This window comes from Triturus cristatus, chromosome 1_1 (assembly GCF_964204655.1).
Source record: "Triturus cristatus chromosome 1_1, aTriCri1.1, whole genome shotgun sequence".
In the NCBI taxonomy this organism is placed as follows: Eukaryota; Metazoa; Chordata; class Amphibia; order Caudata; family Salamandridae; genus Triturus; species Triturus cristatus.
This window is the reverse complement of record NC_140579.1, coordinates 1,096,111,216-1,096,180,460: the sequence shown is the minus strand read 5'-3', so window position 1 is coordinate 1,096,180,460 and position 69,245 is coordinate 1,096,111,216.

Here is a 69,245-nt window from a genome sequence, read left to right as displayed (position 1 = left end):
TCTGGTCTGTTTCTTATCTAACTCTTTTTTTTAATGTTTCTTTACAGGGCTTCCCCGGGCCGTGCCGTTCCCATGCAGCGTCGTGCATGGAGCGCTTCCTTGGTATGTATGATACTGTTTGCGGGTCTTAGGTAAGGCATCTGGTCTGTTTCTTATCTAACTCTTTTTGTTTCTGTTTCTTTAAAGGGCTTCCCCGGGCCGTGCCGTTCCCGTGCAGCGTCGTGCATGGAGCGCTTTCCCCGGTATGTATGATGCTGTTTGCGGGTCTTAGGTAAGGCATCTGGTCTGTATCTTATCTAACTCTTTTTTTTAATGTTTCTTTACAGGGCTTCCCCGGGCCGTGCCGTTTCCGTGCAGAGTCGTGCATGGACTGCTTTCCCCGGTATGTATGATGCTGTTTGCGGGTCTTAGGTAAGGCATCTGGTCTGTTTCTTATCTAACTCTTTTTTTTGATGTTTCTTTATAGGGCTTCCCCGGGCCGTGCCGTTCCCGTGCAGCGTCGTGCATGGAGCGCTTTCCCCGGTATGTATGATGCTGTTTGTGGGTCTTAGGTAAGGCATCTGGTCTGTTTCTTATCTAACTCTTTTTTTAAATGTTTCTTTACAGGGTTTCCCGGGCCGTGCTGTTCCCGTGCAGCGTCGTGCATGGACTGCTTCCCCCGGTATGTATGATGCTGTTGCGGGTCTTAGGTAAGGCATCTGGTCTGTTTCTTATCTAACTCTTTTTTTTTATGTTTCTTTACAGGGCTTCCCCTGGCCGTGCCATTCCCGTGCAGCGTCGTGCATGGAGTGCTTTCCCCGGTATGTATGATGCTGTTTGCGGGTCTTAGGTAAGGCATCTGGTCTGTTTCTTATCTAACTCTTTTTTTTTTGTTTCTTTACAGGGCTTCCCCTGGCTGTGCCGTTCCCGTGTAGCGTTATGCATGGAGCGCTTCCCTGGTACGTATGATGCTGTTTGCGGGTCTTAGGTAAGGCATCTGGTCTGTTTCTTATCTAACTCTTTTTTTTAATGTTTCTTTACAGGGCTTCCCCTGGCCATGCCATTCCCGTGCAGCGTCGTGCATGGAGTGCTTTCCCCGGTATGTATGACGCTGTTTGCGGGTCTTAGGTAAGGCATCTGGTCTGCTTCTTATCTAATTCTTTTTTTTTTTGTTTCTTTACAGGGCTTCCCCTGGCCGTGCCGTTCCTGTGCAGCGTCGTGCATGGAGTGCTTTCCCCGGTATGTATGATGCTGTTTGCGGGTCTTAGGTAAGGCATCTGGTCTGTTTCTTATCTAACTCTTTTTTTTTGTGTTTCATTACAGGGCTTCCCCGGGCCGTGCCGTTCCCGTGCAGCGTCGTGCATGGTGTGCTTTCCCCGGTATGTATGATGCTGTTTGCGGGTCTTAGGTAAGGCATCTGGTCTGTTTCTTATCTAACTCTTTTTTTTAATGTTTCTTTACAGGGCTTCCCCGGGCCGTGCCGTTCCCATGCAGCGTCGTGCATGGAGCGCTTCCCTGGTATGTATGATACTGTTTGCGGGTCTTAGGTAAGGCATCTGGTCTGTTTCTTATCTAACTCTTTTTGTTTCTGTTTCTTTAAAGGGCTTCCCCGGGCCGTGCCGTTCCCGTGCAGCGTCGTGCATGGAGCGCTTTCCCCGGTATGTATGATGCTGTTTGCGGGTCTTAGGTAAGGCATCTGGTCTGTATCTTATCTAACTCTTTTTTTTTATGTTTCTTTACAGGGCTTCCCCGGGCGGTGCCGTTTCCGTGCAGAGTCGTGCATGGACTGCTTTCCCCGGTATGTATGATGCTGTTTGCGGGTCTTAGGTAAGGCATCTGGTCTGTTTCTTATCTAACTCTTTTTTTTTTTGTTTCTTTACAGGGCTTCCACGGGCCGTGCCGTTCCCGTGCAGCTTCGTGCATGGAGCGCTTTCCCCGGTATGTATGATGCTGTTTGTGGGTCTTAGGTAAGGCATCTGGTCTGTTTCTTATCTAACTCTTTTTTTTTATGTTTCTTTACGGGGCTTCCCCTGGCCGTGCCGGACCTGTGCAGCGTCGTGCATGGAGTGCTTTCCCCAGTATGTATGATGCTGTTTGCGGGTCTTAGGTAAGGCATCTGGTCTGTTTCTTATCTAACTCTTTTTTTTGTGTTTCTTTACAGGGCTTCCCCGGGCCGTGCCGTTCCCGTGCAGCGTCGTGCATGGACTGCTTTCCCCGGTATGTATGATGCTGTTTGCGGGTCTTAGGTAAGGCATCTGGACTGTTTCTTATCTAACCCTTTTTTTTAATGTTTCTTTACAGGGCTTCCACGGGCCGTGCCGTTCCCGTGCAGCTTCGTGCATGGAGCGCTTTCCCCGGTATGTATGATGCTGTTTGCGGGTCTTAGGTAAGGCATCTGGTCTGTTTCTTATCTAACTCTTTTTTTTTTTGTTTCTTTACAGGGCTTCCCCTGGCTGTGCCGTTCCCGTGCAGCGTCGTGCATGGAACGCTTCCCTGGTATGTATGATGCTGTTTGAGGGTCTTAGGTAAGGCATCTGGTCTGTTTCTTATCTAACTCTTTTTTTTAATGTTTCTTTACAGGGCTTCCCCGGGCCGTGCCGTTCCCGTGCAGCGTCGTGCATGGAGCGCTTCCCTGGTATGTATGATGCTGTTTGCGGGTCTTAGGTAAGGCATCTGGTCTGTTTCTTATCTAACTCTTTCTTTTTATGTTTCTTTACAGGGCTTCCCCGGGCCGTGCCGTTCCCGTGCAGCGTCATGCATGGAGCGCTTTCCCCGGTATGTATGATGCTGTTTGCTGGTCTTAGGTAAGGCATCTGGTCTGTTTCTTATCTAACTCTTTTTTTTAATGTTTCTTTACAGGGCTTCCCCGGGCCGTGCCGTTCCCGTGCAGCGTCGTGCATGGAGCGCTTTCCCCGGTATGTATGATGCTGTTTGTGGGTCTTAGGTAAGGCATCTGGTCTGTTTCTTATCTAACTCTTTTTTTTAATGTTTCTTTACAGGGCTTCCCCGGGCCGTGCCGTTCCCATGCAGCGTCGTGCATGGAGCGCTTCCTTGGTATGTATGATACTGTTTGCGGGTCTTAGGTAAGGCATCTGGTCTGTTTCTTATCTAACTCTTTTTGTTTCTGTTTCTTTAAAGGGCTTCCCCGGGCCGTGCCGTTCCCGTGCAGCGTCGTGCATGGAGCGCTTTCCCCGGTATGTATGATGCTGTTTGCGGGTCTTAGGTAAGGCATCTGGTCTGTATCTTATCTAACTCTTTTTTTTAATGTTTCTTTACAGGGCTTCCCCGGGCCGTGCCGTTTCCGTGCAGAGTCGTGCATGGACTGCTTTCCCCGGTATGTATGATGCTGTTTGCGGGTCTTAGGTAAGGCATCTGGTCTGTTTCTTATCTAACTCTTTTTTTTGATGTTTCTTTATAGGGCTTCCCCGGGCCGTGCCGTTCCCGTGCAGCGTCGTGCATGGAGCGCTTTCCCCGGTATGTATGATGCTGTTTGTGGGTCTTAGGTAAGGCATCTGGTCTGTTTCTTATCTAACTCTTTTTTTAAATGTTTCTTTACAGGGTTTCCCGGGCCGTGCTGTTCCCGTGCAGCGTCGTGCATGGACTGCTTCCCCCGGTATGTATGATGCTGTTGCGGGTCTTAGGTAAGGCATCTGGTCTGTTTCTTATCTAACTCTTTTTTTTTATGTTTCTTTACAGGGCTTCCCCTGGCCGTGCCATTCCCGTGCAGCGTCGTGCATGGAGTGCTTTCCCCGGTATGTATGATGCTGTTTGCGGGTCTTAGGTAAGGCATCTGGTCTGTTTCTTATCTAACTCTTTTTTTTTTGTTTCTTTACAGGGCTTCCCCTGGCTGTGCCGTTCCCGTGTAGCGTTATGCATGGAGCGCTTCCCTGGTACGTATGATGCTGTTTGCGGGTCTTAGGTAAGGCATCTGGTCTGTTTCTTATCTAACTCTTTTTTTTAATGTTTCTTTACAGGGCTTCCCCTGGCCATGCCATTCCCGTGCAGCGTCGTGCATGGAGTGCTTTCCCCGGTATGTATGACGCTGTTTGCGGGTCTTAGGTAAGGCATCTGGTCTGCTTCTTATCTAATTCTTTTTTTTTTTGTTTCTTTACAGGGCTTCCCCTGGCCGTGCCGTTCCTGTGCAGCGTCGTGCATGGAGTGCTTTCCCCGGTATGTATGATGCTGTTTGCGGGTCTTAGGTAAGGCATCTGGTCTGTTTCTTATCTAACTCTTTTTTTTTGTGTTTCATTACAGGGCTTCCCCGGGCCGTGCCGTTCCCGTGCAGCGTCGTGCATGGTGTGCTTTCCCCGGTATGTATGATGCTGTTTGCGGGTCTTAGGTAAGGCATCTGGTCTGTTTCTTATCTAACTCTTTTTTTTAATGTTTCTTTACAGGGCTTCCCCGGGCCGTGCCGTTCCCATGCAGCGTCGTGCATGGAGCGCTTCCCTGGTATGTATGATACTGTTTGCGGGTCTTAGGTAAGGCATCTGGTCTGTTTCTTATCTAACTCTTTTTGTTTCTGTTTCTTTAAAGGGCTTCCCCGGGCCGTGCCGTTCCCGTGCAGCGTCGTGCATGGAGCGCTTTCCCCGGTATGTATGATGCTGTTTGCGGGTCTTAGGTAAGGCATCTGGTCTGTATCTTATCTAACTCTTTTTTTTTATGTTTCTTTACAGGGCTTCCCCGGGCGGTGCCGTTTCCGTGCAGAGTCGTGCATGGACTGCTTTCCCCGGTATGTATGATGCTGTTTGCGGGTCTTAGGTAAGGCATCTGGTCTGTTTCTTATCTAACTCTTTTTTTTTTTGTTTCTTTACAGGGCTTCCACGGGCCGTGCCGTTCCCGTGCAGCTTCGTGCATGGAGCGCTTTCCCCGGTATGTATGATGCTGTTTGTGGGTCTTAGGTAAGGCATCTGGTCTGTTTCTTATCTAACTCTTTTTTTTTATGTTTCTTTACGGGGCTTCCCCTGGCCGTGCCGGACCTGTGCAGCGTCGTGCATGGAGTGCTTTCCCCAGTATGTATGATGCTGTTTGCGGGTCTTAGGTAAGGCATCTGGTCTGTTTCTTATCTAACTCTTTTTTTTGTGTTTCTTTACAGGGCTTCCCCGGGCCGTGCCGTTCCCGTGCAGCGTCGTGCATGGACTGCTTTCCCCGGTATGTATGATGCTGTTTGCGGGTCTTAGGTAAGGCATCTGGACTGTTTCTTATCTAACCCTTTTTTTTAATGTTTCTTTACAGGGCTTCCACGGGCCGTGCCGTTCCCGTGCAGCTTCGTGCATGGAGCGCTTTCCCCGGTATGTATGATGCTGTTTGCGGGTCTTAGGTAAGGCATCTGGTCTGTTTCTTATCTAACTCTTTTTTTTTTTGTTTCTTTACAGGGCTTCCCCTGGCTGTGCCGTTCCCGTGCAGCGTCGTGCATGGAACGCTTCCCTGGTATGTATGATGCTGTTTGAGGGTCTTAGGTAAGGCATCTGGTCTGTTTCTTATCTAACTCTTTTTTTTAATGTTTCTTTACAGGGCTTCCCCGGGCCGTGCCGTTCCCGTGCAGCGTCGTGCATGGAGCGCTTCCCTGGTATGTATGATGCTGTTTGCGGGTCTTAGGTAAGGCATCTGGTCTGTTTCTTATCTAACTCTTTCTTTTTATGTTTCTTTACAGGGCTTCCCCGGGCCGTGCCGTTCCCGTGCAGCGTCATGCATGGAGCGCTTTCCCCGGTATGTATGATGCTGTTTGCTGGTCTTAGGTAAGGCATCTGGTCTGTTTCTTATCTAACTCTTTTTTTTAATGTTTCTTTACAGGGCTTCCCCGGGCCGTGCCGTTCCCGTGCAGCGTCGTGCATGGAGCGCTTTCCCCGGTATGTATGATGCTGTTTGTGGGTCTTAGGTAAGGCATCTGGTCTGTTTCTTATCTAACTCTTTTTTTTAATGTTTCTTTACAGGGCTTCCCCGGGCCGTGCCGTTCCCATGCAGCGTCGTGCATGGAGCGCTTCCTTGGTATGTATGATACTGTTTGCGGGTCTTAGGTAAGGCATCTGGTCTGTTTCTTATCTAACTCTTTTTGTTTCTGTTTCTTTAAAGGGCTTCCCCGGGCCGTGCCGTTCCCGTGCAGCGTCGTGCATGGAGCGCTTTCCCCGGTATGTATGATGCTGTTTGCGGGTCTTAGGTAAGGCATCTGGTCTGTATCTTATCTAACTCTTTTTTTTAATGTTTCTTTACAGGGCTTCCCCGGGCCGTGCCGTTTCCGTGCAGAGTCGTGCATGGACTGCTTTCCCCGGTATGTATGATGCTGTTTGCGGGTCTTAGGTAAGGCATCTGGTCTGTTTCTTATCTAACTCTTTTTTTTAATGTTTCTTTACAGGGCTTCCCCGGGCCGTGCCGTTCCCGTGCAGCGTCGTGCATGGAGCGCTTTCCCCGGTATGTATGATGCTGTTTGTGGGTCTTAGGTAAGGCATCTGGTCTGTTTCTTATCTAACTCTTTTTTTAAATGTTTCTTTACAGGGTTTCCCCGGGCCGTGCTGTTCCCGTGCAGCGTCGTGCATGGACTGCTTCCCCCGGTATGTATGATGCTGTTGCGGGTCTTAGGTAAGGCATCTGGTCTGTTTCTTATCTAACTCTTTTTTTTAATGTTTCTTTACAGGGCTTCCCCTGGCCTTGCCATTCCCGTGCAGCGTCGTGCATGGAGTGCTTTCCCCGGTATGTATGATGCTGTTTGCGAGTCTTAGGTAAGGCATCTGGTCTGTTTCTTATCTAACTCTTTTTTTTTTGTTTCTTTACAGGGCTTCCCCTGGCTGTGCCGTTCCCGTGTAGCGTTATGCATGGAGCGCTTCCCTGGTACGTATGATGCTGTTTGCGGGTCTTAGGTAAGGCATCTGGTCTGTTTCTTATCTAACTCTTTTTTTTAATGTTTCTTTACAGGGCTTCCCCTGGCCATGCCATTCCCGTACAGCGTCGTGCATGGAGTGCTTTCCCCGGTATGTCTGATGCTGTTTGCGGGTCTTAGGTAAGGCATCTGGTCTGCTTCTTATCTAACTCTTTTTTTTTTGTTTCTTTACAGGGCTTCCCCTGGCTGTGCCGTTCCCGTGTAGCGTCGTGCATGGAGCGCTTCCCTGGTATGTATGATGCTGTTTGCGGGTCTTAGGTAAGGCATCTGGTCTGTTTCTTATCTAACTCTTTTTTTTAATGTTTCTTTACAGGGCTTCCCCTGGCCGTGTCGTTCCTGTGCAGCGTCGTGCATGGAGTGCTTTCCCCGGTATGTATGATGCTGTTTGCGGGTCTTAGGTAAGGCATCTGGTCTGTTTCTTATCTAACTCTTTTTTTTAATGTTTCTTTACAGGGCTTCCCCGGGCCGTGCCGGTTCCGCGCAGAGTCGTGCATGGACTGCTTTCCCCGGTATGTATGATGCTGTTTGCGGGTCTTAGGTAAGGAATCTGGTCTGTTTCTTATCTAACTCTTTTTTTTAATGTTTCTTTACAGGGCTTCCCCAGGCCGTGCTGTTCCCGTGCAGCGTCGTGCATGGAGCGCTTTCCCCGGTATGTATGATGCTGTTTGTGGGTCTTAGGTAAGGCATCTGGTCTGTTTCTTATCTAACTCTTTTTTTAAATGTTTCTTTACAGGGTTTCCCCGGGCCGTGCTGTTCCCGTGCAGCGTCGTGCATGGACTGCTTCCCCCGGTATGTATGATTCTGTTGCGGGTCTTAGGTAAGGCATCTGGTCTGTTTCTTATCTAACTCTTTTTTTTAATGTTTCTTTACAGGGCTTCCCCGGGCCGTGCCGTTCCCGTGCAGCGTCGTGCATGGAGCGCTTTCCCCGTTATGTATGATGCTGTTTGTGGGTCTTAGGTAAGGCATCTGGTCTGTTTCCTATCTAACTCTTTTTTTAAATGTTTCTTTACAGGGTTTCCCCGGGCCGTGCTGTTCCCGTGCAGCGTCGTGCATGGACTGCTTCCCCCGGTATGTATGATGCTGTTGCGGGTCTTAGGTAAGGCATCTGGTCTGTTTCTTATCTAACTCTTTTTTTTAATGTTTCTTTACAGGGCTTCCCCTGGCCGTGCCGTTCCTGTGCAGCGTCGTGCATGGAGTGCTTTCCCCGGTATGTATGATGCTGTTTGCGGGTCTTAGGTAAGGCATCTGGTCTGTTTCTTATCTAACTCTTTTTTTTAATGTTTCTTTACAGGGCTTCCCCGGGCCGTGCCGTTCCCGTGCAGCGTCGTGCATGGAGCGCTTTCCCCGGTATGTATGATGCTGTTTGCGGGTCTTAGGTAAGGCATCTGGTGTGTATCTTATCTAACTCTTTTTTTTTATGTTTCTTTACAGGGCTTCCCCGGGCCGTGCCGTTTCCGCGCAGAGTCGTGCATGGACTGCTTTCCCCGGTATGTATGATGCTGTTTGCAGGTCTTAGGTAAGGCATCTGGTCTGTTTCTTATCTAACTCTTTTTTTTAATGTTTCTTTACAGGGCTTCCCCAGGCCGTGCCGTTCCCGTGCAGCGTCGTGCATGGAGCGCTTTCCCCGGTATGTATGATGCTGTTTGTGGGTCTTAGGTAAGGCATCTGGTCTGTTTCTTATCTAACTCTTTTTTTAAATGTTTCTTTACAGGGTTTCCCCGGGCCGTGCTGTTCCCGTGCAGCGTCGTGCATGGACTGCTTCCCCCGGTATGTATGATTCTGTTGCGGGTCTTAGGTAAGGCATCTGGTCTGTTTCTTATCTAACTCTTTTTTTTAATGTTTCTTTACAGGGCTTCCCCTGGCCGTGATATTCCCGTGCAGCGTCGTGCATGGAGTGCTTTCCCCGGTATGTATGATGCTGTTTGCGGGTCTTAGGTAAGGCATCTGGTCTGTTTCTTATCTAACTCTTTTTATTTTTGTTTCTTTACAGGGCTTCCCCTGGCTGTGCCGTTCCCGTGTAGCGTTATGCATGGAGCGCTTCCCTGGTATGTATGATGCTGTTTGCGGGTCTTAGGTAAGGCATCTGGTCTGTTTCTTATCTAACTCTTTTTTTTAATGTTTCTTTATGGGGCTTCCCCTGGCCGTGCCGTTCCTGTGCAGCGTCGTGCATGGAGTGCTTTCCCCGGTATGTATGATGCTGTTTGCGGGTCTTAGGTAAGGCATCTGGTCTGTTTCTTATCTGACTCTTTTTTTTAATGTTTCTTTACAGGGCTTCCCCGGGCCGTGCCGTTCCCGTGCAGCGTCGTGCATGGAGCGCTTTCCCCGGTATGTATGATGCTGTTTGTGGGTCTTAGGTAAGGCATCTGGTCTGTTTCTTATCTAACTCTTTTTTTAAATGTTTCTTTACAGGGTTTCCCCGGGCCGTGCTGTTCCCGTGCAGCGTCGTGCATGGACTGCTTCCCCCGGTATGTATGATTCTGTTGCGGGTCTTAGGTAAGGCATCTGGTCTGTTTCTTATCTAACTCTTTTTTTTAATGTTTCTTTACAGGGCTTCCCCTGGCCGTGCCATTCCCGTGCAGCGTCGTGCATGGAGTGCTTTCCCCGGTATGTATGATGCTGTTTGCGGGTCTTAGGTAAGGCATCTGGTCTGTTTCTTATCTAACTCTTTTTTTTTTTGTTTCGTTACAGGGCTTCCCCTGGCTGTGCCGTTCCCGTGTAGCGTTATGCATGGAGCGCTTCCCTGGTATATATGATGCTGTTTGCGGGTCTTAGGTAAGGCATCTGGTCTGTTTCTTATCTAACTCTTTTTTTTTATGTTTCTTTACGGGGCTTCCCCTGGCCGTGCCGTTCCTGTGCAGCGTCGTGCATGGAGTGCTTTCCCCGGTATGTATGATGCTGTTTGCGGGTCTTAGGTAAGGCATCTGGTCTGTTTCTTATCTAACTCTTTTTTTGTGTGTTTCTTTACAGGGCTTCCCCGGGCCGTGCCATTCCCGTGCAGCGTCGTGCATGGAGCGCTTTCCCCGGTATGTATGATGCTGTTTGCGGGTCTTAGGTAAGGCATCTGGTGTGTATCTCATCTAACTCTTTTTTTTAATGTTTCTTTACAGGGCTTCCCCGGGCCGTGCCGTTTCCGCGCAGAGTCGTGCATGGACTGCTTTCCCCGGTATGTATGATGCTGTTTGCAGGTCTTAGGTAAGGCATCTGGTCTGTTTCTTATCTAACTCTTTTTTTTAATGTTTCTTTACAGGGCTTACCCAGGCCGTGCCGTTCCCGTGCAGCGTCGTTCATGGAGCGCTTTCCCCGGTATGTATGATGCTGTTTGTGGGTCTTAGGTAAGGCATCTGGTCTGTTTCTTATCTAACTCTTTTTTTAAATGTTTCTTTACAGGGTTTCCCCAGGCCGTGCTGTTCCCGTGCAGCGTCGTGCATGGACTGCTTCCCCCGGTATGTATGATTCTGTTGCGGGTCTTAGGTAAGGCATCTGGTCTGTTTCTTATCTAACTCTTTTTTTTAATGTTTCTTTACAGGGCTTCCCCTGGCCGTGCCATTCCCGTGCAGCGTCGTGCATGGAGTGCTTTCCCCGGTATGTATGATGCTGTTTGCGGGTCTTAGGTAAGGCATCTGGTCTGTTTCTTATCTAACTCTTTTTTTTTTGTTTCTTTACAGGGCTTCCCCTGGCTGTGCCGTTCCCGTGTAGCGTTATGCATGGAGCGCTTCCCTGGTATGTATGATGCTGTTTGCGGGTCTTAGGTAAGGCATCTGGTCTGTTTCTTATCTAACTCTTTTTTTTTATGTTTCTTTATGGGGCTTCCCCTGGCCGTGCCGTTCCTGTGCAGCGTCGTGCATGGAGTGCTTTCCCCGGTATGTATGATGCTGTTTGTGGGTCTTAGGTAAGGCATCTGGTCTGTTTCTTATCTGACTCTTTTTTTTAATGTTTCTTTACAGGGCTTCCCCGGGCCGTGCCGTTCCCGTGCAGCGTCGTGCATGGAGCGCTTTCCCCGGTATGTATGATGCTGTTTGTGGGTCTTAGGTAAGGCATCTGGTCTGTTTCTTATCTAACTCTTTTTTTAAATGTTTCTTTACAGGGTTTCCCCGGGCCGTGCTGTTCCCGTGCAGCGTCGTGCATGGACTGCTTCCCCCGGTATGTATGATTCTGTTGCGGGTCTTAGGTAAGGCATCTGGTCTGTTTCTTATCTAACTCTTTTTTTTAATGTTTCTTTACAGGGCTTCCCCTGGCCGTGCCATTCCCGTGCAGCGTCGTGCATGGAGTGCTTTCCCCGGTATGTATGATGCTGTTTGCGGGTCTTAGGTAAGGCATCTGGTCTGTTTCTTATCTAACTCTTTTTTTTTTTGTTTCTTTACAGGGCTTCCCCTGGCTGTGCCGTTCCCGTGTAGCGTTATGCATGGAGCGCTTCCCTGGTATGTATGATGCTGTTTGCGGGTCTTAGGTAAGGCATCTGGTCTGTTTCTTATCTAACTCTTTTTTTTTATGTTTCTTTACGGGGCTTCCCCTGGCCGTGCCGTTCCTGTGCAGCGTCGTGCATGGAGTGCTTTCCCCGGTATGTATGATGCTGTTTGCGGGTCTTAGGTAAGGCATCTGGTCTGTTTCTTATCTAACTCTTTTTTTGTGTGTTTCTTTACAGGGCTTCCCCGGGCCGTGCCGTTCCCGAGCAGCGTCGTGCATGGAGCGCTTTCCCCGGTATGTATGATGCTGTTTGCTGGTCTTAGGTAAGGCATCTGGTCTGTTTCTTATCTAACTCTTTTTTTTTAATGTTTCTTTACAGGGAATTTCCGGGCTGTGCCGTTCCCGTGCAGCATCGTGCATGGACTGCTTTCCCCGGTATGTATGATGCTGTTTGCGGGTCTTAGGTAAGGCATCTGGTCTGTTTCTTATCTAACTCTTTTTTTTAATGTTTCTTTACAGGGCTTCCCCGGGCCGTGCCGTTCCCGTGCAGCGTCGTGCATGGACTGCTTTCCCCGGTATGTATGATGCTGTTTGCGGGTCTTAGGTAAGGCATCTGGACTGTTTCTTATCTAACTCTTTTTTTTAATGTTTCTTTACAGGGCTTCCCCGGGCCGTGCCGTTTCCGTGCAGAGTCGTGCATGGACTGCTTTCCCCGGTATGTATGATGCTGTTTGCGGGTCTTAGGTAAGGCATCTGGTCTGTTTCTTATCTAACTCTTTTTTTTAATGTTTCTTTACAGGGCTTCCCCGGGCCGTGCCGTTCCCGTGCAGCGTCGTGCATGGAGCGCTTTCCCCGGTATGTATGATGCTGTTTGTGGGTCTTAGGTAAGGCATCTGGTCTGTTTCTTATCTAACTCTTTTTTTAAATGTTTCTTTACAGGGTTTCCCCGGGCCGTGCTGTTCCCGTGCAGCGTCGTGCATGGACTGCTTCCCCCGGTATGTATGATGCTGTTGCGGGTCTTAGGTAAGGCATCTGGTCTGTTTCTTATCTAACTCTTTTTTTTAATGTTTCTTTACAGGGCTTCCCCTGGCCTTGCCATTCCCGTGCAGCGTCGTGCATGGAGTGCTTTCCCCGGTATGTATGATGCTGTTTGCGGGTCTTAGGTAAGGCATCTGGTCTGTTTCTTATCTAACTCTTTTTTTTTTGTTTCTTTACAGGGCTTCCCCTGGCTGTGCCGTTCCCGTGTAGCGTTATGCATGGAGCGCTTCCCTGGTACGTATGATGCTGTTTGCGGGTCTTAGGTAAGGCATCTGGTCTGTTTCTTATCTAACTCTTTTTTTTAATGTTTCTTTACAGGGCTTCCCCTGGCCATGCCATTCCCGTGCAGCGTCGTGCATGGAGTGCTTTCCCCGGTATGTCTGATGCTGTTTGCGGGTCTTAGGTAAGGCATCTGGTCTGCTTCTTATCTAACTCTTTTTTTTTTTGTTTCTTTACAGGGCTTCCCCTGGCTGTGCCGTTCCCGTGTAGCGTCGTGCATGGAGCACTTCCCTGGTATGTATGATGCTGTTTGCGGGTCTTAGGTAAGGCATCTGGTCTGTTTCTTATCTAACTCTTTTTTTTAATGTTTCTTTACAGGGCTTCCCCTGGCCGTGCCGTTCCTGTGCAGCGTCGTGCATGGAGTGCTTTCCCCGGTATGTATGATGCTGTTTGCGGGTCTTAGGTAAGGCATCTGGTCTGTTTCTTATCTAACTCTTTTTTTTAATGTTTCTTTACAGGGCTTCCCCGGGCCGTGCCGTTCCCGTGCAGCGTCGTGCATGGAGCGCTTTCCCCGGTATGTATGATGCTGTTTGCGGGTCTTAGGTAAGGCATCTGGTGTGTATCTTATCTAACTCTTTTTTTTTATGTTTCTTTACAGGGCTTCCCCGGGCCGTGCCGTTTCCGCGCAGAGTCGTGCATGGACTGCTTTCCCCGGTATGTATGATGCTGTTTGCGGGTCTTAGGTAAGGCATCTGGTCTGTTTCTTATCTAACTCTTTTTTTTAATGTTTCTTTACAGGGCTTCCCCAGGCCGTGCTGTTCCCGTGCAGCGTCGTGCATGGAGCGCTTTCCCCGGTATGTATGATGCTGTTTGTGGGTCTTAGGTAAGGCATCTGGTCTGTTTCTTATCTAACTCTTTTTTTAAATGTTTCTTTACAGGGTTTCCCCGGGCCGTGCTGTTCCCGTGCAGCGTCGTGCATGGACTGCTTCCCCCGGTATGTATGATTCTGTTGCGGGTCTTAGGTAAGGCATCTGGTCTGTTTCTTATCTAACTCTTTTTTTTAATGTTTCTTTACAGGGCTTCCCCGGGCCGCGCCGTTCCCGTGCAGCGTCGTGCATGGAGCGCTTTCCCCGGTATGTATGATGCTGTTTGTGGGTCTTAGGTAAGGCATCTGGTCTGTTTCTTATCTAACTCTTTTTTTAAATGTTTCTTTACAGGGTTTCCCCGGGCCGTGCTGTTCCCGTGCAGCGTCGTGCATGGACTGCTTCCCCCGGTATGTATGATGCTGTTGCGGGTCTTAGGTAAGGCATCTGGTCTGTTTCTTATCTAACTCTTTTTTTTAATGTTTCTTTACAGGGCTTCCCCTGGCCGTGCCGTTCCTGTGCAGCGTCGTGCATGGAGTGCTTTCCCCGGTATGTATGATGCTGTTTGCGGGTCTTAGGTAAGGCATCTGGTCTGTTTCTTATCTAACTCTTTTTTTTAATGTTTCTTTACAGGGCTTCCCCGGGCCGTGCCGTTCCCGTGCAGCGTCGTGCATGGAGCGCTTTCCCCGGTATGTATGATGCTGTTTGCGGGTCTTAGGTAAGGCATCTGGTGTGTATCTTATCTAACTCTTTTTTTTTATGTTTCTTTACAGGGCTTCCCCGGGCCGTGCCGTTTCCGCGCAGAGTCGTGCATGGACTGCTTTCCCCGGTATGTATGATGCTGTTTGCAGGTCTTAGGTAAGGCATCTGGTCTGTTTCTTATCTAACTCTTTTTTTTAATGTTTCTTTACAGGGCTTCCCCAGGCCGTGCCGTTCCCGTGCAGCGTCGTGCATGGAGCGCTTTCCCCGGTATGTATGATGCTGTTTGTGGGTCTTAGGTAAGGCATCTGGTCTGTTTCTTATCTAACTCTTTTTTTAAATGTTTCTTTACAGGGTTTCCCCGGGCCGTGCTTTTCCCGTGCAGCGTCGTGCATGGACTGCTTCCCCCGGTATGTATGATTCTGTTGCGGGTCTTAGGTAAGGCATCTGGTCTGTTTCTTATCTAACTCTTTTTTTTAATGTTTCTTTACAGGGCTTCCCCTGGCCGTGCCATTCCCGTGCAGCGTCGTGCATGGAGTGCTTTCCCCGGTATGTATGATGCTGTTTGCGGGTCTTAGGTAAGGCATCTGGTCTGTTTCTTATCTAACTCTTTTTTTTTTTGTTTCTTTACAGGGCTTCCCCTGGCTGTGCCGTTCCCGTGTAGCGTTATGCATGGAGCGCTTCCCTGGTATGTATGATGCTGTTTGCGGGTCTTAGGTAAGGCATCTGGTCTGTTTCTTATCTAACTCTTTTTTTTAATGTTTCTTTATGGGGCTTCCCCTGGCCGTGCCGTTCCTGTGCAGCGTCGTGCATGGAGTGCTTTCCCCGGTATGTATGATGCTGTTTGCGGGTCTTAGGTAAGGCATCTGGTCTGTTTCTTATCTGACTCTTTTTTTTAATGTTTCTTTACAGGGCTTCCCCGGGCCATGCCGTTCCCGTGCAGCGTCGTGCATGGAGCGCTTTCCCCGGTATGTATGATGCTGTTTGTGGGTCTTAGGTAAGGCATCTGGTCTGTTTCTTATCTAACTCTTTTTTTAAATGTTTCTTTACAGGGTTTCCCCGGGCCGTGCTGTTCCCGTGCAGCGTCGTGCATGGACTGCTTCCCCCGGTATGTATGATTCTGTTGCGGGTCTTAGGTAAGGCATCTGGTCTGTTTCTTATCTAACTCTTTTTTTTAATGTTTCTTTACAGGGCTTCCCCTGGCCGTGCCATTCCCGTGCAGCGTCGTGCATGGAGTGCTTTCCCCGGTATGTATGATGCTGTTTGCGGGTCTTAGGTAAGGCATCTGGTCTGTTTCTTATCTAACTCTTTTTTTTTTTGTTTCTTTACAGGGCTTCCCCTGGCTGTGCCGTTCCCGTGTAGCGTTATGCATGGAGCGCTTCCCTGGTATGTATGATGCTGTTTGCGGGTCTTAGGTAAGGCATCTGGTCTGTTTCTTATCTAACTCTTTTTTTTTATGTTTCTTTACGGGGCTTCCCCTGGCCGTGCCGTTCCTGTGCAGCGTCGTGCATGGAGTGCTTTCCCCGGTATGTATGATGCTGTTTGCGGGTCTTAGGTAAGGCATCTGGTCTGTTTCTTATCTAACTCTTTTTTTGTGTGTTTCTTTACAGGGCTTCCCCGGGCCGTGCCGTTCCCGTGCAGCGTCGTGCATGGAGCGCTTTCCCCGGTATGTATGATGCTGTTTGCGGGTCTTAGGTAAGGCATCTGGTCTGTTTCTTATCTAACTCTTTTTTTTTCATGTTTCTTTACAGGGAATTTCCGGGCTGTGCCGTTCCCGTGCAGCATCGTGCATGGACTGCTTTCCCCGGTATGTATGATGCTGTTTGCGGGTCTTAGGTAAGGCATCTGGTCTGTTTCTTATCTAACTCTTTTTTTTAATGTTTCTTTACAGGGCTTCCCCGGGCCGTGCCGTTCCCGTGCAGCGTCGTGCATGGACTGCTTTCCCCGGTATGTATGATGCTGTTTGCGGGTCTTAGGTAAGGCATCTGGACTGTTTCTTATCTAACTCTTTTTTTTAATGTTTCTTTACAGGGCTTCCCCGGGCCGTGCCGTTTCCGTGCAGAGTCGTGCATGGACTGCTTTCCCCGGTATGTATGATGCTGTTTGCGGGTCTTAGGTAAGGCATCTGGTCTGTTTCTTATCTAACTCTTTTTTTTAATGTTTCTTTACAGGGCTTCCCCGGGCCGTGCCGTTCCCGTGCAGCGTCGTGCATGGAGCGCTTTCCCCGGTATGTATGATGCTGTTTGTGGGTCTTAGGTAAGGCATCTGGTCTGTTTCTTATCTAACTCTTTTTTTAAATGTTTCTTTACAGGGTTTCCCCGGGCCGTGCTGTTCCCGTGCAGCGTCGTGCATGGACTGCTTCCCCCGGTATGTATGATGCTGTTGCGGGTCTTAGGTAAGGCATCTGGTCTGTTTCTTATCTAACTCTTTTTTTTAATGTTTCTTTACAGGGCTTCCCCTGGCCTTGCCATTCCCGTGCAGCGTCGTGCATGGAGTGCTTTCCCCGGTATGTATGATGCTGTTTGCGGGTCTTAGGTAAGGCATCTGGTCTGTTTCTTATCTAACTCTTTTTTTTTTGTTTCTTTACAGGGCTTCCCCTGGCTGTGCCGTTCCCGTGTAGCGTTATGCATGGAGCGCTTCCCTGGTACGTATGATGCTGTTTGCGGGTCTTAGGTAAGGCATCTGGTCTGTTTCTTATCTAACTCTTTTTTTTAATGTTTCTTTACAGGGCTTCCCCTGGCCATGCCATTCCCGTGCAGCGTCGTGCATGGAGTGCTTTCCCCGGTATGTCTGATGCTGTTTGCGGGTCTTAGGTAAGGCATCTGGTCTGCTTCTTATCTAACTCTTTTTTTTTTTGTTTCTTTACAGGGCTTCCCCTGGCTGTGCCGTTCCCGTGTAGCGTCGTGCATGGAGCGCTTCCCTGGTATGTATGATGCTGTTTGCGGGTCTTAGGTAAGGCATCTGGTCTGTTTCTTATCTAACTCTTTTTTTTAATGTTTCTTTACAGGGCTTCCCCTGGCCGTGCCGTTCCTGTGCAGCGTCGTGCATGGAGTGCTTTCCCCGGTATGTATGATGCTGTTTGCGGGTCTTAGGTAAGGCATCTGGTCTGTTTCTTATCTAACTCTTTTTTTTAATGTTTCTTTACAGGGCTTCCCCGGGCCGTGCCGTTCCCGTGCAGCGTCGTGCATGGAGCGCTTCCCCGGTATGTATGATGCTGTTTGCGGGTCTTAGGTAAGGCATCTGGTGTGTATCTTATCTAACTCTTTTTTTTTATGTTTCTTTACAGGGCTTCCCCGGGCCGTGCCGTTTCCGCGCAGAGTCGTGCATGGACTGCTTTCCCCGGTATGTATGATGCTGTTTGCGGGTCTTAGGTAAGGCATCTGGTCTGTTTCTTATCTAACTCTTTTTTTTAATGTTTCTTTACAGGGCTTCCCCGGGCCGTGCCGTTTCCGCGCAGAGTCGTGCATGGACTGCTTTCCCCGGTATGTATGATGCTGTTTGCGGGTCTTAGGTAAGGCATCTGGTCTGTTTCTTATCTAACTCTTTTTTTTTATGTTTCTTTACAGGGTTTCCCCGGGCCGTGCTGTTCCCGTGCAGCGTCGTGCATGGACTGCTTCCCCCGGTATGTATGATTCTGTTGCGGGTCTTAGGTAAGGCATCTGGTCTGTTTCTTATCTAACTCTTTTTTTTAATGTTTCTTTACAGGGCTTCCCCGGGCCGTGCCGTTCCCGTGCAGCGTCGTGCATGGAGCGCTTTCCCCGGTATGTATGATGCTGTTTGTGGGTCTTAGGTAAGGCATCTGGTCTGTTTCTTATCTAACTCTTTTTTTAAATGTTTCTTTACAGGGTTTCCCCGGGCCGTGCTGTTCCCGTGCAGCGTCGTGCATGGACTGCTTCCCCCGGTATGTATGATGCTGTTGCGGGTCTTAGGTAAGGCATCTGGTCTGTTTCTTATCTAACTCTTTTTTTTAATGTTTCTTTACAGGGCTTCCCCTGGCCGTGCCGTTCCTGTGCAGCGTCGTGCATGGAGTGCTTTCCCCGGTATGTATGATGCTGTTTGCGGGTCTTAGGTAAGGCATCTGGTCTGTTTCTTATCTAACTCTTTTTTTTAATGTTTCTTTACAGGGCTTCCCCGGGCCGTGCCGTTCCCGTGCAGCGTCGTGCATGGAGCGCTTTCCCCGGTATGTATGATGCTGTTTGCGGGTCTTAGGTAAGGCATCTGGTGTGTATCTTATCTAACTCTTTTTTTTAATGTTTCTTTACAGGGCTTCCCCGGGCCGTGCCGTTTCCGCGCAGAGTCGTGCATGGACTGCTTTCCCCGGTATGTATGATGCTGTTTGCAGGTCTTAGGTAAGGCATCTGGTCTGTTTCTTATCTAACTCTTTTTTTTAATGTTTCTTTACAGGGCTTCCCCAGGCCGTGCCGTTCCCGTGCAGCGTCGTGCATGGAGCGCTTTCCCCGGTATGTATGATGCTGTTTGTGGGTCTTAGGTAAGGCATCTGGTCTGTTTCTTATCTAACTCTTTTTTTAAATGTTTCTTTACAGGGTTTCCCCGGGCCGTGCTGTTCCCGTGCAGCGTCGTGCATGGACTGCTTCCCCCGGTATGTATGATTCTGTTGCGGGTCTTAGGTAAGGCATCTGGTCTGTTTCTTATCTAACTCTTTTTTTTAATGTTTCTTTACAGGGCTTCCCCTGGCCGTGCCATTCCCGTGCAGCGTCGTGCATGGAGTGCTTTCCCCGGTATGTATGATGCTGTTTGCGGGTCTTAGGTATGGCATCTGGTCTGTTTCTTATCTAACTCTTTTTTTTTTTGTTTCTTTACAGGGCTTCCCCTGGCTGTGCCGTTCCCGTGTAGCGTTATGCATGGAGCGCTTCCCTGGTATGTATGATGCTGTTTGCGGGTCTTAGGTAAGGCATCTGGTCTGTTTCTTATCTAACTCTTTTTTTTTATGTTTCTTTATGGGGCTTCCCCTGGCCGTGCCGTTCCTGTGCAGCGTCGTGCATGGAGTGCTTTCCCCGGTATGTATGATGCTGTTTGCGGGTCTTGGGTAAGGCATCTGGTCTGTTTCTTATCTGACTCTTTTTTTTAATGTTTCTTTACAGGGCTTCCCCGGGCCGTGCCGTTCCCGTGCAGCGTCGTGCATGGAGCGCTTTCCCCGGTATGTATGATGCTGTTTGTGGGTCTTAGGTAAGGCATCTGGTCTGTTTCTTATCTAACTCTTTTTTTAAATGTTTCTTTACAGGGTTTCCCCGGGCCGTGCTGTTCCCGTGCAGCGTCGTGCATGGACTGCTTCCCCCGGTATGTATGATTCTGTTGCGGGTCTTAGGTAAGGCATCTGGTCTGTTTCTTATCTAACTCTTTTTTTTAATGTTTCTTTACAGGGCTTCCCCTGGCCGTGCCATTCCCGTGCAGCGTCGTGCATGGAGTGCTTTCCCCGGTATGTATGATGCTGTTTGCGGGTCTTAGGTAAGGCATCTGGTCTGTTTCTTATCTAACTCTTTTTTTTTTGTTTCTTTACAGGGCTTCCCCTGGCTGTGCCGTTCCCGTGTAGCGTTATGCATGGAGCGCTTCCCTGGTATGTATGATGCTGTTTGCGGGTCTTAGGTAAGGCATCTGGTCTGTTTCTTATCTAACTCTTTTTTTTTATGTTTCTTTACGGGGCTTCCCCTGGCCGTGCCGTTCCTGTGCAGCGTCGTGCATGGAGTGCTTTCCCCGGTATGTATGATGCTGTTTGCGGGTCTTAGGTAAGGCATCTGGTCTGTTTCTTATCTAACTCTTTTTTTGTGTGTTTCTTTACAGGGCTTCCCCGGGTCGTGCCGTTCCCGTGCAGCGTCGTGCATGGAGCGCTTTCCCCGGTATGTATGATGCTGTTTGCGGGTCTTAGGTAAGGCATCTGGTCTGTTTCTTATCTAACTCTTTTTTTTTTATGTTTCTTTACAGGGAATTTCCGGGCTGTGCCGTTCCCGTGCAGCATCGTGCATGGACTGCTTTCCCCGGTATGTATGATGCTGTTTGCGGGTCTTAGGTAAGGCATCTGGTCTGTTTCTTATCTAACTCTTTTTTTAATGTTTCTTTACAGGGCTTCCCCGGGCCGTGCCGTTCCCGTGCAGCGTCGTGCATGGACTGCTTTCCCCGGTATGTATGATGCTGTTTGCGGGTCTTAGGTAAGGCATCTGGACTGTTTCTTATCTAACTCTTTTTTTTAATGTTTCTTTACAGGGCTTCCACGGGCCGTGCCGTTCCCATGCAGCGTCGTGCATGGAGTGCTTTCCCCGGTATGTATGATGCTGTTTGCGGGTCTTAGGTAAGGCATCTGGTCTGTTTCTTATCTAGCTCTTTCTTTTAATGTTTCTTTACAGGGCTTCCCTGGGCCGTGCCGTTCCCGTGCAGCGTCGTGCATGGAGCGCTTTCCCCGGTATGTATGATGCTGTTTGCGGGTCTTAGGTAAGGCATCTGGTGTGTATCTTATCTAACTCTTTTTTTTAATGTTTCTTTACAGGGCTTCCCCGGGCCGTGCCGTTTCCGCGCAGAGTCGTGCATGGACTGCTTTCCCCGGTATGTATGATGCTGTTTGCAGGTCTTAGGTAAGGCATCTGGTCTGTTTCTTATCTAACTCTTTTTTTTAATGTTTCTTTACAGGGCTTCCCCAGGCCGTGCCGTTCCCGTGCAGCGTCGTGCATGGAGCGCTTTCCCCGGTATGTATGATGCTGTTTGTGGGTCTTAGGTAAGGCATCTGGTCTGTTTCTTATCTAACTCTTTTTTTAAATGTTTCTTTACAGGGTTTCCCCGGGCCGTGCTGTTCCCGTGCAGCGTCGTGCATGGACTGCTTCCCCCGGTATGTATGATTCTGTTGCGGGTCTTAGGTAAGGCATCTGGTCTGTTTCTTATCTAACTCTTTTTTTTAATGTTTCTTTACAGGGCTTCCCCTGGCCGTGCCATTCCCGTGCAGCGTCGTGCATGGAGTGCTTTCCCCGGTATGTATGATGCTGTTTGCGGGTCTTAGGTATGGCATCTGGTCTGTTTCTTATCTAACTCTTTTTTTTTTTGTTTCTTTACAGGGCTTCCCCTGGCTGTGCCGTTCCCGTGTAGCGTTATGCATGGAGCGCTTCCCTGGTATGTATGATGCTGTTTGCGGGTCTTAGGTAAGGCATCTGGTCTGTTTCTTATCTAACTCTTTTTTTTTATGTTTCTTTATGGGGCTTCCCCTGGCCGTGCCGTTCCTGTGCAGCGTCGTGCATGGAGTGCTTTCCCCGGTATGTATGATGCTGTTTGCGGGTCTTGGGTAAGGCATCTGGTCTGTTTCTTATCTGACTCTTTTTTTTAATGTTTCTTTACAGGGCTTCCCCGGGCCGTGCCGTTCCCGTGCAGCGTCGTGCATGGAGCGCTTTCCCCGGTATGTATGATGCTGTTTGTGGGTCTTAGGTAAGGCATCTGGTCTGTTTCTTATCTAACTCTTTTTTTAAATGTTTCTTTACAGGGTTTCCCCGGGCCGTGCTGTTCCCGTGCAGCGTCGTGCATGGACTGCTTCCCCCGGTATGTATGATTCTGTTGCGGGTCTTAGGTAAGGCATCTGGTCTGTTTCTTATCTAACTCTTTTTTTTAATGTTTCTTTACAGGGCTTCCCCTGGCCGTGCCATTCCCGTGCAGCGTCGTGCATGGAGTGCTTTCCCCGGTATGTATGATGCTGTTTGCGGGTCTTAGGTAAGGCATCTGGTCTGTTTCTTATCTAACTCTTTTTTTTTTGTTTCTTTACAGGGCTTCCCCTGGCTGTGCCGTTCCCGTGTAGCGTTATGCATGGAGCGCTTCCCTGGTATGTATGATGCTGTTTGCGGGTCTTAGGTAAGGCATCTGGTCTGTTTCTTATCTAACTCTTTTTTTTTATGTTTCTTTACGGGGCTTCCCCTGGCCGTGCCGTTCCTGTGCAGCGTCGTGCATGGAGTGCTTTCCCCGGTATGTATGATGCTGTTTGCGGGTCTTAGGTAAGGCATCTGGTCTGTTTCTTATCTAACTCTTTTTTTGTGTGTTTCTTTACAGGGCTTCCCCGGGTCGTGCCGTTCCCGTGCAGCGTCGTGCATGGAGCGCTTTCCCCGGTATGTATGATGCTGTTTGCGGGTCTTAGGTAAGGCATCTGGTCTGTTTCTTATCTAACTCTTTTTTTTTTATGTTTCTTTACAGGGAATTTCCGGGCTGTGCCGTTCCCGTGCAGCATCGTGCATGGACTGCTTTCCCCGGTATGTATGATGCTGTTTGCGGGTCTTAGGTAAGGCATCTGGTCTGTTTCTTATCTAACTCTTTTTTTAATGTTTCTTTACAGGGCTTCCCCGGGCCGTGCCGTTCCCGTGCAGCGTCGTGCATGGACTGCTTTCCCCGGTATGTATGATGCTGTTTGCGGGTCTTAGGTAAGGCATCTGGACTGTTTCTTATCTAACTCTTTTTTTTAATGTTTCTTTACAGGGCTTCCACGGGCCGTGCCGTTCCCATGCAGCGTCGTGCATGGAGTGCTTTCCCCGGTATGTATGATGCTGTTTGCGGGTCTTAGGTAAGGCATCTGGTCTGTTTCTTATCTAGCTCTTTCTTTTCTGCTTCTTTACAGGCTTCCCCGGGCCGTGCCGTTCCCGTGCAGCTTCGTGCATGGAGCGCTCCCCGGTATGTATGATGCTGTTTGCGGGTCTTAGGTAAGGCATCTGGTCTGTTTCTTATCTAACTCTTTTTTTTTTTGTTTCTTTACAGGGCTTCCCCTGGCTGTGCCGTTCCCGTGCAGCGTCGTGCATGGAACGCTTCCCTGGTATGTATGATGCTGTTTGAGGGTCTTAGGTAAGGCATCTGGTCTGTTTCTTATCTAACTCTTTTTTTTTATGTTTCTTTACAGGGCTTCCCCGGGCCGTGCCGTTCCCGTGCAGCGTCGGGCATGGAGTGCTTCCCTGGTATGTATGATGCTGTTTGCGGGTCTTAGGTAAGGCATCTGGTCTGTTTCTTATCTAACTCTTTCTTTTTATGTTTCTTTACAGGGCTTCCCCGGGCCGTGCCGTTCCCGTGCAGCGTCATGCATGGAGTGCTTTCCCCGGTATGTATGATGCTGTTTGCGGGTCTTAGGTAAGGCATCTGGTCTGTTTCTTATCTAACTCTTTTTTTTAATGTTTCTTTACAGGGCTTCCCCGGGCCGTGCCGTTCCCATGCAGCGTCGTGCATGGAGCGCTTCCCTGGTATGTATGATACTGTTTGCGGGTCTTAGGTAAGGCATCTGGTCTGTTTCTTATCTAACTCTTTTTGTTTCTGTTTCTTTAAAGGGCTTCCCCGGGCCGTGCCGTTCCCGTGCAGCGTCGTGCATGGAGCGCTTTCCCCGGTATGTATGATGCTGTTTGCGGGTCTTAGGTAAGGCATCTGGTCTGTATCTTATCTAACTCTTTTTTTTATGTTTCTTTACAGGGCTTCCCCGGGCCGTGCCGTTCCCGTGCAGCGTCGTGCATGGAGCGCTTTCCCCGGTATGTATGATGCTGTTTGTGGGTCTTAGGTAAGGCATCTGGTCTGTTTCTTATCTAACTCTTTTTTTAAATGTTTCTTTACAGGGTTTCCCCGGGCCGTGCTGTTCCCGTGCAGCGTCGTGCATGGACTGCTTCCCCCGGTATGTATGATGCTGTTGCGGGTCTTAGGTAAGGCATCTGGTCTGTTTCTTATCTAACTCTTCTTTTTAATGTTTCTTTACAGGGCTTCCCCTGGCCGTGCCATTCCCGTGCAGCGTCGTGCATGGAGTGCTTTCCCCGTTATGTATGATGCTGTTTGCGGGTCTTTGGTAAGGCATCTGGTCTGTTTCTTATCTAACTCTTTTTTTTTTGTTTCTTTACAGGGCTTCCCCTGGCTGTGCCGTTCCCGTGTAGCGTTATGCATGGAGCGCTTCCCTGGTATGTATGATGCTGTTTGCGGGTCTTAGGTAAGGCATCTGGTCTGTTTCTTATCTAACTCTTTTTTTTTATGTTTCTTTACGTGGCTTCCCCTGGCCGTGCCGTTCCCGTGCAGCATCGTGCATGGACTGCTTTCCCCGGTATGTATGATGCTGTTTGCGGGTCTTAGGTAAGGCATCTGGTCTGTTTCTTATCTAACTCTTTTTTTTAATGTTTCTTTACAGGGCTTCCCCGGGCCGTGCCGTTCCCGTGCAGCGTCGTGCATGGACTGCTTTCCTCGGTATGTATGATGCTGTTTGCGGGTCTTAGGTAAGGCATCTGGACTGTTTCTTATCTAACTCTTTTTTTTAATGTTTCTTTACAGGGCTTCCACGGGCCGTGCCGTTCCCGTGCAGCGTCGTGCATGGAGTGCTTTCCCCGGTATGTATGATGCTGTTTGCGGGTCTTAGGTAAGCCATCTGGTCTGTTTCTTATCTAGCTCTTTTTTTTCTGCTTCTTTACAGGCTTCCCCGGGCCGTGCCGTTCCCGTGCAGCTTCGTGCATGGAGCGCTTTCCCCGGTATGTATGATGCTGTTTGCGGGTCTTAGGTAAGGCATCTGGTCTGTTTCTTATCTAACTCTTTTTTTTTTTGTTTCTTTACAGGGCTTCCCCTGGCTGTGCCGTTCCCGTGCAGCGTCGTGCATGGAACGCTTCCCTGGTATGTATGATGCTGTTTGAGGGTCTTAGGTAAGGCATCTGGTCTGTTTCTTATCTAACTCTTTTTTTTAATGTTTCTTTACAGGGCTTCCCCAGGCCATGCCGTTCCCGTGCAGCGTCGTGCATGGAGCGCTTTCCCCGGTATGTATGATGCTGTTTGTGGGTCTTAGGTAAGGCATCTGGTCTGTTTCTTATCTAACTCTTTTTTTAAATGTTTCTTTACAGGGTTTCCCCGGGCCATGCTGTTCCCGTGCAGCGTCGTGCATGGACTGCTTCCCCCGGTATGTATGATGCTGTTGCGGGTCTTAGGTAAGGCATCTGGTCTGTTTCTTATCTAACTCTTTTTTTTGATGTTTCTTTACAGGGCTTCCCCTGGCCGTGCCATTCCCGTGCAGCGTTGTGCATGGAGTGCTTTCCCCGGTATGTATGATGCTGTTTGCGGGTCTTAGGTAAGGCATCTGGTCTGTTTCTTATCTAACTCTTTTTTTTTTTGTTTCTTTACAGGGCTTCCCCTGGCTGTGCCGTTCCCGTGTAGCGTCGTGCATCGAGCTCTTCCCTGGTATGTATGATGCTGTTTGCGGGTCTTAGGTAAGGCATCTGGTCTGTTTCTTATCTAACTCTTTTTTTTAATGTTTCTTTACAGGGAATCCCCGGGCTGTGCCGTTCCCGTGCAGCGTCGTGCATGGACTGCTTTCCCCGGTATGTATGATGCTGTTTGCGGGTCTTAGGTAAGGCATCTGGTCTGTTTCTTATCTAACTCTTTTTTTTAATGTTTCTTTACAGGGCTTCCCCGGGCCGTGCCGTTCCCGTGCAGCATCGTGCATGGACTGCTTTCCCCGGTATGTATGATGCTGTTTGCGGGTCTTAGGTAAGGCATCTGGTCTGTTTCTTATCTAACTCTTTTTTTTCTGCTTCTTTACAGGCTTCCCAGGGCCGTGCCGTTCCCGTGCAGCTTCGTGCATGGAGCGCTTTCCCCGGTATGTATGATGCTGTTTGCGGGTCTTAGGTAAGGCATTTGGTCTGTTTCTTATCTAACTCTTTTTTTTTTGTTTCCTTACAGGGCTTCCCCTGGCTGTGCCGTTCCCGTGCAGCGTCGTGCATGGAGCGCTTCCCTGGTATGTATGATGCTGTTTGCGGGTCTTAGGTAAGGCATCTGGTCGGTTTCTTATCTAACTCTTTTTTTTATGTTTCTTTACAGGGCTTCCCCTGGCCGTGCCGTTCCTGTGCAGCGTCGTGCATGGAGTGCTTTCCCCGGTATGTATGATGCTGTTTGCGGATCTTAGGTAAGGCATCTGGTCTGTTTCTTATATAACTCTTTTTTTTTGTGTTTCTTTACAGGGCTTCCCCTGGCCGTGCCGTTCCTGTGCAGCGTCGTGCATGGAGTGCTTTCCCCGGTATGTATGATGCTGTTTGCGGGTCTTAGGTAAGGCATCTGGTCTGTTTCTTATCTAACTCTTTTTTTTTGTGTTTCTTTACAGGGATCCCCGGGCCGTGCCGTTCCCGTGCAGCGTTGTGCATGGAGCGCTTTCCCCGGTATGTATGATGCTGTTTGCGGGTCTTAGGTAAGGCATCTGGTCTGTTTCTTATCTAACTCTTTTTTTTAATGTTTCTTTACAGGGCTTCCCCGGGCCATGCTGTTCCCGTGCAGCGTCGTGCATGGAGCGCTTTCCCCGGTATGTATGATGCTGTATGTGGGTCTTAGGTAAGGCATCTGGTCTGTTTCTTATCTAACTCTTTTTTTTAAATGTTTCTTTACAGGGTTTCCCCGGGCCGTGCTGTTCCCGTGCAGCGTCGTGCATGGACTGCTTTCCCCGGTATGTATGATGCTGTTTGCGGGTCTTAGGTAAGGCATCTGGTCTGTTTCTTATCTAACTCTTTTTTTTTGTGTTTCTTTACAGGGCTTCCCCGGGCCGTGCTGTTCCCGTGCAGCTTCGTGCATGGAGCGCTTTCCCCGGTATGTATGATGCTGTTTGCGGGTCTTAGGTAAGGCATCTGGTCTGTTTCTTATCTAACTCTTTTTTTTTTGTTTCTTTACAGGGCTTCCCCTGGCTGTGCCATTCCCGTGCAGCGTCGTGCATGAAACGCTTCCCTGGTATGTATGATGCTCTTTGCGGGTCTTAGGTAAGGCATCTGGTCTGTTTCTTATCTAACTCTTTTTTTTTATACTTCTTTACAGGGCTTCCCCTGGCCGTGCCGTTCCCGTGCAGCGTCGTGCATGGACTGCTTTCCCCGGTATGTATGATGCTGTTTGCGGGTCTTAGGTAAGGCATCTGGTCTGTTTCTTATCTAACTCTTTTTTTTAATGTTTCTTTACAGGGCTTCCCCGGGCCGTGCCGTTCCCGTGCCGTTCCCGTGCAGCGTCGTGCATGGACTGCTTTCCCCGGTATGTATGATGCTGTTTGCGGGTCTTAGGTAAGGCATCTGGTCTGTTTCGTATCTAACTCTTTTTTTTCTGCTTCTTTACAGGCTTCCCCGGGCCGTGCCGTTCCCGTGCAGCTTCGTGCATGGAGCGCTTTCCCCGGTATGTATGATGCTGTTTGCGGGTCTTAGGTAAGGCATCTGGTCTGTTTCTTATCTAACTCTTTTTTTTTTTGTTTCTTTACAGGGCTTCCCCTGGCTGTGCCGTTCCTGTGCAGCGTCGTGCATGAAACGCTTCCCTGGTATGTATGATGCTGTTTGCGGGTCTTAGGTAAGGCATCTGGTCTGTTTCTTATCTAACTCTTTTTTTTAATGTTTCTTTACAGGGCTTCCCCATCCGTGCCGTTCCTGTGCAGCGTCGTGCATGGAGTGCTTTCCCCGGTATGTATGATGCTGTTTGCGGGTCTTAGGTAAGGCATCTGGTCTGTTTCTTATCTAACTCTTTTTTTTAATGTTTCTTTACAGGGCTTCCCCGGGCCATGCCGTTCCCGTGCAGCGTCGTGCATGGAGCGCTTTCCCCGGTATGTATGATGCTGTTTGTGGGTCTTAGGTAAGGCATCTGGTCTGTTTCTTATCTAACTCTTTTTTAAAATGTTTCTTTACAGGGTTTCCCCGGGCCGTGCTGTTCCCGTGCAGCGTCGTGCATGGACTGCTTTCCCCGGTATGTATGATGCTGTTTGCGGGTCTTAGGTAAGGCATCTGGTCTGTTTCTTATCTAACTCTTTTTTTTGTGTTTCTTTACAGGGCTTCCCCGGGCCGTGCCGTTCCCGTGCAGCGTTGTGCATGGAGCGCTTTCCCCAGGTATGTATGATGCTGCTTGCGGGTCTTAGGTAAGGCATCTGGTCTGTTTCTTATCTAACTCTTTTTTTTGATGTTTCTTTACAGGGCTTCCCCTGGCTGTGCCGTTCCCGTGTAGCGTCGTGCATGGAGCGCTTCCCTGGTATGTATGATGCTGTTTGCGGGTCTTAGGTAAGGCATCTGGTCTGTTTCTTATCTAACTCTTCTTTTTAATGTTTCTTTACAGGGAATCCCCGGGCTGTGCCGTTCCCGTGCAGCGTCGTGCATGGACTGCTTTCCCCGGTATGTATGATGCTGTTTGCGGGTCTTAGGTAAGGCATCTGGTCTGTTTCTTATCTAACTCTTTTTTTTAATGTTTCTTTACAGGGCTTCCCCGGGCCGTGCCGTTCCCGTGCAGCGTCGTGCATGGAGCGCTTTCCCCGGTATGTATGATGCTGTTTGTGGGTCTTAGGTAAGGCATCTGGTCTGTTTCTTATCTAACTCTTTTTTTTTTGTTTCTTTACAGGGCTTCCCCTGGCTGTGCCGTTCCCGTGCAGCGTCGTGCATGAAACGCTTCCCTGGTATGTATGATGCTCTTTGCGGGTCTTAGGTAAGGCATCCGGTCTGTTTCTTATCTAACTCTTTTTTTTTATACTTCTTTACAGGGCTTCCCCTGGCCGTGCCGTTCCTGTGCAGCGTCGTGCATGGACTGCTTTCCCCGGTATGTATGATGCTGTTTGCGGGTCTTAGATAAGGCATCTGGTCTGTTTCTTATCTAACTCTTTTTTTTAATGTTTCTTTACAGGGCTTCCCCGGGCCGTGCCGTTCCCGTGCAGCGTCGTGCATGGACTGCTTTCCCCGGTATGTATGATGCTGTTTGCGGGTCTTAGGTAAGGCATCTGGTCTGTTTCGTATCTAACTCTTTTTTTAAATGTTTCTTTACAGGGCTTCCACGGGCCGTGCCGTTCCCGTGCAGCGTCGTGCATGGAGTGCTTTCCCCGGTATGTATGATGCTGTTTGCGGGTCTTAGGTAAGGCATCTGGTCTGTTTCTTATCTAACTCTTTTTTTTATGCTTCTTTACAGGCTTCCCCGGGCCGTGCCGTTCCCGTGCAGCTTCGTGCATGGAGCGCTTTCCCCGGTATGTATGATGCTGTTTGCGGGTCTTAGGTAAGGCATCTGGTCTGTTTCTTATCTAACTCTTTTTTTTTTGTTTCTTTACAGGGCTTCCCCTGGCTGTGCCATTCCCGTGCAGCGTCGTGCATGAAACGCTTCCCTGGTATGTATGATGCTGTTTGCGGGTCTTAGGTAAGGCATCTGGTCTGTTTCGTATCTAACTCTTTTTTTTAATGTTTCTTTACAGGGCTTCCCCTGGCCGTGCCGTTCCCGTGCAGCGTCGTGCATGGAGTGCTTTCCCCGGTATGTATGATGCTGTTTGCGGGTCTTAGGTAAGGCATCTGGTCTGTTTCTTATCTAACTCTTTTTTTTAATGTTTCTTTACAGGGCTTCCCCGGGCCATGCCATTCCCGTGCAGCGTCGTGCATGGAGCGCTTTCCCCGGTATGTATGATGCTGTTTGTGGGTCTTAGGTAAGGCATCTGGTCTGTTTCTTATCTAACTCTTTTTTTAAATGTTTCTTTACAGGGTTTCCCCGGGCCGTGCTGTTCCCGTGCAGCGTCGTGCATGGACTGCTTTCCCCGGTATGTATGATGCTGTTTGCGGGTCTTAGGTAAGGCATCTGGTCTGTTTCTTATCTAACTCTTTTTTTTTGTGTTTCTTTACAGGGCTTCCCCGGGCCGTGCCGTTCCCGTGCAGCGTTGTGCATGGAGCGCTTTCCCCAGGTATGTATGATGCTGTTTGCGGGTCTTAGGTAAGGCATCTGGTCTGTTTCTTATCTAACTCTTTTTTTTAATGTTTCTTTACAGGGCTTCCCCAGGCCATGCCGTTCCCGTGCAGCGTCGTGCATGGAGCGCTTTCCCCGGTATGTATGATGCTGTTTGTGGGTCTTAGGTAAGGCATCTGGTCTGTTTCTTATCTAACTCTTTTTTTAAATGTTTCTTTACAGGGTGTCCCCGGGCCGTGCTGTTCCCGTGCAGCGTCGTGCATGGACTGCTTCCCCCGGTATGTATGATGCTGTTGCGGGTCTTAGGTAAGGCATCTGGTCTGTTTCTTATCTAACTCTTTTTTTTGATGTTTCTTTACAGGGCTTCCCCTGGCCGTGCCATTCCCGTGCAGCGTCGTGCATGGAGTGCGTTCCCCGGTATGTATGACGCTGTTTGCGGGTCTTAGGTAAGGCATCTGGTCTGTTTCTTATCTAACTCTTTTTTTTTTTGTTTCTTTACAGGGCTTCCCCTGGCTGTGCCGTTCCCGTGTAGCGTCGTGCATGGAGCGCTTCCCTGATATGTATGATGCTGTTTGCGGGTCTTAGGTAAGGCATCTGGTCTGTTTCTTATCTAACTCTTTTTTTTAATGTTTCTTTACAGGGAATCCCCGGGCTGTGCCGTTCCCGTGCAGCGTCGTGCATGGACTGCTTTCCCCGGTATGTATGATGCTGTTTGCGGGTCTTAGGTAAGGCATCTGGTCTGTTTCTTATCTAACTCTTTTTTTTAATGTTTCTTTACAGGGCTTCCACGGGCCGTGCCGTTCCCGTGCAGCGTCGTGCATGGACTGCTTTCCCCGGTATGTATGATGCTATTTGCGGGTCTTAGGTAAGGCATCTGGTCTGTTTCTTATCTAACTCTTTTTTTAAATGTTTCTTTACAGGGTGTCCCCGGGCCGTGCTGTTCCCGTGCAGCGTCGTGCATGGACTGCTTCCCCCGGTATGTATGATGCTGTTGCGGGTCTTAGGTAAGGCATCTGGTCTGTTTCTTATCTAACTCTTTTTTTTGATGTTTCTTTACAGGGCTTCCCCTGGCCGTGCCATTCCCGTGCAGCGTCGTGCATGGAGTGCGTTCCCCGGTATGTATGACGCTGTTTGCGGGTCTTAGGTAAGGCATCTGGTCTGTTTCTTATCTAACTCTTTTTTTTTTGTTTCTTTACAGGGCTTCCCCTGGCTGTGCCGTTCCCGTGTAGCGTCGTGCATGGAGCGCTTCCCTGATATGTATGATGCTGTTTGCGGGTCTTAGGTAAGGCATCTGGTCTGTTTCTTATCTAACTCTTTTTTTTAATGTTTCTTTACAGGGAATCCCCGGGCTGTGCCGTTCCCGTGCAGCGTCGTGCATGGACTGCTTTCCCCGGTATGTATGATGCTGTTTGCGGGTCTTAGGTAAGGCATCTGGTCTGTTTCTTATCTAACTCTTTTTTTTAATGTTTCTTTACAGGGCTTCCCCGGGCCGTGCCGTTCCCGTGCAGCGTCGTGCATGGACTGCTTTCCCCGGTATGTATGATGCTATTTGCGGGTCTTAGGTAAGGCATCTGGTCTGTTTCTTATTTAACTCTTTTTTTTAATGTTTCTTTACAGGGCTTCCACGGGCCATGCCGTTCCCGTGCAGCGTCGTGCATGGAGTGCTTTCCCCGGTATGTATGATGCTGTTTGCGGGTCTTAGGTAAGGCATCTGGTCTGTTTCTTATCTAACTCTTTTTTTTTTGTTTCTTTACAGGGCTCCCCCTGGCTGTGCCGTTCCCGTGCAGCGTCGTGCATGGAGCGCTTCCCTGGTATGTATGATGCTGTTTGCGGGTCTTAGGTAAGGCATCTGGTCTGTTTCTTATCTAACTCTTTTTTTTAATGTTTCTTTACAGGGCTTCCCCTGGCCGTGCCGTTCCTGTGCAGCGTCGTGCATGGAGTCCTTTCCCCGGTATGTATGATGCTGTTTGCGGGTCTTAGGTAAGGCATCTGGTCTGTTTCTTATCTAACTCTTTTTTTTTTGTGTTTCTTTACAGGGCTTCCCCGGGCCGTGCCGTTCCCGTGCAGCGTTGTGCATGGAGCGCTTTCCCCGGTATGTATGATGCTGTATGCGGGTCTTAGGTAAGGCATCTGGTCTGTTTCTTATCTAACTCTTTTTTTTAATGTTTCTTTACAGGGCTTCCCCGGGCCATGCCGTTCCCGTGCAGCGTCGTGCATGGAGCGCTTTCCCCGGTATGTATGATGCTGTTTGTGGGTCTTAGGTAAGGCATCTGGTCTGTTTCTTATCTAACTCTTTTTTTAAATGTTTCTTTACAGGGTTTCCCCGGGCCGTGCTGTTCCCGCGCAGCGTCGTGCATGGACTGCTTCCCCCGGTATGTATGATGCTGTTGCGGGTCTTAGGTAAGGCATCTGGTCTGTTTCTTATCTAACTCTTTTTTTTAATGTTTGTTTACAGGGCTTCCCCTGGCCGTGCCATTCCCGTGCAGCGTCGTGCATGGAGTGATTTCCCCGGTATGTATGATGCTGTTTGCGGGTCTTAGGTAAGGCATCTGGTCTGTTTCTTATCTAACTCTTTTTTTTTTTGTTTCTTTACAGGGCTTCCCCTGGCTGTGCCGTTCCCGTGTAGCGTCGTGCATGGAGCGCTTCCCTGGTATGTATGATGCTGTTTGCGGGTCTTAGGTAAGGCATCTGGTCTGTTTCTTATCTAACTCTATTTTTTTATGTTTCTTTACAGGGCTTCCCCTGGCCGTGCCGTTCCTGTCAGCGTCGTGCATGGAGTGCTTTCCCCGGTATGTATGATGCTGTTTGCGGGTCTTAGGTAAGGCATCTGGTCTGTTTCTTATCTAACTCTTTTTTTTCTGTTTCTTTACAGGGCTTCCCCGGGCCGTGCCGTTCCCGTGCAGCGTCGTGCATGGAGCGCTTTCCCCGGTATGTATGATGCTGTTTGCGGGTCTTAGGTAAGGCATCTGGTCTGTTTCTTATCTAACTCTTTTTTTTAATGTTTCTTTACAGGGAATCCCCGGGCTGTGCCGTTCCCGTGCAGCGTCGTGCATGGACTGCTTTCCCCGGTATGTATGATGCTGTTTGCGGGTCTTAGGTAAGGCATCTGGTCTGTTTCTTATCTAACTCTTTTTTTTAATGATTCTTTACAGGGCTTCCCCTGGCCGTGCCGTTCCTGTGCAGCGTCGTGCATGGAGTCCTTTCCCCGGTATGTATGATGCTGTTTGCGGGTCTTAGGTAAGGCATCTGGTCTGTTTCTTATCTAACTCTTTTTTTTTTGTGTTTCTTTACAGGGCTTCCCCGGGCCGTGCCGTTCCCGTGCAGCGTTGTGCATGGAGCGCTTTCCCCGGTATGTATGATGCTGTATGCGGGTCTTAGGTAAGGCATCTGGTCTGTTTCTTATCTAACTCTTTTTTTTAATGTTTCTTTACAGGGCTTCCCCGGGCCATGCCGTTCCCGTGCAGCGTTGTGCATGGAGCGCTTTCCCCGGTATGTATGATGCTGTTTGTGGGTCTTAGGTAAGGCATCTGGTCTGTTTCTTATCTAACTCTTTTTTTAAATGTTTCTTTACAGGGTTTCCCCGGGCCGTGCTGTTCCCGCGCAGCGTCGTGCATGGACTGCTTCCCCCGGTATGTATGATGCTGTTGCGGGTCTTAGGTAAGGCATCTGGTCTGTTTCTTATCTAACTCTTTTTTTTAATGTTTCTTTACAGGGCTTCCCCGGGCCGTGCCGTTCCCGTGCAGCGTCGTGCATGGACTGCTTTCCCCGGTATGTATGATGCTATTTGCGGGTCTTAGGTAAGGCATCTGGTCTGTTTCTTATTTAACTCTTTTTTTTAATGTTTCTTTACAGGGCTTCCACGGGCCATGCCGTTCCCGTGCAGCGTCGTGCATGGAGTGCTTTCCCCGGTATGTATGATGCTGTTTGCGGGTCTTAGGTAAGGCATCTGGTCTGTTTCTTATCTAACTCTTTTTTTTTTGTTTCTTTACAGGGCTTCCCCTGGCTGTGCCGTTCCCGTGCAGCGTCGTGCATGGAGCGCTTCCCTGGTATGTATGATGCTGTTTGCGGGTCTTAGGTAAGGCATCTGGTCTGTTTCTTATCTAACTCTTTTTTTTAATGTTTCTTTACAGGGCTTCCCCTGGCCGTGCCGTTCCTGTGCAGCGTCGTGCATGGAGTCCTTTCCCCGGTATGTATGATGCTGTTTGCGGGTCTTAGGTAAGGCATCTGGTCTGTTTCTTATCTAACTCTTTTTTTTTTGTGTTTCTTTACAGGGCTTCCCCGGGCCGTGCCGTTCCCGTGCAGCGTTGTGCATGGAGCGCTTTCCCCGGTATGTATGATGCTGTATGCGGGTCTTAGGTAAGGCATCTGGTCTGTTTCTTATCTAACTCTTTTTTTTAATGTTTCTTTACAGGGCTTCCCCGGGCCATGCCGTTCCCGTGCAGCGTCGTGCATGGAGCTCTTTCCCCGGTATGTATGATGCTGTTTGTGGGTCTTAGGTAAGGCATCTGGTCTGTTTCTTATCTAACTCTTTTTTTAAATGTTTCTTTACAGGGTTTCCCCGGGCCGTGCTGTTCCCGTGCAGCGTCGTGCATGGACTGCTTCCCCCGGTATGTATGATTCTGTTGCGGGTCTTAGGTAAGGCATCTGGTCTGTTTCTTATCTAACTCTTTTTTTTAATGTTTCTTTACAGGGCTTCCCCTGGCTGTGCCGTTCCCGTGTAGCGTCGTGCATGGAGCGCTTCCCTGGTATGTATGATGCTGTTTGCGGGTCTTAGGTAAGGCATCTGGTCTGTTTCTTATCTAACTCTATTTTTTTATGTTTCTTTACAGGGCTTCCCCTGGCCGTGCCGTTCCTGTGCAGCGTCGTGCATGGAGTGCTTTCCCCGGTATGTATGATGCTGTTTGCGGGTCTTAGGTAAGGCATCTGGTCTGTTTCTTATCTAACTCTTTTTTTTCTGTTTCTTTACAGGGCTTCCCGGGCCGTGCCGTTCCCGTGCAGCGTCGTGCATGGAGCGCTTTCCCTGGTATGTATGATGCTGTTTGCGGGTCTTAGGTAAGGCATCTGGTCTGTTTCTTATCTAACTCTTTTTTTTAATGTTTCTTTACAGGGAATCCCCGGGCTGTGCCGTTCCCGTGCAGCGTCGTGCATGGACTGCTTTCCCCGGTATGTATGATGCTGTTTGCGGGTCTTAGGTAAGGCATCTGGTCTGTTTCTTATCTAACTCTTTTTTTTAATGTTTCTTTACAGGGCTTCCCCTGGCCGTGCCGTTCCTGTGCAGCGTCGTGCATGGAGTCCTTTCCCCGGTATGTATGATGCTGTTTGCGGGTCTTAGGTAAGGCATCTGGTCTGTTTCTTATCTAACTCTTTTTTTTTGTGTTTCTTTACAGGGCTTCCCCGGGCCGTGCCGTTCCCGTGCAGCGTTGTGCATGGAGCGCTTTCCCCGGTATGTATGATGCTGTATGCGGGTCTTAGGTAAGGCATCTGGTCTGTTTCTTATCTAACTTTTTTTTTAATGTTTCTTTACAGGGCTTCCCCGGGCCATGCCGTTCCCGTGCAGCGTCGTGCATGGAGCGCTTTCCCCGGTATGTATGATGCTGTTTGTGGGTGTTAGGTAAGGCATCTGGTCTGTTTCTTATCTAACTCTTTTTTTAAATGTTTCTTTACAGGGTTTCCCCGGGCCGTGCTGTTCCCGCGCAGCGTCGTGCATGGACTGCTTCCCCCGGTATGTATGATGCTGTTGCGGGTCTTAGGTAAGGCATCTGGTCTGTTTCTTATCTAACTCTTTTTTTTAATGTTTGTTTACAGGGCTTCCCCTGGCCGTGCCATTCCCGTGCAGCGTCGTGCATGGAGTGATTTCCCCGGTATGTATGATGCTGTTTGCGGGTCTTAGGTAAGGCATCTGGTCTGTTTCTTATCTAACTCTTTTTTTTTTTGTTTCTTTACAGGGCTTCCCCTGGCTGTGCCGTTCCCGTGTAGCGTCGTGCATGGAGCGCTTCCCTGGTATGTATGATGCTGTTTGCGGGTCTTAGGTAAGGCATCTGGTCTGTTTCTTATCTAACTCTATTTTTTTATGTTTCTTTACAGGGCTTCCCCTGGCCGTGCCGTTCCTGTGCAGCGTCGTGCATGGAGTGCTTTCCCCGGTATGTATGATGCTGTTTGCGGGTCTTAGGTAAGGCATCTGGTCTGTTTCTTATCTAACTCTTTTTTTTCTGTTTCTTTACAGGGCTTCCCCGGGCCGTGCCGTTCCCGTGCAGCGTCGTGCATGGAGCGCTTTCCCCGGTATGTATGATGCTGTTTGCGGGTCTTAGGTAAGGCATCTGGTCTGTTTCTTATCTAACTCTTTTTTTTAATGTTTCTTTACAGGGAATCCCCGGGCTGTGCCGTTCCCGTGCAGCGTCGTGCATGGACTGCTTTCCCCGGTATGTATGATGCTGTTTGCGGGTCTTAGGTAAGGCATCTGGTCTGTTTCTTATCTAACTCTTTTTTTTAATGTTTCTTTACAGGGCTTCCCCGGGCCGTGCCGTTCCCGTGCAGCGTCGTGCATGGACTGCTTTCCCCGGTATGTATGATGCTGTTTGCGGGTCTTTGGTAAGGCATCTGGTCTGTTTCTTATCTAACTCTTTTTTTTAATGTTTCTTTACAGGGCTTCCCCGGGCCGTGCCGTTCCCGTGCAGCGTCGTGCATGGACTGCTTTCCCCGGTATGTATGATGCTGTTTGCGGGTCTTTGGTAAGGCATCTAGTCTGTTTCTTATCTAACTCTTTTTTTTAATGTTTCTTTACAGGGCTTCCACTGGCCGTGCCGTTCCCGTGCAGCGTCGTGCATGGACTGCTTCCCCCGGTATGTATGATGCTGTTGGGGGTCTTAGGTAAGGCATCTGGTCTGTTTCTTGTCTAACTCTTTTTTTTAATGTTTCTTTACAGGGCTTCCCCTGGCCGTGGCATTCCTGTGCAGCGTCGTGCATGGAGTGCTTTTCCCGGTATGTATGATGCTGTTTGCGGGTCTTAGGTAAGGCATCTGGTCTGTTTCTTATCTAACAATTTTTTTTAATGTTTCTTTACAGGGCTTCCCCGGGCCGTGCCGTTCCCGTGCAGCGTCGTGCATGGACTGCTTTCCCCGGTATGTATGATGCTTTTTTGCGGGTCTTAGGTAAGGCATCTGGTCTGTTTCTTATCTAACTCTTTTTTTTGATGTTTCTTTACAGGGCTTCCACGGGCCGTGCCGTTCCCGTGCAGCGTCGTGCATGGAGTGCTTTCCCCGGTATGTATGATGCTGTTTGCGGGTCTTAGGTAAGGTATCTGGTCTGTTTCTTATCTAACTCTTTTTTTTCTGCTTCTTTACAGGCTTCCCCGGGCCGTGCCGTTCCCGTGCAGCTTAGTGCATGGAGCGCTTTCCCCGGTATGTATGATGCTGTTTGCGGGTCTTAGGTAAGGCATTTGGTCTGTTTCTTATCTAACTCTTTTTTTTTTTGTTTCTTTACAGGGCTTCCCCTGGCTGTGCCGTTCCCGTGCAGCATCGTGCATGGAGCGCTTCCCTGGTATGTATGATGCTGTTTGCGGGTCTTAGGTAAGGCATCTGGTCTGTTTCTTATCTAACTCTTTTTTTTATGTTTCTTTACAGGGCTTCCCCTGGCTGTGCCGTTCCTGTGCAGCGTCGTGCATGGAGTGCTTTCCCCGTTATGTATGATGCTGTTTGCGGGTCTTAGGTAAGGCATCTGGTCTGTTTCTTATCTAACTCTTTTTTTTTGTGTTTCTTTACAGGGCTTCCCCGGGCCGTGCCGTTTCCGTGCAGCGTCGTGCATGGAGCGCTTTCCCCGGTATGTATGATGCTGTTTGCGGGTCTTAGGTAAGGCATCTGATCTGTTTCTTATCTAACTCTTTTTGTTTCTGTTTCTTTACAGGGCTTCCCCGGGCCGTGCCTTTCCCGTGCAGCGTCGTGCATGGAGCGCATTCCCCGGTATGTATGATGCTGTTTGCGGGTCTTAGGTAAGGCATCTGGTCTGTTTCTTATCTAACTCTTTTTGTTTCTGTTTCTTTACAGGGCTTCCCCGGGCCGTGCCTTTCCCGTGCAGCGTCGTGCATGGAGCGCATTCCCCGGTATGTATCATGCTGTTTGCGGGTCTTAGGTAAGGCATCTGGTCTGTATCTTTTCTAACTATTTTTTTTAATGTTTCTTTACAGGGCTTCCCCGGGCCGTGCCGTTCCCGTGCATAGTCGTGCATGGACTGCTTTCCCCGGTATGTATGATGCTGTTTGCGGGTCTTAGGTAAGGCATCTGGTCTGTTTCTTATCTAACCCTTTTTTTTAATGTTTCTTTACAGGGCTTACCTGGGCCGTGCCGTTCCCGTGCAGAGTCGTGCATGGAGCGCTTTCCCCGGTATGTATGATGCTGTTTGCGGGTCTTAGGTAAGGCATCTGATCTGTTTCTTATCTAACTCTTTTTTTAAATGTTTCTTTACAGGGTTTCCCCAGGCCGTGCTGTTCCCGTACAGCGTCGTGCATGGACTGCTTCCACCGGTATGTATGATGCTGTTGCGGGTCTGAGGTAAGGCATCTGGTCTGTTTCTTATCTAACTCTATTTTTTTATGTTTCTTTACAGGGCTTCCCCTGGCCGTGCGGTTCCTGTGCAGCATCGTGCATGGAGTGCTTTCCCCGGTATGTATGATGCTGTTTGCGGGTCTTAGGTAAGGTATCTGGTCTGTTTCTTATCTAACTCTTTTTTTTCTGTTTCTTTACAGGGCTTCCCCGGGCCGTGCCGTTCCCGTGCAGCGTCGTGCATGGAGCGCTTTCCCCGGTATGTATGATGCTGTTTGCGGGTCTTAGGTAAGGCATCTGGTCTGTTTCTTATCTAACTCTTTTTTTTAATGTTTCTTTACAGGGAATCCCCGGGCTGTGCCGTTCCCGTGCAGCGTCGTGCATGGACTGCTTTCCACAGTATGTATGATGCTGTTTGCGGGTCTTAGGTAAGGCATCTGGTCTGTTTCTTATCTAACTCTTTTTTTTAATGTTTCTTTACAGGGCTTCCCCGGGCCGTGCCGTTCCCGTGCAGCGTCGTGCATGGACTGCTTTCCCCGGTATGTATGATGCTGTTTGCGGGTCTTTGGTAAGGCATCTGGTCTGTTTCTTATCTAACTCTTTTTTTTAATGTTTCTTTACAGGGCTTCCACTGGCCGTGCCGTTCCCGTGCAGCGTCGTGCATGGACTGCTTCCCCCGGTATGTATGATGCTGTTGCGGGTCTTAGGTAAGTCATCTGGTCTGTTTCTTATCTAACTCTTTTTTTTAATGTTTCTTTACAGGGCTTCCCCTGGCCGTGGCATTCCCGTGCAGCGTCGTGCATGGAGTGCTTTTCCCGGTATGTATGATGCTGTTTGCGGGTCTTAGGTAAGGCATCTGGTCTGTTTCTTATCTAACACTTTTTTTTTATGTTTCTTTACAGGGCTTCCCCGGGCCGTGCCGTTCCCGTGCAGCGTCGTGCATGGACTGCTTTCCCCGGTATGTATGATGCTTTTTTGCGGGTGTTAGGTAAGGCATCTGGTCTGTTTCTTATCTAACTCTTTTTTTTGATGTTTCTTTACAGGGCTTCCACGGGCCGTGCCGTTCCCGTGCAGCGTCGTGCATGGAGTGCTTTCCCCGGTATGTATGATGCTGTTTGCGGGTCTTAGGTAAGGTATCTGGTCTGTTTCTTATCTAACTCTTTTTTTTCTGCTTCTTTACAGGCTTCCCCGGGCCGTGCCGTTCCCGTGCAGCTTCGTGCATGGAGCGCTTTCCCCGGTATGTATGATGCTGTTTGCGGGTCTTAGGTAAGGCATTTGGTCTGTTTCTTATCTAACTCTTTTTTTTTGTTTCTTTACAGGGCTTCCCCTGGCTGTGCCGTTCCCGTGCAGCGTCGTGCATGGAGCGCTTCCCTGGTATGTATGATGCTGTTTGCGGGTCTTAGGTAAGGCATCTGGTCTGTTTCTTATCTAACTCTTTTTTTTTATGTTTCTTTACAGGGCTTCCCCTGGCCGTGCCGTTCCTGTGCAGCGTCGTGCAAGGAGTGCTTTCCCCGTTATGTATGATGCTGTTTGCGGGTCTTAGGTAAGGCATCTGGTCTGTTTCTTATCTAACTCTTTTTTTTTGTGTTTCTTTACAGGGCTTCCCCGGGCCGTGCCGTTTCCGTGCAGCGTCGTGCATGGAGCGCTTTCCCCGGTATGTATGATGCTGTTTGCGGGTCTTAGGTAAGGCATCTGATCTGTTTCTTATCTAACTCTTTATTTTTATGTTTCTTTACAGGGCTTCCCCAGGCCGTGCCGTTCCCGTGCAGCGTCATGCATGGAGCGCTTTCCCCGGTATGTATGATGCTGTTTGCGGGTTTTAGGTAAGGCATCTGGTCTGTTTCTTATCTAACTCTTTTTGTTTCTGTTTCTTTACAGGGCTTCCCCGGGCCGTGCCTTTCCCGTGCAGCGTCGTGCATGGAGCGCTTTCCCCGGTATGTATCATGCTGTTTGCGGGTCTTAGGTAAGGCATCTGGTCTGTATCTTTTCTAACTCTTTTTTTTTATGTTTCTTTACAGGGCTTCCCCGGGCCGTGCCGTTCCCGTGCAGAGTCGTGCATGGAGCACTTTCCCCGGTATGTATGATGCTGTTTGCGGGTCTTAGGTAAGGCATCTGGTCTGTTTCTTATCTAACTCTTTTTTTAAATGTTTCTTTACAGGGTTTCCCCAGGCCGTGCTGTTCCCGTACAGCGTCGTGCATGGACTGCTTCCACCGGTATGTATGATGCTGTTGCGGGTCTGAGGTAAGGCATCTGGTCTGTTTCTTATCTAACTCTTTTTTTAAATGTTTCTTTACAGGGCTTCCCCTGACCGTGCCATTCCCGTGCAGCGTCGTGCATGGAGTGCTTTTCCCGGTATGTATGATGCTGTTTGCGGGTCTTAGGTAAGGCATCTGGTCTGTTTCTTATCTAACACTTTTTTTTAATGTTTCTTTACAGGGCTTCCCCGGGCCGTGCCGTTCCCGTGCAGCGTCGTGCATGGACTGCTTTCCCCGGTATGTATGATGCTTTTTTGCGGGTCTTAGGTAAGGCATCTGGTCTGTTTCTTATCTAACTCTTTTTTTTGATGTTTCTTTACAGGGCTTCCACGGGCCGTGCCGTTCCCGTGCAGCGTAGTGCATGGAGTGCTTTCCCCGGTATGTATGATGCTGTTTGCGGGTCTTAGGTAAGGTATCTGGTCTGTTTCTTATCTAACTCTTTTTTTTTCTGCTTCTTTACAGGCTTCCCCGGGCCGTGCCGTTCCCGTGCAGCTTCGTGCATGGAGCGCTTTCCCCGGTATGTATGATGCTGTTTGCGGGTCTTAGGTAAGGCATTTGGTCTGTTTCTTATCTAACTCTTTTTTTTTTTGTTTCTTTACAGGGCTTCCCCTGGCTGTGCCGTTCCCGTGCAGCATCGTGCATGGAGCGCTTCCCTGGTATGTATGATGCTGTTTGCGGGTCTTAGGTAAGGCATCTGGTCTGTTTCTTATCTAACTCTTTTTTTTATGTTTCTTTACAGGGCTTCCCCTGGCCGTGCCGTTCCTGTGCAGCGTCGTGCATGGAGTGCTTTCCCCGTTATGTATGATGCTGTTTGCGGGTCTTCGGTAAGGCATCTGGTCTGTTTCTTATCTAACTCTTTTTTTTTGTGTTTCTTTACAGGGCTTCCCCGGGCCGTGCCGTTTCCGTGCAGCGTCGTGCATGGAGCGCTTTCCCCGGTATGTATGATGCTGTTTGCGGGTCTTAGGTAAGGCATCTGATCTGTTTCTTATCTAACTCTTTATTTTTATTTTTCTTTACAGGGCTTCCCCAGGCAGTGCCGGTCCCGTGCAGCGTCATGCATGGAGCGCTTTCCCCGGTATGTATGATGCTGTTTGCGGGTTTTAGGTAAGGCATCTGGTCTGTTTCTTATCTAACTCTTTTTGTTTCTGTTTCTTTAAAGGGCTTCCCCGGGCCGTGCCTTTCCCGTGCAGCGAGCGCATTCCCCGGTATGTATCATGCTGTTTGCGGGTCTTAGGTAAGGCATCTGGTCTGTATCTTTTCTAACTATTTTTTTTAATGTTTCTTTACAGGGCTTCCCCGGGCCGTGCCGTTCCCGTGCATAGTCGTGCATGGACTGCTTTCCCCGGTATGTATGATGCTGTTTGCGGGTCTTAGGTAAGGCATCTGGTCTGTTTCTTATCTAACTCTTTTTTTTAATGTTTCTTTACAGGGCTTCCCTGGGCCGTGCCGTTCCCGTGCAGAGTCGTGCATGGAGCACTTTCCCCGGTATGTATGATGCTGTTTGCGGGTCTTAGGTAAGGCATCTGGTCTGTTTCTTATCTAACTCTTTTTTTAAATGTTTCTTTACAGGGTTTCCCCAGGCCGTGTTGTTCCCGTACAGCGTCGTGCATGGACTGCTTCCACCGGTATGTATGATGCTGTTGCGGGTCTGAGGTAAGGCATCTGGTCTGTTTCTTATCTAACTCTATTTTTTTATGTTTCTTTACAGGGCTTCCCCTGGCCGTGCCGTTCCTGTGCAGCGTCGTGCATGGAGTGCTTTCCCCGGTATGTATGATGCTGTTTGCGGGTCTTAGGTAAGGCATCTGGTCTGTTTCTTATCTAGCTCTTTTTTTTCTGTTTCTTTACAGGGCTTCCCCGGGCCGTGCCGTTCCCGTGCAGCGTCGTGCATGGAGCGCTTTCCCCGGTATGTATGATGCTGTTTGCGGGTCTTAGGTAAGGCATCTGGTCTGTTTCTTATCTAACTCTTTTTTTTAATGTTTCTTTACAGGGAATCCCCGGGCTGTGCCGTTCCCGTGCAGCGTCGTGCATGGACTGCTTTCCCCGGTATGTATGATGCTGTTTGCGGGTCTTAGGTAAGGCATCTGGTCTGTTTCTTATCTAACTCTTTTTTTTAATGTTTCTTTACAGGGCTTCCCCGGGCCGTGCCGTTCCCGTGCAGCGTCGTGCATGGACTGCTTTCCCCGGTATGTATGATGCTGTTTGCGGGTCTTTGGTAAGGCATCTGGTCTGTTTCTTATCTAACTCTTTTTTTTAATGTTTCTTTACAGGGCTTCCACTGGCCGTGCCGTTCCCGTGCAGCGTCATGCATGGACTGCTTCCCCCGGTATGTATGATGCTGTTGCGGGTCTTAGGTAAGGCATCTGGTCTGTTTCTTATCTAACTCTTTTTTTTAATGTTTCTTTACAGGGCTTCCCCTGGCCGTGGCATTCCCGTGCAGCGTCGTGCATGGAGTGCTTTTCCCGGTATGTATGATGCTGTTTGCGGGTCTTAGGTAAGGCATCTGGTCTGTTTCTTATCTAACACTTTTTTTTTATGTTTCTTTACAGGGCTTCCCCGGGCCGTGCCGTTCCCGTGCAGCGTCGTGCATGGACTGCTTTCCCCGGTATGTATGATGCTTTTTTGCGGGTCTTAGGTAAGGCATCTGGTCTGTTTCTTATCTAACTCTTTTTTTTGATGTTTCTTTACAGGGCTTCCACGGGCCGTGCCGTTCCCGTGCAGCGTCGTGCATGGAGTGCTTTCCCCGGTATGTATGATGCTGTTTGCGGGTCTTAGGTAAGGTATCTGGTCTGTTTCTTATCTAACTCTTTTTTTTCTGCTTCTTTACAGGCTTCCCCGGGCCGTGCCGTTCCCGTGCAGCTTCGTGCATGGAGCGCTTTCCCCGGTATGTATGATGCTGTTTGCGGGTCTTAGGTAAGGCATTTGGTCTGTTTCTTATCTAACTCTTTTTTTTTTGTTTCTTTACAGGGCTTCCCCTGGCTGTGCCGTTCCCGTGCAGCGTCGTGCATGGAGCGCTTCCCTGGTATGTATGATGCTGTTTGCGGGTCTTAGGTAAGGCATCTGGTCTGTTTCTTATCTAACTCTTTTTTTTTATGTTTCTTTACAGGGCTTCCCCTGGCCGTGCCGTTCCTGTGCAGCGTCGTGCATGGAGTGCTTTCCCCGTTATGTATGATGCTGTTTGCGGGTCTTAGGTAAGGCATCTGGTCTGTTTCTTATCTAACTCTTTTTTTTTGTGTTTCTTTACAGGGCTTCCCCGGGCCGTGCCGTTTCCGTGCAGCGTCGTGCATGGAGCGCTTTCCCCGGTATGTATGATGCTGTTTGCGGGTCTTAGGTAAGGCATCTGATCTGTTTCTTATCTAACTCTTTATTTTTATGTTTCTTTACAGGGCTTCCCCAGGCCGTGCCGTTCCCGTGCAGCGTCATGCATGGAGCGCTTTCCCCGGTATGTATGATGCTGTTTGCTGGTTTTAGGTAAGGCATCTGGTCTGTTTCTTATCTAACTCTTTTTGTTTCTGTTTCTTTACAGGGCTTCCCCGGGCCGTGCCTTTCCCGTGCAGCGTCGTGCATGGAGCGCTTTCCCCGGTATGTATCATGCTGTTTGCGGGTCTTAGGTAAGGCATCTGGTCTGTATCTTTTCTAACTCTTTTTTTTTATGTTTCTTTACAGGGCTTCCCCGGGCCGTGCCGTTCCCGTGCAGAGTCGTGCATGGAGCGCTTTCCCCGGTATGTATGATGCTGTTTGCGGGTCTTAGGTAAGGCATCTGGTCTGTTTCTTATCTAACTCTTTTTTTAAATGTTTCTTTACAGGGTTTCCCCAGGCCGTGCTGTTCCCGTGCAGCGTCGTGCATGGACTGCTTCCACCGGTATGTATGATGCTGTTGCGGGTCTGAGGTAAGGCATCTGGTCTGTTTCTTATCTAACTCTTTTTTGAAATGTTTCTTTACAGGGCTTCCCCTGACCGTGCCATTCCCGTGCAGCGTCGTGCATGGAGTGCTTTCCTCGGTATGTATGATGCTGTTTGCAGGTCTTAGGTAAGGCATCTGGTCTGTTTCTTATCTAACTCTTTTTTTTGATGTTTCTTTACAGGGCTTCCACGGGCCGTGCCGTTCCCGTGCAGCGTCGTGCATGGAGTGCTTTCCCCGGTATGTATGATGCTGTTTGCGGGTCTTAGGTAAGGTATCTGGTCTGTTTCTTATCTAACTCTTTTTTTTCTGCTTCTTTACAGGCTTCCCCGGGCCGTGCCGTTCCCGTGCAGCTTCGTGCATGGAGCGCTTTCCCCGGTATGTATGATGCTGTTTGCGGGTCTTAGGTAAGGCATTTGGTCTGTTTCTTATCTAACTCTTTTTTTTTTGTTTCTTTACAGGGCTTCCCCTGGCTGTGCCGTTCCCGTGCAGCGTCGTGCATGGAGCGCTTCCCTGGTATGTATGATGCTGTTTGCGGGTCTTAGGTAAGGCATCTGGTCTGTTTCTTATCTAACTCTTTTTTTTTATGTTTCTTTACAGGGCTTCCCCTGGCCGTGCCGTTCCTGTGCAGCGTCGTGCATGGAGTGCTTTCCCCGTTATGTATGATGCTGTTTGCGGGTCTTAGGTAAGGCATCTGGTCTGTTTCTTATCTAACTCTTTTTTTTTGTGTTTCTTTACAGGGCTTCCCCGGGCCGTGCCGTTTCCGTGCAGCGTCGTGCATGGAGCGCTTTCCCCGGTATGTATGATGCTGTTTGCGGGTCTTAGGTAAGGCATCTGATCTGTTTCTTATCTAACTCTTTATTTTTATGTTTCTTTACAGGGCTTCCCCAGGCCGTGCCGTTCCCGTGCAGCGTCATGCATGGAGCGCTTTCCCCGGTATGTATGATGCTGTTTGCTGGTTTTAGGTAAGGCATCTGGTCTGTTTCTTATCTAACTCTTTTTGTTTCTGTTTCTTTACAGGGCTTCCCCGGGCCGTGCCTTTCCCGTGCAGCGTCGTGCATGGAGCGCTTTCCCCGGTATGTATCATGCTGTTTGCGGGTCTTAGGTAAGGCATCTGATCTGTTTCTTATCTAACTCTTTATTTTTATGTTTCTTTACAGGGCTTCCCCAGGCCGTGCCGTTCCCGTGCAGCGTCATGCATGGAGCGCTTTCCCCGGTATGTATGATGCTGTTTGCTGGTTTTAGGTAAGGCATCTGGTCTGTTTCTTATCTAACTCTTTTTGTTTCTGTTTCTTTACAGGGCTTCCCCGGGCCGTGCCTTTCCCGTGCAGCGTCGTGCATGGAGCGCTTTCCCCGGTACGTATCATGCTGTTTGCGGGTCTTAGGTAAGGCATCTGGTCTGTATCTTTTCTAACTCTTTTTTTTTATGTTTCTTTACAGGGCTTCCCCAGGCCGTGCCGTTCCCGTGCAGCGTCATGCATGGAGCGCTTTCCCCGGTATGTATGATGCTGTTTGCGGGTCTTAGGTAAGGCATCTGATCTGTTTCTTATCTAACTCTTTTTGTTTCTGTTTCTTTACAGGGCTTCCCCGGGCCGTGCCTTTCCCGTGCAGCGTCGTGCATGGAGCGCATTCCCCGGTATGTATGATGCTGTTTGCGGGTCTTAGGTAAGGCATCTGGTCTGTTTCTTATCTAACTCTTTTTGTTTCTGTTTCTTTACAGGGCTTCCCCGGGCCGTGCCTTTCCCGTGCAGCGTCGTGCATGGAGCGCATTCCCCGGTATGTATCATGCTGTTTGCGGGTCTTAGGTAAGGCATCTGGTCTGTATCTTTTCTAACTATTTTTTTTAATGTTTCTTTACAGGGCTTCCCCGGGCCGTGCCGTTCCCGTGCATAGTCGTGCATGGACTGCTTTCCCCGGTATGTATGATGCTGTTTGCGGGTCTTAGGTAAGGCATCTGGTCTGTTTCTTATCTAACCCTTTTTTTTAATGTTTCTTTACAGGGCTTACCTGGGCCGTGCCGTTCCCGTGCAGAGTCGTGCATGGAGCGCTTTCCCCGGTATGTATGATGCTGTTTGCGGGTCTTAGGTAAGGCATCTGATCTGTTTCTTATCTAACTCTTTTTTTAAATGTTTCTTTACAGGGTTTCCCCAGGCCGTGCTGTTCCCGTACAGCGTCGTGCATGGACTGCTTCCACCGGTATGTATGATGCTGTTGCGGGTCTGAGGTAAGGCATCTGGTCTGTTTCTTATCTAACTCTATTTTTTTATGTTTCTTTACAGGGCTTCCCCTGGCCGTGCGGTTCCTGTGCAGCATCGTGCATGGAGTGCTTTCCCCGGTATGTATGATGCTGTTTGCGGGTCTTAGGTAAGGTATCTGGTCTGTTTCTTATCTAACTCTTTTTTTTCTGTTTCTTTACAGGGCTTCCCCGGGCCGTGCCGTTCCCGTGCAGCGTCGTGCATGGAGCGCTTTCCCCGGTATGTATGATGCTGTTTGCGGGTCTTAGGTAAGGCATCTGGTCTGTTTCTTATCTAACTCTTTTTTTTAATGTTTCTTTACAGGGAATCCCCGGGCTGTGCCGTTCCCGTGCAGCGTCGTGCATGGACTGCTTTCCCCAGTATGTATGATGCTGTTTGCGGGTCTTAGGTAAGGCATCTGGTCTGTTTCTTATCTAACTCTTTTTTTTAATGTTTCTTTACAGGGCTTCCCCGGGCCGTGCCGTTCCCGTGCAGCGTCGTGCATGGACTGCTTTCCCCGGTATGTATGATGCTGTTTGCGGGTCTTTGGTAAGGCATCTGGTCTGTTTCTTATCTAACTCTTTTTTTTAATGTTTCTTTACAGGGCTTCCACTGGCCGTGCCGTTCCCGTGCAGCGTCGTGCATGGACTGCTTCCCCCGGTATGTATGATGCTGTTGCGGGTCTTAGGTAAGTCATCTGGTCTGTTTCTTATCTAACTCTTTTTTTTAATGTTTCTTTACAGGGCTTCCCCTGGCCGTGGCATTCCCGTGCAGCGTCGTGCATGGAGTGCTTTTCCCGGTATGTATGATGCTGTTTGCGGGTCTTAGGTAAGGCATCTGGTCTGTTTCTTATCTAACACTTTTTTTTTATGTTTCTTTACAGGGCTTCCCCGGGCCGTGCCGTTCCCGTGCAGCGTCGTGCATGGACTGCTTTCCCCGGTATGTATGATGCTTTTTTGCGGGTGTTAGGTAAGGCATCTGGTCTGTTTCTTATCTAACTCTTTTTTTTGATGTTTCTTTACAGGGCTTCCACGGGCCGTGCCGTTCCCGTGCAGCGTCGTGCATGGAGTGCTTTCCCCGGTATGTATGATGCTGTTTGCGGGTCTTAGGTAAGGTATCTGGTCTGTTTCTTATCTAACTCTTTTTTTTCTGCTTCTTTACAGGCTTCCCCGGGCCGTGCCGTTCCCGTGCAGCTTCGTGCATGGAGCGCTTTCCCCGGTATGTATGATGCTGTTTGCGGGTCTTAGGTAAGGCATTTGGTCTGTTTCTTATCTAACTCTTTTTTTTTGTTTCTTTACAGGGCTTCCCCTGGCTGTGCCGTTCCCGTGCAGCGTCGTGCATGGAGCGCTTCCCTGGTATGTATGATGCTGTTTGCGGGTCTTAGGTAAGGCATCTGGTCTGTTTCTTATCTAACTCTTTTTTTTTATGTTTCTTTACAGGGCTTCCCCTGGCCGTGCCGTTCCTGTGCAGCGTCGTGCAAGGAGTGCTTTCCCCGTTATGTATGATGCTGTTTGCGGGTCTTAGGTAAGGCATCTGGTCTGTTTCTTATCTAACTCTTTTTTTTTGTGTTTCTTTACAGGGCTTCCCCGGGCCGTGCCGTTTCCGTGCAGCGTCGTGCATGGAGCGCTTTCCCCGGTATGTATGATGCTGTTTGCGGGTCTTAGGTAAGGCATCTGATCTGTTTCTTATCTAACTCTTTATTTTTATGTTTCTTTACAGGGCTTCCCCAGGCCGTGCCGTTCCCGTGCAGCGTCATGCATGGAGCGCTTTCCCCGGTATGTATGATGCTGTTTGCGGGTTTTAGGTAAGGCATCTGGTCTGTTTCTTATCTAACTCTTTTTGTTTCTGTTTCTTTACAGGGCTTCCCCGGGCCGTGCCTTTCCCGTGCAGCGTCGTGCATGGAGCGCTTTCCCCGGTATGTATCATGCTGTTTGCGGGTCTTAGGTAAGGCATCTGGTCTGTATCTTTTCTAACTCTTTTTTTTTATGTTTCTTTACAGGGCTTCCCCGGGCCGTGCCGTTCCCGTGCAGAGTCGTGCATGGAGCACTTTCCCCGGTATGTATGATGCTGTTTGCGGGTCTTAGGTAAGGCATCTGGTCTGTTTCTTATCTAACTCTTTTTTTAAATGTTTCTTTACAGGGTTTCCCCAGGCCGTGCTGTTCCCGTACAGCGTCGTGCATGGACTGCTTCCACCGGTATGTATGATGCTGTTGCGGGTCTGAGGTAAGGCATCTGGTCTGTTTCTTATCTAACTCTTTTTTTAAATGTTTCTTTACAGGGCTTCCCCTGACCGTGCCATTCCCGTGCAGCGTCGTGCATGGAGTGCTTTTCCCGGTATGTATGATGCTGTTTGCGGGTCTTAGGTAAGGCATCTGGTCTGTTTCTTATCTAACACTTTTTTTTAATGTTTCTTTACAGGGCTTCCCCGGGCCGTGCCGTTCCCGTGCAGCGTCGTGCATGGACTGCTTTCCCCGGTATGTATGATGCTTTTTTGCGGGTCTTAGGTAAGGCATCTGGTCTGTTTCTTATCTAACTCTTTTTTTTGATGTTTCTTTACAGGGCTTCCACGGGCCGTGCCGTTCCCGTGCAGCGTAGTGCATGGAGTGCTTTCCCCGGTATGTATGATGCTGTTTGCGGGTCTTAGGTAAGGTATCTGGTCTGTTTCTTATCTAACTCTTTTTTTTTCTGCTTCTTTACAGGCTTCCCCGGGCCGTGCCGTTCCCGTGCAGCTTCGTGCATGGAGCGCTTTCCCCGGTATGTATGATGCTGTTTGCGGGTCTTAGGTAAGGCATTTGGTCTGTTTCTTATCTAACTCTTTTTTTTTTTGTTTCTTTACAGGGCTTCCCCTGGCTGTGCCGTTCCCGTGCAGCATCGTGCATGGAGCGCTTCCCTGGTATGTATGATGCTGTTTGCGGGTCTTAGGTAAGGCATCTGGTCTGTTTCTTATCTAACTCTTTTTTTTATGTTTCTTTACAGGGCTTCCCCTGGCCGTGCCGTTCCTGTGCAGCGTCGTGCATGGAGTGCTTTCCCCGTTATGTATGATGCTGTTTGCGGGTCTTCGGTAAGGCATCTGGTCTGTTTCTTATCTAACTCTTTTTTTTTGTGTTTCTTTACAGGGCTTCCCCGGGCCGTGCCGTTTCCGTGCAGCGTCGTGCATGGAGCGCTTTCCCCGGTATGTATGATGCTGTTTGCGGGTCTTAGGTAAGGCATCTGATCTGTTTCTTATCTAACTCTTTATTTTTATTTTTCTTTACAGGGCTTCCCCAGGCAGTGCCGGTCCCGTGCAGCGTCATGCATGGAGCGCTTTCCCCGGTATGTATGATGCTGTTTGCGGGTTTTAGGTAAGGCATCTGGTCTGTTTCTTATCTAACTCTTTTTGTTTCTGTTTCTTTAAAGGGCTTCCCCGGGCCGTGCCTTTCCCGTGCAGCGAGCGCATTCCCCGGTATGTATCATGCTGTTTGCGGGTCTTAGGTAAGGCATCTGGTCTGTATCTTTTCTAACTATTTTTTTTAATGTTTCTTTACAGGGCTTCCCCGGGCCGTGCCGTTCCCGTGCATAGTCGTGCATGGACTGCTTTCCCCGGTATGTATGATGCTGTTTGCGGGTCTTAGGTAAGGCATCTGGTCTGTTTCTTATCTAACTCTTTTTTTTAATGTTTCTTTACAGGGCTTCCCTGGGCCGTGCCGTTCCCGTGCAGAGTCGTGCATGGAGCACTTTCCCCGGTATGTATGATGCTGTTTGCGGGTCTTAGGTAAGGCATCTGGTCTGTTTCTTATCTAACTCTTTTTTTAAATGTTTCTTTACAGGGTTTCCCCAGGCCGTGTTGTTCCCGTACAGCGTCGTGCATGGACTGCTTCCACCGGTATGTATGATGCTGTTGCGGGTCTGAGGTAAGGCATCTGGTCTGTTTCTTATCTAACTCTATTTTTTTATGTTTCTTTACAGGGCTTCCCCTGGCCGTGCCGTTCCTGTGCAGCGTCGTGCATGGAGTGCTTTCCCCGGTATGTATGATGCTGTTTGCGGGTCTTAGGTAAGGCATCTGGTCTGTTTCTTATCTAGCTCTTTTTTTTCTGTTTCTTTACAGGGCTTCCCCGGGCCGTGCCGTTCCCGTGCAGCGTCGTGCATGGAGCGCTTTCCCCGGTATGTATGATGCTGTTTGCGGGTCTTAGGTAAGGCATCTGGTCTGTTTCTTATCTAACTCTTTTTTTTAATGTTTCTTTACAGGGAATCCCCGGGCTGTGCCGTTCCCGTGCAGCGTCGTGCATGGACTGCTTTCCCCGGTATGTATGATGCTGTTTGCGGGTCTTAGGTAAGGCATCTGGTCTGTTTCTTATCTAACTCTTTTTTTTAATGTTTCTTTACAGGGCTTCCCCGGGCCGTGCCGTTCCCGTGCAGCGTCGTGCATGGACTGCTTTCCCCGGTATGTATGATGCTGTTTGCGGGTCTTTGGTAAGGCATCTGGTCTGTTTCTTATCTAACTCTTTTTTTTAATGTTTCTTTACAGGGCTTCCACTGGCCGTGCCGTTCCCGTGCAGCGTCATGCATGGACTGCTTCCCCCGGTATGTATGATGCTGTTGCGGGTCTTAGGTAAGGCATCTGGTCTGTTTCTTATCTAACTCTTTTTTTTAATGTTTCTTTACAGGGCTTCCCCTGGCCGTGGCATTCCCGTGCAGCGTCGTGCATGGAGTGCTTTTCCCGGTATGTATGATGCTGTTTGCGGGTCTTAGGTAAGGCATCTGGTCTGTTTCTTATCTAACACTTTTTTTTTATGTTTCTTTACAGGGCTTCCCCGGGCCGTGCCGTTCCCGTGCAGCGTCGTGCATGGACTGCTTTCCCCGGTATGTATGATGCTTTTTTGCGGGTCTTAGGTAAGGCATCTGGTCTGTTTCTTATCTAACTCTTTTTTTTGATGTTTCTTTACAGGGCTTCCACGGGCCGTGCCGTTCCCGTGCAGCGTCGTGCATGGAGTGCTTTCCCCGGTATGTATGATGCTGTTTGCGGGTCTTAGGTAAGGTATCTGGTCTGTTTCTTATCTAACTCTTTTTTTTCTGCTTCTTTACAGGCTTCCCCGGGCCGTGCCGTTCCCGTGCAGCTTCGTGCATGGAGCGCTTTCCCCGGTATGTATGATGCTGTTTGCGGGTCTTAGGTAAGGCATTTGGTCTGTTTCTTATCTAACTCTTTTTTTTTTGTTTCTTTACAGGGCTTCCCCTGGCTGTGCCGTTCCCGTGCAGCGTCGTGCATGGAGCGCTTCCCTGGTATGTATGATGCTGTTTGCGGGTCTTAGGTAAGGCATCTGGTCTGTTTCTTATCTAACTCTTTTTTTTTATGTTTCTTTACAGGGCTTCCCCTGGCCGTGCCGTTCCTGTGCAGCGTCGTGCATGGAGTGCTTTCCCCGTTATGTATGATGCTGTTTGCGGGTCTTAGGTAAGGCATCTGGTCTGTTTCTTATCTAACTCTTTTTTTTTGTGTTTCTTTACAGGGCTTCCCCGGGCCGTGCCGTTTCCGTGCAGCGTCGTGCATGGAGCGCTTTCCCCGGTATGTATGATGCTGTTTGCGGGTCTTAGGTAAGGCATCTGATCTGTTTCTTATCTAACTCTTTATTTTTATGTTTCTTTACAGGGCTTCCCCAGGCCGTGCCGTTCCCGTGCAGCGTCATGCATGGAGCGCTTTCCCCGGTATGTATGATGCTGTTTGCTGGTTTTAGGTAAGGCATCTGGTCTGTTTCTTATCTAACTCTTTTTGTTTCTGTTTCTTTACAGGGCTTCCCCGGGCCGTGCCTTTCCCGTGCAGCGTCGTGCATGGAGCGCTTTCCCCGGTATGTATCATGCTGTTTGCGGGTCTTAGGTAAGGCATCTGGTCTGTATCTTTTCTAACTCTTTTTTTTTATGTTTCTTTACAGGGCTTCCCCGGGCCGTGCCGTTCCCGTGCAGAGTCGTGCATGGAGCGCTTTCCCCGGTATGTATGATGCTGTTTGCGGGTCTTAGGTAAGGCATCTGGTCTGTTTCTTATCTAACTCTTTTTTTAAATGTTTCTTTACAGGGTTTCCCCAGGCCGTGCTGTTCCCGTGCAGCGTCGTGCATGGACTGCTTCCACCGGTATGTATGATGCTGTTGCGGGTCTGAGGTAAGGCATCTGGTCTGTTTCTTATCTAACTCTTTTTTGAAATGTTTCTTTACAGGGCTTCCCCTGACCGTGCCATTCCCGTGCAGCGTCGTGCATGGAGTGCTTTCCTCGGTATGTATGATGCTGTTTGCAGGTCTTAGGTAAGGCATCTGGTCTGTTTCTTATCTAACTCTTTTTTTTGATGTTTCTTTACAGGGCTTCCACGGGCCGTGCCGTTCCCGTGCAGCGTCGTGCATGGAGTGCTTTCCCCGGTATGTATGATGCTGTTTGCGGGTCTTAGGTAAGGTATCTGGTCTGTTTCTTATCTAACTCTTTTTTTTCTGCTTCTTTACAGGCTTCCCCGGGCCGTGCCGTTCCCGTGCAGCTTCGTGCATGGAGCGCTTTCCCCTGTATGTATGATGCTGTTTGCGGGTCTTAGGTAAGGCATTTGGTCTGTTTCTTATCTAACTCTTTTTTTTTTGTTTCTTTACAGGGCTTCCCCTGGCTGTGCCGTTCCCGTGCAGCGTCGTGCATGGAGCGCTTCCCTGGTATGTATGATGCTGTTTGCGGGTCTTAGGTAAGGCATCTGGTCTGTTTCTTATCTAACTCTTTTTTTTTATGTTTCTTTACAGGGCTTCCCCTGGCCGTGCCGTTCCTGTGCAGCGTCGTGCATGGAGTGCTTTCCCCGTTATGTATGATGCTGTTTGCGGGTCTTAGGTAAGGCATCTGGTCTGTTTCTTATCTAACTCTTTTTTTTTGTGTTTCTTTACAGGGCTTCCCCGGGCCGTGCCGTTTCCGTGCAGCGTCGTGCATGGAGCGCTTTCCCCGGTATGTATGATGCTGTTTGCGGGTCTTAGGTAAGGCATCTGATCTGTTTCTTATCTAACTCTTTATTTTTATGTTTCTTTACAGGGCTTCCCCAGGCCGTGCCGTTCCCGTGCAGCGTCATGCATGGAGCGCTTTCCCCGGTATGTATGATGCTGTTTGCTGGTTTTAGGTAAGGCATCTGGTCTGTTTCTTATCTAACTCTTTTTGTTTCTGTTTCTTTACAGGGCTTCCCCGGGCCGTGCCTTTCCCGTGCAGCGTCGTGCATGGAGCGCTTTCCCCGGTATGTATCATGCTGTTTGCGGGTCTTAGGTAAGGCATCTGATCTGTTTCTTATCTAACTCTTTATTTTTATGTTTCTTTACAGGGCTTCCCCAGGCCGTGCCGTTCCCGTGCAGCGTCATGCATGGAGCGCTTTCCCCGGTATGTATGATGCTGTTTGCTGGTTTTAGGTAAGGCATCTGGTCTGTTTCTTATCTAACTCTTTTTGTTTCTGTTTCTTTACAGGGCTTCCCCGGGCCGTGCCTTTCCCGTGCAGCGTCGTGCATGGAGCGCTTTCCCCGGTACGTATCATGCTGTTTGCGGGTCTTAGGTAAGGCATCTGGTCTGTATCTTTTCTAACTCTTTTTTTTTATGTTTCTTTACAGGGCTTCCCCAGGCCGTGCCGTTCCCGTGCAGCGTCATGCATGGAGCGCTTTCCCCGGTATGTATGATGCTGTTTGCGGGTCTTAGGTAAGGCATCTGGTCTGTTTCTTATCTAACTCTTTTTTTAAATGTTTCTTTACAGGGTTTCCCCAGGCCGTGCTGTTCCCGTGCAGCGTCGTGCATGGACTGCTTCCACCGGTATGTATGATGCTGTTGCGGGTCTGAGGTAAGGCATCTGGTCTGTTTCTTATCTAACTCTTTTTTGAAATGTTTCTTTACAGGGCTTCCCCTGACCGTGCCATTCCCGTGCAGCGTCGTGCATGGAGTGCATTCCTCGGTATGTATGATGCTGTTTGCAGGTCTTAGGTAAGGCATCTGGTCTGTTTCTTATTTAACTCTTTTTTTTAATGTTTCTTTACAGGGCTTCCCCGGGCCGTGACATTCCCGTGCAGCGTCGTGCATGGAGCGCTCTCCCCGGTATGTATGATGCTGTTTGCGGGTCTTAGGTAAGGCATCTGGTCTGTATCTTATCTAACTCTTTTTTTTTATGTTTCTTTACAGGGCTTCCCCGGGCCGTGCCGTTCCCGTGCAGCGTCGTGCATGGACTGCTTCCCCCGGTATGTATGATGCTGTTGCGGGTCTTAGGTAAGGCATCTGGTCTGTTTCTTATCTATCTCTTTTTTTTAATGTTTCTTTACAGGGCTTCCCCTGGCCGTGGCATTCCCGTGCAGCGTCGTGCATGGAGTGCTTTTCCCGGTATGTATGATGCTGTTTGCGGGTCTTAGGTAAGGCATCTGGTCTGTTTTTTATCTAACACTTTTTTTTAGTGTTTCTTTACAGGGCTTCCCCGGGCCGTGCCGTTCCCGTGCAGCGTCGTGCATGGACTGCTTTCCCCGGTATGTATGATGCTTTTTTGCGGGTCTTAGGTAAGGCATCTGGTCTGTTTCTTATCTAACTCGTTTTTTTTGATGTTTCTTTACAGGGCTTCCACGGGCAGTGCCGTTCCCGTGCAGCGTCGTGCATGGAGTGCTTTCCCCGGTATGTATGATGCTGTTTGCGGGTCTTAGGTAAGGTATCTGGTCTGTTTCTTATCTAACTCTTTTTTTTCTGCTTCTTTACAGGCTTCCCCGGGCCGTGCCGTTCCCGTGCAGCTTCGTGCATGGAGCGCTTTCCCCGGTATGTATGATGCTGTTTGCGGGTCTTAGGTAAGGCATTTGGTCTGTTTCTTATCTAACTCTTTTTTTTTTGTTTCTTTACAGGGCTTCCCCTGGCTGTGCCGTTCCCGTGCAGCGTCGTGCATGGAGCGCTTCCCTGGTATGTATGATGCTGTTTGCGGGTCTTAGGTAAGGCATCTGGTCTGTTTCTTATCTAACTCTTTTTTTTTATGTTTCTTTACAGGGCTTCCCCTGGCCGTGCCGTTCCTGTGCAGCGTCGTGCATGGAGTGCTTTCCCCGTTATGTATGATGCTGTTTGCGGGTCTTAGGTAAGGCATCTGGTCTGTTTCTTATCTAACTCTTTTTTTTTGTGTTTCTTTACAGGGCTTCCCCGGGCCGTGCCGTTTCTATGCAGCGTCGTGCATGGAGCGCTTTCCCCGGTATGTATGATGCTGTTTGCGGGTCTTAGGTAAGGCATCTGATCTGTTTCTTATCTAACTCTTTATTTTTATGTTTCTTTACAGGGCTTCCCCAGGCCGTGCCGTTCCCGTGCAGCGTCATGCATGGAGCGCTTTCCCCGGTATGTATGATGCTGTTTGCTGGTTTTAGGTAAGGCATCTGGTCTGTTTCTTATCTCACTCTTTTTGTTTCTGTTTCTTTACAGGGCTTCCCCGGGCCGTGCCTTTCCCGTGCAGCGTCGTGCATGGAGCGCTTTCCCCGGTATGTATCATGCTGTTTGCGGGTCTTAGGTAAGGCATCTGGTCTGTATCTTTTCTAACTCTTTTTTTTTATGTTTCTTTACAGGGCTTCCCCGGGCCGTGCCGTTCCCGTGCAGAGTCGTGCATGGAGCGCTTTCCCCGGTATGTATGATGCTGTTTGCGGGTCTTAGGTAAGGCATCTGGTCTGTTTCTTATCTAACTCTTTTTTTAAATGTTTCTTTACAGGGTTTCCCCAGGCCGTGCTGTTCCCGTGCAGCGTCGTGCATGGACTGCTTCCACCGGTATGTATGATGCTGTTGCGGGTCTGAGGTAAGGCATCTGGTCTGTTTCTTATCTAACTCTTTTTTGAAATGTTTCTTTACAGGGCTTCCCCTGACCGTGCCATTCCCGTGCAGCGTCGTGCATGGAGTGCTTTCCTCGGTATGTATGATGCTGTTTGCAGGTCTTAGGTAAGGCATCTGGTCTGTTTCTTATTTAACTCTTTTTTTTAATGTTTCTTTACAGGGCTTCCCCGGGCCGTGACGTTCCCGTGCAGCGTCGTGCATGGAGCGCTCTCCCCGGTATGTATGATGCTGTTTGCGGGTCTTAGGTAAGGCATCTGGTCTGTATCTTATCTAACTCTTTTTTTTTATGTTTCTTTACAGGGCTTCCCCGGGCCGTGCCGTTCCCGTGCAGAGTCGTGCATGGACTGCTTTCCCCGGTATGTATGATGCTGTTTGCGGGTCTTAGGTAAGGCATCTGGTCTGTTTCTTATCTAACTCTTTTTTTTTATGTTTCTTTACAGGGATTCCCCGGGCCGTGCCATTCCCGTGCAGCGTCGTGCATGGAGCGCTTTCCCCGGTATGTATGATGCTGTTTGCGGGTCTTAGGTAAGGCATCTGGTCTGTTTCTTATCTAACTCTTTTTTAAAATGTTTCTTTACAGGGTTTCCCCGGGCCGTGCTGTTCCCGTGCAGCGTCGTGCATGGACTGCTTCCCCCGGTATGTATGATGCTGTTGCGGGTCTTAGGTAAGGCATCTGGTCTGTTTCTTATCTAACTCTTTTTTTTAATGTTTCTTTACAGGGCTTCCCCTGGCCGTGCCGTTCCTGTGCAGCGTCGTTCATGGAGTGCTTTCCCCGGTATGTATGATGCTGTTTGCGGGTCTTAGGTAAGGCATCTGGTCTGTTTCTTATCTAACTCTTTTTTTTGTGTTTCTTTACAGGGCTTCCCCGGGCCATGCCGTTCCCGTGCAGCGTCGTGCATGGAGCGCTTTCCCCGGTATGTATGATGCTGTTTGCGGGTCTTAGGTAAGGCATCTGATCTGTTTCTTATCTAACTCTTTATTTTTATGTTTCTTTACAGGGCTTCCCCGGGCCGTGCCGTTCCCGTGCAGCGTCGTGCATGGAGCGCTTTCCCCGGTATGTATGATGCTGTTTGCGGGTCTTAGGTAAGGCATCTGGTCTGTATCTTATCTAACTCTTATTTTTGTTATGTTTCTTTACAGGGCTTCCCCGGGCCGTGCCGTTTCCGTGCAGAGTCGTGCATGGACTGCTTTCCCCAGTATGTATGATGCTGTTTGCGGGTCTTAGGTAAGGCATCTGGTCTGTTTCTTATCTAACTCTTTTTTTTAATGTTTCTTTACAGGGCTTCCCCGGGCCGTGCCGTTCCCGTGCAGCATCGTGCATGGAGCGCTTTCCCCGGTATGTATGATGCTGTTTGTGGGTCTTAGGTAAGGCATCTGGTCTGTTTCTTATCTAACTCTTTTTTTAAATGTTTCTTTACAGGGTTTCCCCGGGCCGTGCTGTTCCCGTGCAGCGTCGTGCATGGACTGCTTCCCCCGGTATGTATGATGCTGTAGCGGGTCTTAGGTAAGGAATCTGGTCTGTTTCTTATCTAACTCTTTTTTTTAATGTTTCTTTACAGGGCTTCCCCTGGCCGTGCCATTCCCGTGCAGCGTCGTGCATGGAGTGCTTTCCCCGGTATGTATGATGCTGTTTGCGGGTCTTAGGTAAGGTATCTGGTCTGTTTCTTATCTAACTCTTTTTTTTCTGCTTCTTTACAGGCTTCCCCGGGCCGTGCCGTTCCCGTGCAGCTTCGTGCATGGAGCGCTTTCCCCGGTATGTATGATGCTGTTTGCGGGTCTTAGGTAAGGCATTTGGTCTGTTTCTTATCTAACTCTTTTTTTTTTTTTTTTTCTTTACAGGGCTTCCCCTGGCTGTGCCGTTCCCGTGCAGCGTCGTGCATGGAGCGCTTCCCTGGTATGTATGATGCTGTTTGCGGGTCTTAGGTAAGGCATCTGGTCTGTTTCTTATCTAACTCTTTTTTTTTATGTTTCTTTACAGGGCTTCCCCTGGACGTGCCGTTCCTGTGCAGCGTCGTGCATGGAGAGCTTTCCCCGTTATGTATGATGCTGTTTGCGGGTCCTAGGTAAGGCATCTGGTCTGTTTCTTATCTAACTCTTTTTTTTTGTGTTTCTTTACAGGGCTTCCCCGGGCCGTGCCGTTTCCGTGCAGCGTCGTGCATGGAGCGCTTTCCCCGGTATGTATGATGCTGTTTGCGGGTCTTAGGTAAGGCATCTGATCTGTTTCTTATCTAACTCTTTATTTTTATGTTTCTTTCCAGGGCTTCCCCAGGCCGTGCCGTTCCCGTGCAGCGTCATGCATGGAGCGCTTTCCCCGGTATGTATGATGCTGTTTGCGGGTTTTAGGTAAGGCATCTGGTCTGTTTCTTATCTAACTCTTTTTGTTTCTGTTTCTTTACAGGGCTTCCCCGGGCCGTGCCTTTGCCGTGCAGCGTCGTGCATGGAGCGCTTTCCCCGGTATGTATCATGCTGTTTGCGGGTCTTAGGTAAGGCATCTGGTCTGAATCTTTTCTAACTATTTTTTTTAATGTTTCTTTACAGGGCTTCCCCGGGCCGTGCCGTTCCCGTGCATAGTCGTGCATGGACTGCTTTCCCCGGTATGTATGATGCTGTTTGCGGGTCTTAGGTAAGGCATCTGGTCTGTTTCTTATCTAACTCTTTTTTTTTATGTTTCTTTACAGGGCTTCCCCGGGCCGTGCCGTTCCCGTGCAGAGTCGTGCATGGAGCGCTTTCCCCGGTATGTATGATGCTGTTTGCGGGTCTTAGGTAAGGCATCTGGTCTGTTTCTTATCTAACTCTTTTTTAAAATGTTTCTTTACAGGGTTTCCCCAGGCCGTGCTGTTCCCGTGCAGCGTCGTGCATGGACTGCTTCCACCGGTATGTATGATGCTGTTGCGGGTCTGAGGTAAGGCATCTGGTCTGTTTCTTATCTAACTCTTTTTTAAAATGTTTCTTTACAGGGCTTCCCCTGACTGTGCCATTCCCGTGCAGCGTCGTGCATGGAGTGCTTTCCTCGGTATGTATGATGCTGTTTGCAGGTCTTAGGTAAGGCATCTGGTCTGTTTCTTATTTAACTCTTTTTTTTAATGTTTCTTTACAGGGCTTCCCCGGGCCGTGACGTTCCCGTGCAGCGTCGTGCATGGAGCGCTTCCCTGGTATGTATGATGCTGTTTGCGGGTCTTAGGTAAGGCATCTGGTCTGTTTCTTATCTAACTCTTTTTTTTGTGTTTCTTTACAGGGCTTCCCCGGAACTTGCCGTTCCTGTGCAGCGTCGTGCATGGAGCGCTCTCCCCGGTATGTATGATGCTGTTTGCGGGTCTTAGGTAAGGCATCTGGTCTGTATCTTATCTAACTCTTTTTTTTTATGTTTCTTTACAGGGCTTCCCCGGGCCGTGCCGTTCCTGTGCAGAGTCGTGCATGGGCTGCTTTCCCCGGTATGTATGATGCTGTTTGCGGGTCTTAGGTAAGGCATCTGGTCTGTTTCTTATCTAACTCTTTTTTTTAATGTTTCTTTACAGGGATTCCCCGGGCCGTGCCATTCCCGTGCAGCGTCGTGCATGGAGCGCTTTCCCCGGTATGTATGATGCTGTTTGCGGGTCTTAGGTAAGGCATCTGGTCTGTTTCTTATCTAACTCTTTTTTTAAATGTTTCTTCACAGGGTTTCCCCGGGCCGTGCTGTTCCCGTGCAGCGTCGTGCATGGACTGCTTCCCCCGGTATGTATGATGCTGTTGCGGGTCTTAGGTAAGGCATCTGGTCTGTTTCTTATCTAACTCTTTTTTTTGTGTTTCTTTACAGGGCTTCCCCGGGCCATGCCGTTCCCGTGCAGCATCGTGCATGGAGCGCTTTCCCCGGTATGTATGATGCTGTTTGTGGGTCTTAGGTAAGGCATCTGATCTGTTTCTTATCTAACTCTTTATTTTTATGTTTCTTTACAGGGCTTCCCCGGGCCGTGCCGTTCCCGTGCAGCGTCGTGCATGGAGCGCTTTCCCCGGTATGTATGATGCTGTTTGCGGGTCTTAGGTAAGGCATCTGGTCTGTATCTTATCTAACTCTTTTTTTTTTATGTTTCTTTACAGGGCTTCCCCGGGCCGTGCCGTTTCCGTGCAGAGTCGTGCATGGACTGCTTTCCCCGGTATGTATGATGCTGGCGGGTCTTAGGTAAGGCATCTGGTCTGTTTCTTATCTAACTCTTTTTTTTAATGTTTCTTTACAGGGCTTCCCCGGGCCGTGCCGTTCTCGTGCAGCGTCGTGCATGGAGCGCTTTCCCCGGTATGTATGATGCTGTTTGTGGGTCTTAGGTAAGGCATCTGGTCTGTTTCTTATCTAACTCTTTTTTTAAATGTTTCTTTACAGGGTTTCCCCGGGCCGTGCTGTTCCCGTGCAGCGTCGTGCATGGACTGCTTCCCCCGGTATGTATGATGCTGAAACGGGTCTTAGGTAAGGAATCTGGTCTGTTTCTTATCTAACTCTTTTTTTTAATGTTTCTTTACAGGGCTTCCCCTGGCCGTGCCATTCCCGTGCAGCGTCGTGCATGGAGTGCTTTCCCCGGTATGTATGATGCTGTTTGCGGGTCTTAGGTAAGGCATCTGGTCTGCTTCTTATCTAATTCTTTTTTTTTTTGTTTCTTTACAGGGCTTCCCCTGGCTGTGCCGTTCCCGTGTAGCGTCGTGCATGGAGCGCTTCCCTGGTGTGTATGATGCTGTTTGCGGGTCTTAGGTAAGGCATCTGGTCTGTTTCTTATCTAACTCTTTTTTTTTATGTTTCTTTACAGGGCTTCCCCTGGCCGTGACGTTCCTGTGCAGCGTCGTGCATGGAGTGCTTTCCCCGGTATGTATGATGCTGTTTGCGGGTCTTAGGTAAGGCATCTGGTCTGTTTCTTATCTAACTCTTTTTTTTTGTGTTTCTTTACAGGGTTTCCCCGGGCCGTGCCGTTCCCGTGCAGCGTCGTGCATGGAGTGCTTTCCCCGGTATGTATGATGCTGTTTGCGGGTCTTAGGTAAGGCATCTGGTCTGTTTCTTATCTAACTCTTTTTTTTAATGTTTCTTTACAGGGCTTCCCCGGGCCGTGCCGTTCCCATGCAGCGTCGTGCATGGAGCGCTTCCCTGGTATGTATGATACTGTTTGCGGGTCTTAGGTAAGGCATCTGGTCTGTTTCTTATCTAACTCTTTTTGTTTCTGTTTCTTTACAGGGCTTCCCCGGGCCGTGCCGTTCCCGTGCAGCGTCGTGCATGGAGCGCTTTCCCCGGTATGTATGATGCTGTTTGCGGGTCTTAGGTAAGGCATCTGTTCTGTATCTTATCTAACTCCTTTTTTTTATGTTTCTTTACAGGGCTTCCCCGGGCCGTGCCGTTTCCGTGCAGAGTCGTGCATGGACTGCTTTCCCCGGTATGTATGATGCTGTTTGCGGGTCTTAGGTAAGGCATCTGGTCTCTTTCTTATCTAACTCTTTTTTTTAATGCTTCTTTACAGGGCTTCCCCGGGCCGTGCCGTTCCCGTGCAGCGTCGTGCATGGAGCGCTTTCCCCGGTATGTATGATGCTGTTTGTGGGTCTTAGGTAAGGCATCTGGTCTGTTTCTTATCTAACTCTTTTTTTAAATGTTTCTTTACAGGGTTTCCCCGGGCCGTGCTGTTCCCGTGCAGCGTCGTGCATGGACTGCTTCCCCCGGTACGTATGATGCTGTTGCGGGTCTTAGGTAAGGCATCTGGTCTGTTTCTTATCTAACTCTTTTTTTTAATGTTTCTTTACAGGGCTTCCCCTGGCCGTGCCATTCCCGTGCAGCGTCGTGCATGGAGTGCTTTCCCCGGTATGTATGATGCTGTTCGCGGGTCTTAGGTAAGGCATCTGGTCTGTTTCTTATCTAACTCTTTTTTTTTTTGTTTCTTTACAGGGCTTCCCCTGGCTGTGCCGTTCCCGTGTAGCGTTATGCATGGAGCGCTTCCCTGGTATGTATGATGCTGTTTGCGGGTCTTAGGTAAGGCATCTGGTCTGTTTCTTATCTAACTCTTTTTTTTTATGTTTCTTTACAGGGCTTCCCCTGGCCGTGCTGTTCCCGTGCAGCGTCGTGCATGGACTGCTTCCCCCGGTATGTATGATGCTGTTGCGGGTCTTAGGTAAGGCATCTGGTCTGTTTCTTATCTAACTCTTTTTTTTGTGTTTCTTTACAGGGCTTCCCCGGGCCATGCCGTTCCCGTGCAGCATCGTGCATGGAGCGCTTTCCCCGGTATGTATGATGCTGTTTGCGGGTCTTAGGTAAGGCATCTGATCTGTTTCTTATCTAACTCTTTATTTTTATGTTTCTTTACAGGGCTTCCCCGGGCCGTGCCGTTCCCGTGCAGCGTCGTGCATGGAGCGCTTTCCCCGGTATTTATGATGCTGTTTGCGGGTCTTACGTAAGGCATCTGGTCTGTATCTTATCTAACTCTTTTTTTTTAATGTTTCTTTACAGGGCTTCCCCGGGCCGTGCCGTTTCCGTGCAGAGTCGTGCATGGACTGCTTTCCCCGGTATGTATGATGCTGGCGGGTCTTAGGTAAGGCATCTGGTCTGTTTCTTATCTAACTCTTTTTTTTAATGTTTCTTTACAGGGCTTCCCCGGGCCGTGCCGTTCCCGTGCAGCGTCGTGCATGGAGCGCTTTCCCCGGTATGTATGATGCTGTTTGTGGGTCTTAGGTAAGGCATCTGGTCTGTTTCTTATCTAACTCTTTTTTTAAATGTTTCTTTACAGGGTTTCCCCGGGCCGTGCTGTTCCCGTGCAGCGTCGTGCATGGACTGCTTCCCCCGGTATGTATGATGCTGAAACGGGTCTTAGGTAAGGAATCTGGTCTGTTTCTTATCTAACTCTTTTTTTTAATGTTTCTTTACAGGGCTTCCCCTGGCCGTGCCATTCCCGTGCAGCGTCGTGCATGGAGTGCTTTCCCCGGTATGTATGATGCTGTTTGCGGGTCTTAGGTAAGGCATCTGGTCTGCTTCTTATCTAATTCTTTTTTTTTTTGTTTCTTTACAGGGCTTCCCCTGGCTGTGCCGTTCCCGTGTAGCGTTGTGCATGGAGCGCTTCCCTGGTGTGTATGATGCTGTTTGCGGGTCTTAGGTAAGGCATCTGGTCTGTTTCTTATCTAACTCTTTTTTTTTATGTTTCTTTACAGGGCTTCCCCTGGCCGTGACGTTCCTGTGCAGCGTCGTGCATGGAGTGCTTTCCCCGGTATGTATGATGCTGTTTGCGGGACTTAGGTAAGGCATCTGGTCTGTTTCTTATCTAACTCTTTTTTTTTGTGTTTCTTTACAGGGTTTCCCCCGGGCCGTGCCGTTCCCGTGCAGCGTCGTGCATGGAGTGCTTTCCCCGGTATGTATGATGCTGTTTGCGGGTCTTAGGTAAGGCATCTGGTCTGTTTCTTATCTAACTCTTTTTTTTAATGTTTCTTTACAGGGCTTCCCCGGGCCGTGCCGTTCCCATGCAGCGTCGTGCATGGAGCGCTTCCCTGGTATGTATGATACTGTTTGCGGGTCTTAGGTAAGGCATCTGGTCTGTTTCTTATCTAACTCTTTTTGTTTCTGTTTCTTTACAGGGCTTCCCCGGGCCGTGCCGTTCCCGTGCAGCGTCGTGCATGGAGCGCTTTCCCCGGTATGTATGATGCTGTTTGCGGGTCTTAGGTAAGGCATCTGTTCTGTATCTTATCTAACTCCTTTTTTTTATGTTTCTTTACAGGGCTTCCCCGGGCCGTGCCGTTTCCGTGCAGAGTCGTGCATGGACTGCTTTCCCCGGTATGTATGATGCTGTTTGCGGGTCTTAGGTAAGGCATCTGGTCTGTTTCTTATCTAACTCTTTTTTTTAATGCTTCTTTACAGGGCTTCCCCGGGCCGTGCCGTTCCCGTGCAGCGTCGTGCATGGAGCGCTTTCCCCGGTATGGATGATGCTGTTTGTGGGTCTTAGGTAAGGCATCTGGTCTGTTTCTTATCTAACTCTTTTTTTAAATGTTTCTTTACAGGGTTTCCCCGGGCCGTGCTGTTCCCGTGCAGCGTCGTGCATGGACTGCTTCCCCCGGTATGTATGATGCTGTTGCGGGTCTTAGGTAAGGCATCTGGTCTGTTTCTTATCTAACTCTTTTTTTTAATGTTTCTTTACAGGGCTTCCCCTGGCCGTGCCATTCCCGTGCAGCGTCGTGCATGGAGTGCTTTCCCCGGTATGTATGATGCTGTTTGCGGGTCTTAGGTAAGGCATCTGGTCTGTTTCTTATCTAACTCTTTTTTTTTTTGTTTCTTAACAGGGCTTCCCCTGGCTGTGCCGTTCCCGTGTAGCGTTATGCATGGAGCGCTTCCCTGGTATGTATGATGCTGTTTGCGGGTCTTAGGTAAGGCATCTGGTCTGTTTCTTATCTAACTCTTTTTTTTTATGTTTCTTTACAGGGCTTCCCCTGGCCGTGCCGTTCCTGTGCAGCGTCGTGCATGGAGTGCTTTCCCTGGTATGTATGATGCTGTTTGCGGGTCTTAGGTAAGGCATCTGGACTGTTTCTTATCTAACTCTTTTTTTTAATGTTTCTTTACAGGGCTTCCACGGGCCGTGCCGTTCCCGTGCAGCGTCGTGCATGGAGTGCTTTCCCCGGTATGTATGATGCTGTTTGCGGGTCTTAGGTAAGGCATCTGGTCTGTTTCTTATCTAACTCTTTTTTTTCTGCTTCTTTACAGGCTTCCCCGGGCCGTGCCGTTCCCGTGCAGCTTCGTGCATGGAGCGCTTTCCCCGGTATGTATGATGCTGTTTGCGGGTCTTAGGTAAGGCATCTGGTCTGTTTCTTATCTAACTCTTTTTTTTTTTGTTTCTTTACAGGGCTTCCCCTGGCTGTGCCGTTCCCGTGCAGCGTCGTGCATGGAACGCTTCCCTGGTATGTATGATGCTGTTTGCGGGTCTTAGGTAAGGCATCTGGTCTGTTTCTTATCTAACTCTTTTTTTTTATGTTTCTTTACAGGGCTTCCCCTGGCCGTGCCGTTCCTGTGCAGCGTCGTGCATGGAGTGCTTTCCCCGGTATGTATGATGCTGTTTGCGGGTCTTAGGTAAGGCATCTGGTCTGTTTCTTATCTAACTCTTTTTTTTTTTGTTTCTTTACAGGGCTTCCCCTGGCTGTGCCGTTCCCGTGCAGCGTCGTGCATGGAACGCTTCCCTGGTATGTATGATGCTGTTTGCGGGTCTTAGGTAAGGCATCTGGTCTGTTTCTTATCTAACTCTTTTTTTTTATGTTTCTTTACAGGGCTTCCCCTGGCCGTGCCGTTCCTGTGCAGCGTCGTGCATGGAGTGCTTTCCCCGGTATGTATGATGCTCTTTGCGGGTCTTAGGTAAGGCATCTGGTCTGTTTCTTATCTAACTCTTTTTTTTTGTGTTTCTTTACAGGGCTTCCCCGGGCCGTGCCGTTCCTGTGCAGCGTTGTGCATGGAGCGCTTTCCCCGGTATGTATGATGCTGTTTGCGGGTCTTAGGTAAGGCATCTGGTCTGTTTCTTATCTAACTCTTTTTTTTAATGTTTCTTTACAGGGCTTCCCCAGGCCATGCCATTCCCGTGCAGCATCGTGCATGGAGCGCTTTCCCCGGTATGTATGATGCTGTTTGTGGGTCTTAGGTAAGGCATCTGGTCTGTTTCTTATCTAACTCTTTTTTTAAATGTTTCTTTACAGGGTTTCCCCGGGCCGTGCTGTTCCCGTGCAGCGTCGTGCATGGACTGCTTCCCCCGGTATGTATGATGCTGTTGCGGGTCTTAGGTAAGGCATCTGGTCTGTTTCTTATGTAACTCTTTTTTTTGATGTTTCTTTACAGGGCTTCCCCTGGCTGTGCCATTCCCGTGCAGCGTCGTGCATGGAGCGCTTTCCCCGGTATGTATGATGCTGTTTGCGGGTCTTAGGTAAGGCATCTGGTCTGTTTCTTATCTAACTCTTTTTTTTAATGCTTCTTTACAGGGCTTCCCCGGGCCGTGCCGTTCCCGTGCAGCGTCGTGCATGGAGCGCTTTCCCCGGTATGTATGATGCTGTTTGTGGGTCTTAGGTAAGGCATCTGGTCTGTTTCTTATCTAACTCTTTTTTTAAATGTTTCTTTACAGGGTTTCCCCGGGCCGTGCTGTTCCCGTGCAGCGTCGTGCATGGACTGCTTCCCCCGGTATGTATGATGCTGTTGCGGGTCTTAGGTAAGGCATCTGGTCTGTTTCTTATCTAACTCTTTTTTTTAATGTTTCTTTACAGGGCTTCCCCTGGCCGTGCCATTCCCGTGCAGCGTCGTGCATGGAGTGCTTTCCCCGGTATGTATGATGCTGTTTGCGGGTCTTAGGTAAGGCATCTGGTCTGTTTCTTATCTAACTCTTTTTTTTTTTGTTTCTTTACAGGGCTTCCCCTGGCTGTGCCGTTCCCGTGTAGCGTTATGCATGGAGCGCTTCCCTGGTATGTATGATGCTGTTTGCGGGTCTTAGGTAAGGCATCTGGTCTGTTTCTTATCTAACTCTTTTTTTTTATGTTTCTTTACAGGGCTTCCCCTGGCCGTGCTGTTCCCGTGCAGCGTCGTGCATGGACTGCTTCCCCCGGTATGTATGATGCTGTTGCGGGTCTTAGGTAAGGCATCTGGTCTGTTTCTTATCTAACTCTTTTTTTTGTGTTTCTTTACAGGGCTTCCCCGGGCCATGCCGTTCCCGTGCAGCATCGTGCATGGAGCGCTTTCCCCGGTATGTATGATGCTGTTTGCGGGTCTTAGGTAAGGCATCTGATCTGTTTCTTATCTAACTCTTTATTTTTATGTTTCTTTACAGGGCTTCCCCGGGCCGTGCCGTTCCCGTGCAGCGTCGTGCATGGAGCGCTTTCCCCGGTATGTATGATGCTGTTTGCGGGTCTTAGGTAAGGCATCTGGTCTGTATCTTATCTAACTCTTTTTTTTTAATGTTTCTTTACAGGGCTTCCCCGGGCCGTGCCGTTTCCGTGCAGAGTCGTGCATGGACTGCTTTCCCCGGTATGTATGATGCTGGCGGGTCTTAGGTAAGGCATCTGGTCTGTTTCTTATCTAACTCTTTTTTTTAATGCTTCTTTACAGGGCTTCCCCGGGCCGTGCCGTTCCCGTGCAGCGTCGTGCATGGAGCGCTTTCCCCGGTATGTATGATGCTGTTTGTGGGTCTTAGGTAAGGCATCTGGTCTGTTTCTTATCTAACTCTTTTTTTAAATGTTTCTTTACAGGGTTTCCCCGGGCCGTGCTGTTCCCGTGCAGCGTCATGCATGGACTGCTTCCCCCGGTATGTATGATGCTGAAACGGGTCTTAGGTAAGGAATCTGGTCTGTTTCTTATCTAACTCTTTTTTTTAATGTTTCTTTACAGGGCTTCCCCTGGCCGTGCCATTCCCGTGCAGCGTCGTGCATGGAGTGCTTTCCCCGGTATGTATGATGCTGTTTGCGGGTCTTAGGTAAGGCATCTGGTCTGCTTCTTATCTAATTCTTTTTTTTTTTGTTTCTTTACAGGGCTTCCCCTGGCTGTGCCGTTCCCGTGTAGCGTCGTGCATGGAGCGCTTCCCTGGTGTGTATGATGCTGTTTGCGGGTCTTAGGTAAGGCATCTGGTCTGTTTCTTATCTAACTCTTTTTTTTTATGTTTCTTTACAGGGCTTCCCCTGGCCGTGACGTTCCTGTGCAGCGTCGTGCATGGAGTGCTTTCCCCGGTATGTATGATGCTGTTTGCGGGTCTTAGGTAAGGCATCTGGTCTGTTTCTTATCTAACTCTTTTTTTTTGTGTTTCTTTACAGGGTTTCCCCGGGCCGTGCCGTTCCCGTGCAGCGTCGTGCATGGAGTGCTTTCCCCGGTATGTATGATGCTGTTTGCGGGTCTTAGGTAAGGCATCTGGTCTGTTTCTTATCTAACTCTTTTTTTTAATGTTTCTTTACAGGGCTTCCCCGGGCCGTGCCGTTCCCATGCAGCGTCGTGCATGGAGCGCTTCCCTGGTATGTATGATACTGTTTGCGGGTCTTAGGTAAGGCATCTGGTCTGTTTCTTATCTAACTCTTTTTGTTTCTGTTTCTTTACAGGGCTTCCCCGGGCCGTGCCGTTCCCGTGCAGCGTCGTGCATGGAGCGCTTTCCCCGGTATGTATGATGCTGTTTGCGGGTCTTAGGTAAGGCATCTGTTCTGTATCTTATCTAACTCCTTTTTTTTATGTTTCTTTACAGGGCTTCCCCGGGCCGTGCCGTTTCCGTGCAGAGTCGTGCATGGACTGCTTTCCCCGGTATGTATGATGCTGTTTGCGGGTCTTAGGTAAGGCATCTGGTCTGTTTCTTATCTAACTCTTTTTTTTAATGCTTCTTTACAGGGCTTCCCCGGGCCGTGCCGTTCCCGTGCAGCGTCGTGCATGGAGCGCTTTCCCCGGTATGTATGATGCTGTTTGTGGGTCTTAGGTAAGGCATCTGGTCTGTTTCTTATCTAACTCTTTTTTTAAATGTTTCTTTACAGGGTTTCCCCGGGCCGTGCTGTTCCCGTGCAGCGTCGTGCATGGACTGCTTCCCCCGGTATGTATGATGCTGAAACGGGTCTTAGGTAAGGAATCTGGTCTGTTTCTTATCTAACTCTTTTTTTTAATGTTTCTTTACAGGGCTTCCCCTGGCCGTGCCATTCCCGTGCAGCGTCGTGCATGGAGTGCTTTCCCCGGTATGTATGATGCTGTTTGCGGGTCTTAGGTAAGGCATCTGGTCTGCTTCTTATCTAATTCTTTTTTTTTTGTTTCTTTACAGGGCTTCCCCTGGCTGTGCCGTTCCCGTGTAGCGTTGTGCATGGAGCGCTTCCCTGGTGTGTATGATGCTGTTTGCGGGTCTTAGGTAAGGCATCTGGTCTGTTTCTTA